At 31.6% G+C, this 72,089-nt stretch overlaps 1 protein-coding gene across 2 annotated transcripts; it reads left to right on the top strand.

Annotated features, from left to right (window-relative positions):
- The first annotated feature begins 21,653 nt into the window (after nt 1–21,653).
- KFase (kynurenine formamidase) lies at nt 21,654–38,044 on the top strand. 2 transcript variants are annotated; one of them, XM_068772764.1, is made up of 5 exons: nt 21,654–21,753; nt 31,108–31,240; nt 32,117–32,218; nt 35,675–35,888; nt 36,912–38,044. In XM_068772764.1, exons 1-5 carry the CDS (start codon nt 21,679–21,681, stop codon nt 37,369–37,371), a joined length of 984 nt encoding a protein of 327 aa, XP_068628865.1. In that variant the 5' UTR covers nt 21,654–21,678; the 3' UTR covers nt 37,372–38,044. The 2 variants fall into 2 exon arrangements, with proteins under 2 accessions (XP_068628865.1, XP_068628864.1); XM_068772763.1 differs by lacking the exon at nt 21,654–21,753 and adding an exon at nt 27,862–28,311.
- The last annotated feature ends 34,045 nt before the right edge of the window (nt 38,045–72,089 follow it).

The raw sequence follows: 72,089 nt of genomic DNA, 5'->3' as shown, positions 1-72,089 counted from the left end.
AAAGACAAAACATGAATAATGAGGGATTACGGGCACTTTGATTCTCGCAATATGACTGTTTAATTCTTTGCATTAATTTGTTGGCTGTAACTTTTTGGCGCCAAAGTATTACACTGCGTGATATCGCGTTCCGCGTTTATTTTCACAAATACTTTTCCACAAATTTTAAGCGATAGCCTACACGTTTAATTACTTTCTTTGGTACTATATTGATTTTAATTCTGCTTACACTGAAACAGTGGCGCCATTTTGTTTTTCAATATGGCGCGAAAGCACAACTGCTGTGTAATAGTCAACTGGTCTCTTTATTCAAAGCAAATAACTTCTTATTAGTTTAAATTGTTGGATGAGTCTAAAGATTTTTTTAAATCAGATCAAACATATCTAACGAGTATAAGAATTTTAAATTAACTCTGTGTTAAAACTTATGACCCTACTAAGATGTATCGAGAGATGAATGTGATCAGAAATTGAATGATACTAATTGTTTTTAGTTATGTGTAATAAACATAGACAGTGTGGCATTATATCAAAACGTAAAAGATGGACCATTAATGTTAACAGGGTCAAAATCGCTTGAATATCTTTCTTAGGCAAGGTTTTATATTTGCGAATCTCGGTAGTTTTGTTAGAGTTGTGTATAGGGTAATGTGTGAAGTGTTCAAGCGATTTTAAACCCTCACGCAAACGCAATTTTAATTGATAAGCTTAGGCAATTACTTAATAATTTAGCACTCACGGAATTGACGAATTGTTGATGCTTCCAACGTAGATACCACGTTTTTATAGTTTAGGTGTATGTATATTCATTCGCACTGGTTGTATACAGGCATATATATCAATATTATATACAACATACATATTTTTTAGCTTTCTGTAATTTTAGGAGCCGACTGTACACTTAAATCTGGCTTTTAGTATAAGTTGTATGGAATTGGGACTCGACATAAGGCTCTTTTTACAATGCAGGAAGGATAAACGCGCCTTTAATTTAGGCGAGAATCGGAAACATAAACACCAATTTAAAACAGTTATTAATTATATAGTAATTGGCCAAACATTTGCACAAACGAATTGACATGTAAATTTCGTGTTGTATTTATACAAATGTACTGAAAGTGATATCTGAATGATGATCGGATCTCCGTCCATGATGTAAATTCTAAGCGCGGCCGAACAACGACGACACAACGAAATGATTCCTATAAAGTGTTAACAGATACAAAAGTAACCTAGAGCTGGTTAGGCTAATTTAAACTTGTGAGTTCAACTCGATATTAGCTTAAACTGAAATATATAAAATGTTTGATGTCGTTTATTTCTCCATTTATGTATTTATTCGCGTTTGTATCAGTGCTCGTTTACCATATCGTGAAGGCCACAGTATCAAGCGCCGGTAAGCGTATACGTCAATCTACCTTCATAAGATATACCTCGAGGAAGGGGCGATAAGTTTTCAAACTTTTTTTGAAAACTCTCCAACCTCTATCGGTATACATACTATTAATAATAATTAGATTGCTATTATCAAACTATGAACGTAGTGAGATCATGAAAGTGCACTTTATAAGACAGTAATTAGAAATAAGTTTTGAATGAATTATTTTTAATATTAATAATAGTTGGCAACATTATATCATTGTGTGGCAACATTTATAGCGGTGTGATCATAAATGTAATATTATTTTGCAAATAAATTTTGGATGTAATAATTTGAATTATACACGAAAGTTACTATTACATGATTTGTTATAATTATATTAATCATAGATAGTTGTTTTACAAAGATAAACAATATTCTATAAATTTATCATGACAAAAGGTATAAATTAAAAATGCGAGAATTTAGTGATATTCTGAATTGAATTATTATGAATTTGTCTTACTTTTCTCGTTGTAATTTTGATTATTGATAAAGCGTCTAGAGATAGAGGTTTAAGCTGAGCGCCATCAGTACTCTGTCACTTTAAACCCAGTGATGCCAGAAGCCATCGGGTAAATGACGTTTTTAATGACGAAACAGAAATACTGATTTACAAGCTTGCAAAGAAGACTCCAAAATGGAGAAAAAAAGTGAAATGTGATACATTTTATTCATCAGTTATTACTTTAGAACATTAATATTTTCTTTTATTTTGATATTGATTTTAACAAAAAAATGACTACTAAGTTAGTCATAAAGGTCTGAAATGACTACTGTCTCTCTCTCTCTCTCAATAAGTTATATGAAATAGTAATAGTTGTATTGTAAGTATTACCATAATCATTTAATGAGATGGTATTGCCATTTGTATCGTGGTAATATATACAATATTTTACAATAATATGCTTTCAAAGTATACAACAAAAGTCAATGGAAAGCCATCAATTACTAGTTAAGATAACATGCTTCCTGATAGATCTGACAATATATATTCGGTTATGCCTTAACGAAATACTGGTAGTGATATAAGTAAGAATTTATTATAAATTGCATGTTAGTCAATATAACATATACATGATAGTTTTATTTGTAATGAATCGTTACGACACTGTTGGATAAAAATTATACAAGAGATAATGTTAAGCTAAGATTTTAATTCACTATGTAAAGATGTTATTAAACATTGCGGTTTCTCTTACAGAATATCGAATGCACAAGAGACAATAAAAGAAAAAGCTAGAAAGTTTGACTTTTAGATGGTATAGGTATTTTTATGATTTTAGATGGAATAGGAATATTTATGATTTTCCAAAACTCAGCCGGTAGCCTTAAAGAGACCTCGTAAGGTCTTGAGACTTTTTCACAGATGTCTAAATAAGTTGATCATTATTACGTCCGAATAAAACTGGGCAAAAGGGTGTTTGTTTAGAGACCTGATGGAAATCCCTCAAAGTGAAAATACCAGGTCTTTGTAATTAATCAGAAGTAGATACTTCGCTACAAATTATACATCTATAAGTAGATCTTGGGAATTTATGTGTTAATTAATATTATTATCTTCTTTGGATTGATTACAGTGATCACTTTTATGAATGTCAGAGAAGCCAAATTTGATAGAAACTAAAATCAGATTAAACTCACTTATAATGACATCTTTCAACTTGAGCTACGAGGGTTCCAAACGCCTTTGATCTGAACGTGCCTATAACTATCTCAACGGGTTTTTTGCAATCACTTCCACAGTATTAAAGAATTCATTTCAAAGCCTTATTATCACATAAATTATCCTTCACACTAAGAGGATATTTATCAAATTCTTGTTTAATGAACTTCTCAAATTACATGATAATTCAATGACTATATGGAAGTGTATTTTAACACTTGACAGTTTCCGGCAAATGATTTACTAATTTTATGAACTACTACTCCGCTAGCTCAGTGACCCAAAGTGGGTCTTGGCCTCCGAAGCAAGAGACTTCCACTTTCCTCTATCTTGCGCCATCGTCTGCCATTGGCTGACATTCAATTGGCACAAGTCTGCCTCAACGCGATCGATCCAGCGATACCTGGGTCTATCCACTGGTCTTCGACCCCTCGGTTTTTCCAGGTACGCTACCTTCACGCTCCGATCCGATCCCATTCGCTCCAAGTGACTGAATTTTATGAAGCCTACTCTAACCCATCGCTATTGTTCTTGTATCTATAGAGAAGACTATCACATAAATATCGACTAAATATTGTTATTATTTCTTTACTAAACGTTTCTGTGAGAGTATTTACCGTTCATAGATTGCAAGAACAGTTCTCTTATGGTGAACAACCAACAAGTAGAGGTTCAGATCTCAGGCGCCATTTTGTCGGAATGCTAAACGGGTATTATCGACAAGTGATAGACCACACCGCGGTCCCCTCGTAGGAGTTTTTAAGTTTAGTTACTCCATGGAGTATCCGCCGAAACGATAACAGCTCGACAGCCTTCCAATCCGGTGTATGTAGCGCCTCTAGCCGAGGCTCCCACGGGAACCCTTCGAGCTGAAAGAGGTCTTAGGCTAAATTCCCTCTGCGCCCTGCCACTTTGAACTTCGAATCTGTGAAAGTCTGGTCTCAAAAAATCTGAAAAAGCATTATCCCTATAAAACCGGCAAGACATAATGTTGAAAAAAAAAATAGAGGGGGCCTCATAGTATTCGCTGACATCTGTTAAACTGTACTACGATTCTACGAATGAGGGCAAAGAGACGTGCGTTTTAAAAAAAAGAAGAGTTTTTCATTTGTCTTGTATTTGATTTTTATGGAACAGCGTCGCAGTGACTGGCTGGAACCAGTGTAGATTTTTTATCATATCATTAGCATATCATAAGATAAATATAACTAGTATACGTTGTATCCACGTACTCGAATTGCTTGGGCTTAGTGAAATAGAAGAAGTGTTGTATTATTTTTAAATACCTAACATGTCAATTAGGTTAAGAATAATTATTATTTTACTAAAATTACTATTATTATTTTAATATCATTTTATTTACAATATATAATGTTTTTTTTTTAAGTTGCATACTCTGGTGTGTCGATCTGAAACCGTGCGCGTATTTAAGTAATTATACAAGTTTTTAACATTTTCTTTTAGTCATTTAAATGTTGTGTTCTGCATTGCGTTTAGAAAGAAGTCTATTGATTTTATGCAATATTAAAATACGACACATTTATATGTGATACTTCATTCTATCGAAGAAATTTTAATGTTAACTGAATTTTAATAACTTTGTGAGATTAATAAAATTGAGAAAAATAAATATTTCACTGTCTTCTGGGAAATAAATGTACATTTTTAGTACGTGTATTATGTGTAGTTTTGTTAAATTGTTTTTAATCATAATTTCAAAAATGAAGTGTTACGTTTTATTTAAACGTTACATTATTTAAATTGAAATCGAAAATTACTGAGTCCAAAATAAAATAATAAACTGTTATTATATTTTTTGCATAGCAATTACATAACTAAAAATCTTAAAAAAATTACAAGGTTTTAAATTAAAAGAACATTGAATCAGAAGCTAAACATAGCGTAATATGGAAAATATTGTAACAACGGGTTGGCATTTTATTCCCCGGAGATAGCGATCTGTTTACACTATACTTTAATGTTTACTATCACTGTTATGTTCGTACAAATATGTAAAAAAAGATTTATTTTATGTGAACAAAAAAAATGTATGATTTTATTTTTGTAACATTTATTAACTTTCGCAATACTCTTAATGCATGTTATTGTTTTGAATGAGTGAAATTGTACTACGGATTGTCCTAAGTAAGGTAACGGCGACGATAAGCAATAATTAAGTTAATAATTTTGCATAAAGCCATGTTATATTTGTATACAAGAGGATGTAGAATTTAAGGATAGCCTTATTAGTGTAAAAGTTATAATTGAATGACATGAGAATGTTGACTCTGTAGACACAACTATAGCACGGCCAGTTAATAAGCATACGTTTATTTACTACTTTTTATTTGGAGTTTAATAAAGTTACAAGTATAGGTGCAGATTCGTTCGTTTTATTAAACTACTCTGTTGTTTTGTTAACTTAAAAAATAGTCCGTATTACTACAAGGTTTATTGTTATACGAAAGTATAAGGAATGAAGAGATAGGAAAACGAATCGATATAGCCTAACAAACTGAAGTAGATGGGTAAGCTATATGAGTAGAACAGATAGCCGCTGGCAATTGTTGTCTAGAGACCAGTACGTACAGAAATTCATGAATGGAGATCACAATGAACATACAACCTACATCGAAAGACGCTGGATGAAGGCAGTCTTTAACTGGTCTTATTGGAAATAGAAGACCTATATCCTACACTGGACTTCCTAGAGGTGAAATGATAATAATGCCGATCAACTGAACTGGGTTTTAATTGACAAGGAGGTTCAATGGTCAAAATGAAGTCATTCATCAGCTAGTTATGATTAATTGTCATATTTAAAAATGCTTTAATAATTAAGAAAATTTCTTCCGTTTTGTCAACTCAAAACAGTCGTTATTACTATCCTATATACCTTTCATTTGTGTAAATACTGCATCAAGGCTAACTTGAACTTTCTTATTATAATGAGAGACCTTACAAAGAACAAATAAAGAAGCTATATACACTTACCGTTTCCATCAATGTGTATCAAAATTGTTAGTTTTTTTTCTTATAATTCTTACATAGTGTGATTGGAATCAGGTGTAAAATCTATAAAGGCATGTATATGTTTATTTTGTTTTTTTTGTTTGTATATTAATGTATGGTATACATAGTCTATAAGCTGATATAAATGTATGGTACATCCTATCCAAATTCCAATGATTTCAGAAATATCGTAATGATAAAATTCATAAAAAAGGCGTTTTCAGAATTATACATATTAACATTTATTGTCGTTTACTATATGTACCTGCAAACTTTGTCCTGACAGAAGTTATTTGCATGTCGCTCTTTGTACATATCAACAAATTAATTATGTAATATATTCCTTTAAAGTTTTGACAACTATTTCTGTTCACCATGTCTATTATCTTTGAAATTATATGTTAGTACCATTTACCAGTTGACTTAGTACAGAAAATCGTATTCTCTGACTTCGGATTTTATTGAAAAAGCACACAGTCGCTCAACGAGCCATGGAGCGCTATTCTTGGGTTTTCTCTTAGAGATTTAATAAAAATGAGAAGATCTGTCAATAGGCTAATCATATTGAGGTTGCAGAGAGCAGGCCACGTAGTGCACAGAACGTAATGGCCGCTGGACCCTTAGGATTCAGGATGGAGATTACGGATGATAAAGCGTAAGAAAGACGATGGATGTAGACTGCGTCCAACTGGTATTTATGGATATGAACGGAGGAATCTATGTCCTGCAGTAAATGTGCTTTGGTTGAATTGGTGATGCATTCCCCTTTTTTCAACTATTCTGTATTGAAGCATAACCTTATATGTAATTTAATTTTTTTTACAAGATCGTCTACTTATTACAATTTGATATGTTAATTTCAGTATAAATTCGAATAGAGAAATATTCTATCGTCAATACATGTTTACCTCCTTTAGGTTTAGTTTAATTGTTAAGAAGCAACTAATCAATTATGGAAAGTCTCTTGCTACAGTATTCGACATAAATTAACGCATCAAGGTTTTGTATAGGAAAACAATTAAGTGTTAAATAAAATGTCCTTAACTCGGGACAATTAATGTTCATAATGTTACCGCAATCAGTAGACCTTTTCTTGTAAATCAAGGTCTTTTGACTTCCTGTAGTCAAAATTGTTTATATTTAGTACTGAATTTCTTCATCTGTTTTTATAAAGTGATACGTTTCTGATTAAATTTTTAATCAGGTATTAAGAAATAAATGAACTGATTTTATTTAAAAACATTTTATTGACTAATATGTTCTTAAGAAGCGGGTAAATATCATTATAATTAATAATGATACACACAGAACCATTATGCACAGATTGAAGATATGTTTAGTTTTACCTGAGAAATCAGGTGCGGAGTTAATTGCAGACACTGCCATCTGAAAATTTGAAAATTCGATATATAAAATTAATTTCAAAATCTAAACGGAAACTTTTAAAAACGAAAAGAACGTTCTCCTGATAGTAATAGAGTTCAATCATCGTTTCAGCCCACAGATGCCTATTGCACTGCACATTGCCTCTCTCAAAGATATCTATGGTGGTGATATACCATAATCGTCACGCCTGCGCAGGTGGATGAGCGATCGTAGTGTGTGTTATGGAAACTTGTTTGTGAGCAGTGGCAATACTATATAATTAATACACAAAGTGTCAATTATACTGGATCGTATTCCGGGATTCGCAACCGTGACCTACGATTGCAATTTTTAGTCCTTACCGCGAGGCCACCGGTGCTCATAAATAGAGCTGCACAGGTATTTACAAGACAATCATTTGTAGAACAGGTTTTTTATTACATAAGGTATCTTACTAGGGGTACAAGGGCGCCTACCTTAAAACTCGTTTTTATTAAGTAATCACGAGAGCTCCCTTGAAAGTCTGAGGTTGGGCTTAAACTTTTTTCCTGGATTGGATGATCACTAAGATCTTAAGTAATATTTATTACATACGATAACGTTTGACGATTTCGCACATATACATAAATTCGATTACTGTTCAGTGTGGCGAATTTTAAATTTCTGTAAGTTACGTATATTCTATTAGTTGTCGTTACATACCCATGTCCCTCGTTTATGCCGACAAGTTAAGACAGTTTAGACGTCCAGTTTATCAGTAAAATTTTTTGTTTGAAAAACAAATTTAAATATACGAACACATTTACAATGTTGATTGGGTCATAAGGTGGTACTAAATGTTTCCAAAAGGCTGAGGAGATATGAAAAACGAAGAGCATGGCGGGCGCCTCAACGCAACGTCCGACGAAAAAGTTAAGGAATCAAAAAATAGTTACAGACAATTGTCGGATCAACTTTAGATAACCTGAATACATCAATTGCCCCTTGGCTAGAGTTTGCATTTGAGACGAGTCGCCGTGGGATTCATGTCAAAATTATTTAATATGGATCAAAAACAGCATCGCGTTAACATCCTTATTTGACCGACCCACATGTTTTTACTTGGTGACTAATCATGATTTTTTATGACTATGACGTGGAAACTTAAGCTCAATGAACCCAATAAAGGCTGCCGTACGAACAACGACTAAAATTTTACCAATTTCTGTCAAATAAGAACATTTTTTACGATTGCAGGTGCGAGGTGCATCACGAGTTTGTATGTAGCTGCCAGTTAATCCTTATTTTTAGTGCCACTTGCTAAACCTCGAGCCCCGACCGACGCCAAAATAATCAAATTGTTGGCGGACGACGGATTTCGACTAATAACTGATATGCAGGACTATGATTTAAGTGCCGCTCGTTTGTGAACATTACTTTATATTATTCCCGCAGGTGTTATATGAAATGTTACTTTGACAATTCCGTAATATCGTTCCGTACAGAACAAGCAGGGTAGAAACAGTCAATTAGGAATATTACCTGCAAGTTATGAGCAATTTCCGCACAGTCCACTAGAAACGTCTGGATTTGTAAAAGAACAAAAATCGTATTTTGCTCCAGGATATCGTTGATTTTTTATATAACAAACACGTATGAGGGCCACAGCGACTGTATTTCTCAGACTTTACCTCCTATGACTTTTTGTTGTTTCTGGAACTTAAAAGGCCTGTGATAAGGCAGTGTTATGCTACAATTGAAAACATAATGATGTGATCGAAGAAGGAGTTGAACAAAATCACAAGTGTCTCCACGCTTGCGAAAACGTCACAAGTGTATTTTATTTAGTAGCGGATACTTCGGAGAGGACAAATTAGATTTTAATCAGTAATTAAAAATTTTTGAACAGTCATCGTATATATAATAAGTATACATGATAGGTAATATATCGGAGTAAATCAAGAGTGAGCAACCTTTTTAAACAACAGACCAATTAAAATTCAAAAATTTTTTGGCGTACCGGAGATAATCTGTGGTGCATTATGTGTAGTTAATAATTTACATAACTTTATTTTGAATAAACATTAGAATAAGAAGATATACAAATTTTAATGCAAAATATAATTAAACAAACCGACCACGAAGTATTTGAAACTTTTAATGAGAAATTGGGCATCATTTTGTCAATACAAGTGTAAACGATATATTTTGGACGAGCGAACTTGCTAAGACCATCGGAAGACGCTGGAATTTTTTAGTTTTATGGGGGATTCCTATATACAGCAATGGAACTCCTGCGGCTGAAATAATAATGGCGATAAGTATACTTCATACTTAATATTGGCCATTACCAGTTAATCAGGTTTAAATTACGTAGTATGGTGGAACATAATGTTGGCGATAGCAGTGTGATATTATTGTACGCAGAGGACGCTGCTGCCCATCCTCTGGAAACTTGCTTGTGAGAAGTAATAATCCTATATAATTAATGTATAAAGTGAGAATGTTATAATATTGTATCCCGGAAATCAAACCCGCGACTTGCGATTACATATCTCAGTCCTCTGCCTACCACAGCTCATTGCAATAAAGTAACAGATATAATTCCTTTTAATATAATTAATGACATTTTGCAATATATTTATTGATATTGCGAACAAAGAAGTTTTTTATAGTTTACAACTTATCTTTGAACACGTAATAAAAACTGTAGTGAAATGATACGAGGTTGAATACAAGAGTTTGTTAACATATAAAAAGATAAAAATAACAATGTTATTTCGAACGAAATAATTACACGTATATATCTTTTGCTGAGGTTATTTGTACAGCATCAAATGATTTCCATAATTTGCATAAAAACCAATTAAGTTAAGCTCAAAGTAAAGTTTGAGAACTTAATTGGTTTTTAGATAAAAGCAGATAGTGTACAGATATTTGCTAAACAAATTGTTTAAATTTGCGGTGAAAATCTTTTATTTATAAAATTCTATTAAATGAATTAGATATTTCATAGGAAGGCCTCCGAGTTCTTAGTTCGCTTGGAAGGTGGTTCTATGAGTAAAGATGTGAAGGCAGGCGTAAGAATCCCGGAAGTAGGACATCGTGAGAACTATCGAGTCCCTTGCGAGGGCCGAACTTTGGCTTGATCGATGACTATTGTTGTACTAATGAATGAGAAAAAATAACATTACAAGCTAGAATGTTGTATTGAGTTAAAGTTTTAACTTGGTACGATGACATATTTATTGAGCTTGGTGATAGTAAATCTAATAATTTCGGTGAGAAGATAACGGCACACACTCTGTAAGGATGAATCATGAACTGACTGATTTGAATCACAACAAAACGATTGTAAGGTTCTGAAGGTACTACGAAAGACTAGAGCTGTTGAAACCATCACGAAGTGGACCCTGAAACAAGAAAGACCCCAAACAAGAGGAGGTTTGAATGTGTATAGGAAGATCTCAGGAATACCGGAAAGTGTAATATCTTGGCAAAGAACGGCAAATGAAAGAGCAAGATGGAAGAGGATTGTGGAGGAGGTCAAGACTAAAAAAGTATTGCAGCGCCTCAGAAAGACGAAGAAGAAGGTAGTGAATCCATAGTTTTAACTTTATTATTTCTCATTTTACAAAAATATCTTACCACAAATCAATACGTTTTAATTTAAACCTCTGCGGAAATTAATTAGTTGTACTTTAAAAAAGTATGTTATTCGAATAAATATTAAAAAGTGATTATCAGATACTCACAGGTATTAAGTACATTAAGCAAACTTAGGATTAGTGATATCGACGACCTCCCAAAACCTGTCGAAGAAGTCCGCTCGATTTATAATCGACGATCCATTTTGTCTGTTATAATTAAAAATGAAATTTTTGATCACCGGCGATGTATCGGGCTCTTGTAAAATAATTCCTGGAAAAAAAATTTATTATGAAAGGAGATATGTAATCTTTTTGTGAAACAGTGAAACTTCTAACTAACTTTCCTATGATGAAATGCTTGTAAAACTTTGCTTTTCTTATTTAATTAAAAGTTGTTTGCCGATGGGCTTAATTGACAACGTAAATGATAGTCATAAGTCAGTAATTGAACGATGGGAAATAAAATAACATTTTTGCTACAAATCTGGAATAACTTTTTAGTAGAATGAAACGTGGTCAAAGTTAAAACCAACTTTTGTACATATAACGATGTATATTTTACTATTGCCGATGATGATCTAAAATACATATACTAATACAGAAATATGCACTAAGACGTATCACAATACTTATTACTATAATAATAAGTGTAGTTTATCTAGAAGTGGTAGTTTATCTTTAATTTAATTATTTTGTCAAAATATCTGTGTGAACTTGGTATATTATTTATGATGGTTAATAATAAAATAATTTCCTGCGATCCAAAAAGTACTTACCAAGTGCACAGAAAATAAGGATAATAGTGAAAATCGTTGCTCCAATAACTCCAAGTATGTTCAAAAACAATAACAAGTAGACTCGTTTCTTATATTTGTGTTCGCTGTAAAATGCAACAAGAAATAATAGTTGCTAACGTTTAACGTAGGTAGACCAGATATGTGACACAATGCAAATGAATTGATATCAGTAATATTGTGAACTGTCTCTACATAACGTCAAATGAAATATTATTAATACCTTATCGATATGTTTTGATCCATATCTATTATTCAAATGCCAACTCCTATTAATGAATCCTAAATTTAAGATCAAAAGTAGCAGGGTTAAAATTTTCAACACATAATAATAACTATATGTACACAAACGGGGCGTCTATTGTCAAATCTGACGTAAATTTCATTTTTGATTACTTTACTACTTAGTTTATTTACATATAGATCCTATGTTAAACAGAAAATATTTTTAAAACAGTTTAAAGTAAGTTTTTTTTCATATTTATTTAAGAGTAGCTTGTGCCATGCCATATATGGGTGATGTTTCAAAAGGCTACGAAGTTGCAAATTAACTGATCAGAAATGGCTCAAGCGCGGTCGTGGGCAACTATCATCAATCGAAAATATCTTTTTTTTCGGAGACCATAATTGCTGGTAAGCTAAGATCCAAATAGTAGGAGACATACCATAAGCTGCTGACTCTCTAAAACTCATCTCCGGTTGTTACAACTCCGACTGCGCAGGTGACCGAGATCTGCTCATTGTCTTCTTAACAAACATCTGTTTACTTAAGGCGTTAAAGACTGTCCTCTGTGCATGTCTGGGAGAAGATTGAACTGCTGCTCGTGTATTACTCCAATGTATGTGGTCGAATCTTACAGCGCAACTTACTTCGGTTCTCTTGGAGCCACCTCTATGGTCTACTGGGATTTCTCAAGGAGTGTGGTTGGTTAAACTAAAACCAACCCCGTCGTAAATAGTACAGGTCGGGTAAGAAATTAAAGAAATAGGAAAAAAAAAACACTAATGTGAAATAAACAAAGCTAAAATAAATAAAATAGGAACTTAAGTTAATTTATTCATTCAGGAGACTTAAAAACTAGTTACATTTTAACAGGCGACTTATACATCAAGGAGTTCATACAAGTTTCCGCCTTAAGCATTATTTACATTGTGGAGACGTGCTTAAGAATTATAATCCTACATAGAAGAAAGTTACTCAATAAACTCTATAGCACATACAGGATGAGCAACAACGTCTTACTAGATACATATAAACTCACATACACATGCATACTATGTATAAATAAATAAAAAAATTAAGGACCTTGTATATTATAACTAGACGATAGGGGAAAGCGACAGGTTCCGAATAACAGAGGACATAAAAAAACCCGTCGTAAAATAAGCGTAGAGCGGAAACCATTTTGTAAATAGAAAACAAAAGACCACCCATTGAAATGTGTTTCTCTAATTATTGAAATTTATTTATAATTATTATAAAACCACAGTAAAACAGTAATACAACCCACTATTCTAAAAAAAATTGATTATGTTGTTACTTATATCATACCTTCCTTATTTTATATGTGTACCATAATCTCATGAAAATTTAAACGGTCAATGACATCAATAATTTCTATTACGCGTACAAATTAAAAGCCGATAAAAAGGAATAGATTAGTTCAGGTAATGATGAGGATTGTTCTTAATGTTTTGCCTATTTATTTTTTCTATTCGTTTTATCATGGTGTACAAGGCAATCAAGAGTTACCCTTAAATAAATAAAGAGGCTATGCTGTGTCAATCCTGGATTTGGTGTTTATTCAATTTAATTGGGGTAGGTAAGCATTTCATTTATTTTACAATCGTATAAAATCAGCAAAAAATAGACTTTTACTATCATATCATTTATACAATATTATTAATACATAGATAAATTATAATGAAAATAATCTGTGTATAAAACATGTGTTCAGAAGAATAAACTCTAGTAATATTTTTAGTGTGTTGTAAGCATGTTTATCCAAGAATATATGTTTATTACAGCTTACAATAATTAACGGACACTCATACGTTACTATTTTATAAAGCGGAATGATATAAGAAATACCGTGGTAGGTTTAAGAGTGTTAGTCATACGCGCAAACAACATTTAAGGAACGAAAGTGTCTACGTGCTCCAAACAACGTGGGAAGGGAACAACCTTCGAATGGCGGTTACTTTATAAATAAAAATAGATTAATTTGAAGTTTAACCTTTTAGTAACTTTATGTGATATTTTAGTCAGAAGAATATTAAAAAAGTTAATAATTGTATGGATAGCAAAAAAAGCGCTTTCGTTTCTACGCTGCAATAAGAGAAAAAAAAATTGAAACTCAACTTTGTCTTAGGAACGTTTGAGTAAAAGGATTGTATCAGATGCCTGTTTATCAATTAATACAGGCCCAACCAGTTCTGGTTAAAATTAGATACGTAGTTTTACGAACGCTACAATCAGTCAGTACGAACGCGGGCGTGGTACAATATATACGTTGATATTTATTCAAACTTCACTGCGCCGGCGCATCGCACGCGTCACCGCCTTTGTTTACAAACAACTTGTATATCTGCCCTCTATTTAGTGTATCTTTTAATAGAATTACAGTTTGAAATTTTTCATAAAGTCGGTAAGTCAATTTGCATATTTATTTCATATAGTCAATTCCTATTGATACTATTATTAAATTTATCAATTTCTACGTATACGTATAAGCTTTCATATTAAAATAATTTCTTTACATTAGCTGCTAATACAGATATTTAAATTTATAAAAGACTTCACTGATATTATTGTTACATACTGTCGAAATTTGGGCTGTAAGTTAAAACATCTAATATTTTTTTTATATTTAATGTAACATGGTACAAGATAAACAAACACAATTAGTTTTAAATTAATTAACATTGTGTCGCAGATGTATGAATTTATAGATTAATGTTTAATGCATATACTTTATTATAATAACAATCAGAATAATATTGTAACTCATATTGATAAAGTAATACATATAAATTCTTTACTTATAAATATGTAGTGTTTATATTTATAATATTTAATGAATAATACTCTTATTACTAAGGAAAGTTTAAAGAGCTTAAGTGTTATAAGCAAATAAGTCTGTGTTTAAGTTTGTTACTCCATAATAAAGTTTAAAATGTACGTTTATTAAATTATGTATAAACTTGTTTCAACTTTCTCGTGTATACCTGTTGACTCTTAACTGGTTTCGTTAAGTATAGAATATAAAGTCTACTAATTTGTAAACTGGAATCTTTTAAAATACAGAATTCAAAAATTTCAAAATATAAAAAGATGAATTGTAGATTGGTAAAAATTAACGTATATCTTGTGTGTATAATTATAAAATAAGTATGTCTAAAATTAAATGTTTATTTTAAAATAACGTGAAAATAAAACAGAAATGAAAAACGTTATTTTAATGATCTGTTTCGTTTTTTATAAACATTAACATCGAGTAATATAATACATATCTTCTCAGTCGTGCACTCTTGTCAGAGTGGTCGTAGACATGTCCCGGACTGTTCCTGTGCCCCCGCTGCTCCCACTTTGCGTCGTCATGTAGCTAGATGTTTTAGGAGTAGTCTTAATAATGTCCGTCTTGCTGGAGAGCTTGGCCTTGCACCACCAAACGTTCCATTGAGTCCTCACTACGTGTGACATCTCCAAAGAACTTGCGGATTCCTATTTACACAGACGACGAAAAGCTCTCTTTTATGTTCATTTCTTTAAGGTTCGAAACAGTTCGGTGTGCCGTCCTTTAATCATATAATAGATATAATAAGTATTAGTGATATAATCAAACATTGATAAATGTTAGTTTAAAACTATACCACATATATTAACGTAGGCGTAATTTAAAGACGGTAATGTTATTCTGTAACATAAAAAGTTTTAACTGAATAAAAGGTTAAAAATATATATGTCACTAATTATACATAAAAGTTTAAATATCTATTTCGTTATTAAAGATTTAGATTTACGTGAAGTATCAAAATACATTAAGATACTTTATTGTATAATATCCGGCTATAATTAAACTGTTGACTAGATTCTACACAACTTGTACAAATATTTGTTTTTATTTCGGTTGAACCACCTTTTCTGTTTATGTATTTCACCTTATCATAAATTGCTTTCGTGTCATTAAAATTTCTTTTGATCGCTTGTGTAAATATAATATTAGATCCGAATTATTTTCTATAAATTTGTATGTTTTTTGCTAAATAAAATCTCATGAAGTATATTTTTAACATATTGTTTTTATTGATTCGGTCCATCTTTATAAATATGCTTAATAAAAAAATATTTATTGGATTATGTCTTCATGTTGTGTAGATATATTCATTAAAGTAATGAATTATATGCTAGTTTCATATAAACAAAACCAAGGTAGATGATTACGTAATCTGATATTTTATATATTTCTGCATAAGAAGTACTTTGCGAGGACACCAGCAACATAAACCCGCATATATTATATGACAAGTTACATAAACCTTTATCTACGTCTTATTAATTATACTCCTGCCTATAACAACCTAATAAATTAGTTTCTTCTGGCGTTGAAATCAGGGAGGAGACAATACCCTCCCTGATAGGCGGAGAACATAAGCAGTCATTCTTATCCCTCTGCAAAGAAATTGCAAAAAGTGCAATAGAAATAAACAAAAAGTAAACATAGTAAATAAATAGATAATAAAATGATAAAATAGGAACAATATATAAAACTGTGATAGAAAATTATTATAGAAAAAGTAATAATAATGTGAAAATAAAAATGTAAAATAAAAATAAAAAATGGAAATTGTAATAAGAAAAGAGGAAATAATGAAAGTTGAACAGAGCAAAAGAGAAAGATAGAAGAACTGTAGCATGAAAGAGAGATAATAGACTGAAAGAGAATGTGAAGAACGAAAGAAGAGAGAGAAAATAAAAGACAATGTGAATAAATAAATGCTAAAAAAGTCCCTATCTCACAATAAATAGGGGTACGAAAGGCCCCCAATAGCGGGGGTCATTTAAAAAAAAAAGTGGTTTCTAGCTCTGGGCTAAATAAGTAAGCCCACAGCTGCTCAACGAATTATGGAAAAGGCTGTAACCGACATGGCCCAGCGGATTGTTTAATTGAAGTAACAATAGACAGGTCACATAGAACAGAACGGACTGCTAAGGCGTTGAACATAAGTTAAACAGACACCCTTTTTAAGTTTGTCGGAAGACGCTGTATACACGTCGTATTAAGAACCTAGCAAAGTAGCCTATGTCCAGCGGTGAACGTTCTGTAACTAAAATGACGATAATGACTAAGACTAAGAATCATTACATCTTCTGGTATGATTTACGATCTTTTGAAAAGGTGCACCTGTATATCGACGTCATTTAGCTCACCTATCACAGTTAGATACGCCGTTATTATAACAGATTTTATCGGAACTTGGTAACGGCTATTATAATAATTTTTAACTGTTCTTATTTTAAAATTTAATAGATTATTTATCATTTAATAGTAGGATTATATAATCATAAATACAACAATAAACAAATACCTAAAATTAAGTTCGCGAAGATAATCAATGGTCAAGAAAATATTTCATAAATTCAAAATTAGTGGTTACTTCGCTTGTCTTATTGAATTTACCGATAACGCATTCCAGAATTGAAACGCTTGTACGGTAAAAGATTTGGATTTATACGATTTAGAATGCACCGTTATCTATAATCTCAGATTGTTTTATGATGTCAACCACTTTACACGCGTATAAAAAGATCATAAACTTCAGCTAATAAATTGCACTGCTTCTTAACAGCAGGATGTATTTTTGAATTATGTAAGCATTCAAATAAGGTTCTCCTCTCTTAGTCATCGTTCGTTTACAGATCTCCACATTCCTAATTCGATCTGGTAAAGAAATCAACCCTCCATTCCTCGCTACGTGACTGTGAGGTTTAAAACTTTTTTTCTGAGGTAATAATTTCTTAATTTAATATTTGCCTTTTAGGCGTGTGATTAGAATTAAACATATATTAATAACAATTTAAAAATTATCCTTATTGTATAGAGGCACAAATTAAATAATTATTTAATTACCCTTTGCCTATAGAAGGCAATTATTTGAATTTTTTTACATCTAAAGTTATGTAGACAGAAAATTAGTATGAGAAGAAGTTACTGATATATTTTTTTACTTTGCTTCTTACTGTTTACTTCTTTTAGGGACCTTTACTTAGGTGAATACTTCAGCTAGGCGTTTATAAAATTTAGCATGACTTTGAGCTTTGTTAAAACTAGAGTTTAAATGAATAAAAATTCAAAATATCCTTATTCAAATAGGCAACTTCAAGTGGGTAACTTTTATATTACAAAAAGATCAGCGTAGTTAGTAGTGATCAGTGACTCAGTTTATAAACTGCACCGACTCGCAATAGAGATCTGCTAAAAAAAACCGGCCAGAAACACAGTAATACAAGGAAGATAATATTTTTTAAGAATATATATTTCCTTATAGTAATACTGGGATAATTTAGTATCAAAATGTTTAAATTCGTTCGGCTCAAACAGTTGATTTGAAATACTAGGTTCCGAGATTGAAATAAATCAATAAAATTGTATTAAGCGTAGGACGAATTTGTTATGTTATTTTCCTCGATAAAACTCATAAAACCGGTTTTGATATTTAAAGTATTATAAACGCTTAAATTATAAAACGCCTTGATTTTATTTACATATCGCAACAATACCTAACCAACAGTTAATGTTAAATGTAGTTATATATTATAACCTAGTAATAATTTGAAATCGTTGTATTATTTACGTCATATTACACCAATTTATTTTTATTTTACACACAGCTCTTTGACACTAAGCGATGTATAATTAAGTTTATTTTTTAGAAGAATACACACAATTAAAATGAACGCCACAAATATTTCTCACTTTAATATGTTAATTATTATATTGATTGCAATAATGTTTACAGAAGTCAATTGATTATGAATAATTTTAAACTAGAATTCACAATTTGAATATGTTATGTTAACAGAAAATATTAGATATTCATTTCATTATGTAAATGTTATAATAATTATTTTTAAATACACTCACGTTATCTAGTTCATTGACAATTTACTAATCGCTGTCCACGCTTTTTATACATTAGTGTGAATTAGTTTATTTCAAAAATATTATAAAAGACAAAATTATGAATGTAAATCATGATTCTAAAAAACGTTTTACGTATTATAACGGTGAATTACATTAGATATACATAGAGATGTTGGCGTTTGAAGATTCAAATGAATATTCTTATTTTTTAAATGAGCCTATGGACACCTATTGAAAAGTATAAGCCTCACCATCGAATGACGAAAATTTGTACGGAACTTTGAGAAGTTGTGCATATAAGTCTTTTTTCCCTTACAAATCTATTACGCTACAACTGAACTATAAACATTGCAGGATTAACAAATCATTGTTGCACAATTTAGGAGTAAATATACGTCTTCCCGTTTTTCTACCCAATATATTTTTTATATACTATCTATGATCATAATATTTGTACTAATTTGTAATACATAATTTTTGTACAAAATACACTGCACACAGCACACATCGCACAAGTGTCGGAGTTTAGACCTCAACGCGTTACTGGAGGCTCCCTCTGAAGAGGCGCTTAGGCCTCATCTCCTCACCGTCATAGAAAGGATAGTCTTCGAAGCTCTGGCTGGGAACGGCAGCTCAATGCACGCGGGAAAAAGCTGAGTAGAAACAATAACACCCACGCATCGGCTAGGACTGGCCCACAGAAAGAGCCAACAGAGTGTAACAGTAAAAAATTATAGTTATATAAATTATAGAATATAAAACCTCTGGCCTTCTCATATACACTTCCCATAGGTACACGTGTCATGAATTTGTCAAAAGGCTACAAGCATCTACGGCCAATTGGCACCCGGAAAGGGTCACATGGGGTCTGAATCTGGTGATCATTAGGACCATTTATGTTGCTGTGGCCGAACCGACATTACTATACGCAATAATGTGCGGGCTTTAGCTACGAGGCGCCTGGAAATTCGTCACATGCATAATCAGGCTACACGAGGCGATGATTCTCGAAGGGATATTGAACCTACTCCGGCTGAAGAACAGCCCGGCCTGCGTGTGCGACGAAGAGGGGCCCATACACTTAATGTTGGGCTGTGCGAAGTACAGACAGAGTAGGTACGACTTATAGTCAGAGATTGAAAGAAGGTTAGACCTTGGCGAGTTAACGGAGATCATAATGGAGGATAGATGCTCCAGGAAGGTAGCACGAGGTTTCCTGGCGGAATTACGGTACCGGCCGCTGAAGAATTAGGCACCGCTGATTAACTTTGTATAGTATAAATAAAAAAGTTAGAAATGGTATAACTTAAATAGATAAGAATGTAAGTTAATTGCATATAAAATAGGGTTTAAATAAATAAAAAATGAATAAAGTAGATATAGGTAGTTGAAATTACTAGCCACACCGTTAAACTAAATGTATAGGCTAGGTATATGGCGACCAATAATAATAAAATAATAACTGCTACATATATATTTCAATATTTAAAAAAAAATCTTAATGCGATGTTTTGCATGTCGTATAAAATAATATTTTTGTATGCACTTTAGCAGCTTCTCTCTTTGTACACGAATTAAGTTCACGACTATTTCAACTGTTTGATAACCTTGCACACCTCGTATTCAAGATAGTTATCTTATTAAAAATATTTAAGGACACTGCCTATCTTTGTTGTAAACAAGTGTTACAACATTTTTATCAGCCACGCTTGCTAACTGAATGACTGTTAAAACTATTATCTGTTTAATGTAATTAAGAAAAATTATTACCTAATAAATTTTCACGTCTGAATTTAGATATGCGCTCGCTACTTGTAAGTTTTGTTTTTTTCTTATCCGCATTTTCTTTTTAAATTTCGTGGTTAGGTTTAGAAATTTATTTCTTAATCAATCGCACAATTAATTTAACTGGCCTCTCAAGTAAAAAGAAAAAACAATTAAATGTATTTAGGAGTAATCACTTTCATTTAATTAGTATATTAATAATAAACAACGACTACTTGGAAGAACACGTTTTTTCTTTCGTACGTTGCAATAGATTATTAATAATTTCATTATTTTTATTGAAATGCTTTATGGTTGAAGACATTTTTGGTTTGATATTGTCTTTTTTATTGTTTCCTTGCTATGGATATGTAAAATTTTTGACAATTAGAGATAAATGTTTTAATGTACACTGTGGATTCATGGAAGAAGAAAGGCACTTTTGAGCTATTTTCTTAGCAATTCTTTCATTTCTCTGTATAAAAGAACAGTTTGTGTCTTAACGAAAATAATGAAATTAGCTGATTATCTTCTTATATTATTTATTAACAAAGTACAATTGTAGTATTTATAAATAGATATATCACAACCTGTTATTGGTGTAACAGTTTTTTAGATTACCGCGAATCAACATATTTGCTGATATGAATAGAATGTCATATACATAGTGTTTGATATTTGATAACTATAGTTTATACAAATAAATCATTGAACCCTGAAATATTTCTGACTGTTAAAAACAATCTTCGCTGGAATAACTTTATCTCTGCGGTTTTATTTAACGACATTAAATTGCTTGATTCATTGACTGTAACTACATAACGAACACGAAATTGGTTGCATCCTCAGTCCAGTTATGTCACTTTTATAGTTAGTACATACTATGTGGTTTGTAAAGAAAATGGGGAACATTATTTCAAGCGTCAAGTCACCGGCAACAAATGAAATCTCAAGCGTAGTGAGTAAACCAATTTCATTACCTTCACAATGATAGGCTAAGAATTAAATATAATAGCAGACAAAAGAAATTAGTTTAAGTGAATGAAGGATTGTAGTGGCGGTCGTAGGAAGTCGCTAAAAGCGGGCAGCGCAAGACGTTGGGGAAGATGAAGATCTTTGGGGGAAGCCTATATCTTGCAGTGGTCGTCTATCTGTTGAAAAGAAGAAAAAACAGATGTAGACTAGAAAATAGTACAAAATATAAGATATAACAGTTGAAAAAAGGAAGTTAAAAAAAGGGCAGGAAATGTGGAAAAAGTTTACACCAAAAATGCTAAGAAATCAAAGGACCTTCGTTTTTCTATAGCAAATGATATATAAAATAGTGAAAAAAGAATAGTAAACTGCTGTTTTGATATGTTTATTTTTAGTTTGTTAGTAATATTAAAACATGACGATAATCTATCATCATAATCGTTTCAGCCATAATACGTCCACGGCTGGACATTAGCCTCCCCCAGAGACTTCCAACAGGACCGGTACGAAGCGGCCTGTGTCTTCCGACGACCTTAACAAAGTCATCTGTCCACCTTGTACGTGGACATCCTACACTGCGCTTGCCGTTTACTTTCATTCCTCTACGAACCTGCTTATTCCTGATATAATCTCGTAGAGAAGTGATAAATATGATTATTTATATGAGTAATAAAGGAATGATTACCAAACGTATTACTAAAAGCAAGGCTCTAGAACGGCACTACGAATTCGACTATTTTTTTTCGAATTTTTCTCAAGAAACGAGGAACGTTCTTATAGAGAAAAAAAAGGTTGAAAAAATGTCAAAAAAATAATCATAAAAAACTGTTCTCTTACTATACAAAATACAGAAAACACCTGTCAAGACAAAAAACATCGTGTACAGTAAATCATTATTAAAGACTTGCATTGTACGAAATAAAAAAAAAAACATTTTTTTGTAAGTTTTTGTTTTTTTTCGCTAAGATATCGAATCAATAAATAAAGTGATCACTTTGAAATCATCATCACGTCACCCGATACACGCCCACTTCAAGGCATCACGAATCTCACTAATTCTATGATCCCCTCAAAGACTACTCCTAAGCTGCCCTCATTCAGGGACTCCCAGCGACTTCCCGCAACTTTAAATATGGTCGTTCCACTTATTAGGGGACTAGCAATACCGCGTCTACCGGTTCGTGATCACTACTCGAGAACCTTTCGGTCTCAAAGGTCATCCGCTACACAAGCGATATGCCCCGCCCTCTGTTACTTTAGACTAGCAATTCTTCGAGTTACGTCGGTGTCATTTCTAATTCGATCTCGTAGCCCTTCATCACCGTGAAAATTACATAATCTATTGAAGCTGCTTGTATATAAATAAATATATTAGCATTATAAATCTCAACGTCACGTTTAATAACATAAATCGTAAGGCCTCAATAAAAGTGTGTATCTTTTATTTCACGTGATATCTCTAGGCCTCATAAAGTATTGCGAAGATACATTAATTAGTACGATAATAAAATTATCGAAACATATATATCTGTCCATTCTCATTTTTCACTCACACGTATCAGGTTAAATAATAAGAAAATATATTTTTGTTGAAGACCAAAATCTTTAATGCAACTTTCATTTATGACTTAAGGATTTTAATTCATTTAATTAACTCTACCATCATCATAATCATCTTCCATAGATTTCCAATGAAATCGGTTAGGAGCTGCGTGCGACCAGAGTCTATCAACGACTTCTTTAGCTATCTACCCATAGCATTTATTTATTTATAATTATATAGGTTTAACGAAATGTGCATAGAAATTTAGATTATGATAAATTTACCTAAAGCGAAAAAGAAAACCAATGCCCTTGTTTATAATCAGTTTCTGTTTAAAGAATTGCCTACTTTAGTTGTGGTTTTTCCAACAACTGGGTTAATAACTGTGCCACATTTATGCTAACAATAACATCGATTTATTTCATTTACAATGGTAATTCTAGTTATAAATACAACATCAGTCAGTTTTATCAACGATATTGCACTAAAAAAAAGAAACCGAATCGAAATGTCATTGATGATAAACTCTTAATAATTGTTTGTTGCCGGTTGTTTTTGGCAGTCAGTCTTTGTCAGTAGGCGTATCGTGCTACACCAAAACAGATACAAAGCAATAATTTTAAAAAGGATAAAAATACTCCGTAGTATACATGTTATATATATTTCTGATTTTCAATATTTTATGTATAATGATAGCATTTCATCAAATGTCAAAAAGACGGACTAACAATCAGCTATAATTTATTAATAATTGTGTTGCGATGGAATCTGTGAGTAATTTTAATATTTCTTTGAAATTATTATAATTAAAATGACTACTCCAACTTAAAAGTTTAAATGTAATGTTTAAATATTTTTATAACCGTCGTTGTGTAATTTATTTTTAATATATATGTAATAATAACAGTTACTTAATAAAAAGATTAAACATTTCATATGTAATAATGATTTAGGTAAAAACTTTCTAGTTTTTAGACCTCTTATTCATAAACACGTATTTAGTATCAATATGTAATATACATAGAAAATATATTAGTAGATAAATCTTGCGTAGTGTAAACAATAACTTTATTTTCACTAAAATTATATAATAAAACATGTCGACATTGTTTAAAATTTAAAACAATGGGAAACAGTCGAAAGAGCGAATATTTTATTTTGAATGTTTTATTATAAAAATTAAAAAAACTAACCATTTGTAGACGCGAATAATATAGGTATTTCGCAATATTCTTTTACAGTAATATATATAACTTTATCTTATACAGTAATATAAATAAACATTTTAAATAAGTTTAACTTTGATTCTTTTTAATATTAATATAATTTACATTGATTTAAATATTGATGTTGGTAGCAAATTTGCATACGATTTAAAATGTTATTGTTATTGGAATAAATTTCACACATTTATTACAAATTTATATCTTATAGGTTAGACAGTTATGTTCGATTTATCGTATAAAATATTTACTCTATACGATAAATCGAATATATAAATTATTAACTAATTATTTACTTTGCCAATACGAAAAAACGTATAATTTTACAATAATAATAATACGCTAATTAAGGTAAAACTTAATATAAAATCATTCTCAATTGGTATTAATTTTGCAAATACATATTAGAGAATAGCTTTTCTTATTTATATATACGTACAGAAAGAAATCAAAATTTTTCCAAATCACTTTCTAATAACTTTGGTAACGTACAAATTCATTTACCATTGAAGATAAATGAGGTTAGTGTGTCAATCAGGCTAAAGGTGCATTCACACTACGGAGTGATACATATGGTCGAGTTTGGCTATTCATTATAACCGTACAATAAAATCTAAAAAAATGTACTTTATACATTTGTTTTCCGTCGACAGAAGTTTAAGTTATAAAATGCTCTTATCTCCAAAAGTCAATCTTTGAATAAAAATAACTTATGCTAAATTTCATCATCGTTATCACGTCAGCCGATAATCACCCATTGCAAGGCATAGTCGGTGACCTTTCGATCGATGATCTTTGGAGGTGTCCAAAAATCGTCACTATCACCAGTCCTGTGCTAACCGTATCCAATGACTTTTTTTTTGGTTTCGGTGGGGGAAATCTTCCGGTATTTAAGATGCCCCGCCTCTGGGAGGAGGACAGGGGTATGTGGGATTCCTACCCACTAAAACCCCCCTCGGTGGTCGCCCTCTGCGCTATACGGGGGACCCCGGTATCTCCCGGTCAGGGATCGCCACACGGTCTTCCCTTGCGTCATGCTATTTTTTCCGTCCCGGGGTATGCGTGTATACGCTACCACCGAAACCCTGGGGTGCTGTCACGATGGTTCGAGACCACGACGAACCATCGTCCGCCTCAGAGTCGCCGAAGCTAGTGGGAGTTAAGGGCTCCCACCCTAAACTTCCGCGACTCCGAAAGCCCCGTTTATGGTAGGGGAGCACCACTCACTGGAGGGCCGTCGCGAGACGCGTTCCAGTGTTGACGGCGTCGTCTCCGTGCGGGATCTGTCCTCTGCCGATCCTGTTCGGCTGCCTCCTTCTGGACCATTACGGTCTCACAGAAAGAGGCCACGGCCCTCCACGCCGACGACCCGCTCAGCATCGCCGACACGACTGCTGGCAAGGAAAGATCCTGTCCGATCTCGTCCGCTAGAATCTGCCGCTCCGACTGCCACGCCGGGCAGTCCGCGAGCGTGTGCGAGGCGGAATCCTGGGCGACCCCACCACAGTGGAAGCAGTTTGCCGTCGCTTCGCGTCCAATCCTACACAGGTAATCACCGAAGCAACCGTGCCCGGTGATCACCTGCGTAAGCCCGTAGGTGAGCGTTCTGTCTCGTCGCTGCATCCAGGCCTCGAAGACGGGCAGGATTGCTCCAACGACGCGTCTGAGCGCATAACGCTCTTCCGAGAGCTTAGCGCGCCACCTCGCGAGCGCCCCGCGATCCAACGACTTCCGCAACCATGAATACGTCAGCCACCTAGTTGGGGCCCACCATGCCGTGTCTACCGGCCTATAGTCGCCACTCGGAAACCACGAGTTTCAATGTATTTATATGAATTTTAATTCATCGAGTTTTTGACTTTTAAATTTCCCCAATTAGTTTCAATTATAAACATATATTACTCACAATTGAAGAACAAACGAAAAGGCAATTTGGCATGTGTTCGACACCAATTAAATAACGTGGACTGAAACATATATTTGAATCTATAATTCACGTGTTAATAAAGGTCTCTCGCGGTGATTTGGACCTCATTGGCAGGCTCACGGTCATTCCACGGAGAGGGCATAATTCATGAATTCTCTGCGAGGTTAAATCAGGAAGGAGATTTGTAGACTAACGAAAGTGACCGCCATAGCACATCGGATCGGCCAGTTCAAGTGACAATAATAAATAAAGAAAAAATAATAAACAGATAAATAATCATAAAAACTTTTATAACCTATATTAGGTTAATGCATAATAACGCAAACATGTTAATAAAAGTACGACTGAATATACCTTACGGTATTCTTGGATATAAAACATCAAAAATAAAAATAAACAAAACCGAATCTCCATTCTATTAACTAAATCCAAAAAGTCTTTGTTATTGAGGTGCAAGAAAGTTTTTTATCTAAAATATTCATTATTTTAGCCTAAAGATGATCACTGCTGGACATGGGCGACGCCTAAAGATTTCTAAATGGACCGGTTGAAAACGGCTTGCATCCAACGTTTTCCCAAAGTCATTTGTTCACCTTTTAGATGGACGTCGTACACTGCGCTTACCAGGCCGTAGTCTCCCTCCAAAACCTGCCCTCTCGTTTTAATTTGCCGAGTATAACCAGTTTATTTAAATTGCAAATAAAGAGACTTTCTCGCTCCAGAGATAGTTGGGTAATCATGTGCAGACATGTTTAGTGCCGTATCGTTTTAAATGACGTCGTTAACTACAATGTAATAATGGACAAGATAAGCGTTCCTCTGCTATATCATATACATAGTAACGCATTAAAAATTCATTGCCGACTTTGCTGTCTTACATATATTGTTTCAAAGAAACAGATAATATATATTTATTGACTTGTAAATTTTCGTTTTTTTAGGTTTACGCGATTTTACTGGAACGGACGTCTATCAGCAACAATGATGAATGAGTATGAGTATATTTATGCTACCAATGTTGACTTAGTTTACAAAAAAAATTGTGATATGAAATAATTCATAGTGAAATTGTGTATTTTAGTTTTGGCATTGATTCGACGGTAAAAATATAGGTCAAGATAATTTTCAATCTAAAAGCGATATTTTCGCGTAAATGCAGAAGATTTGAAATGCATCGATACCCTTTGCCAATGTTTAAATAGACTAATTGCCTTTTATCAGCGGCCAGCCTATTCTAATTTCATAAATAGACTCATTTACAATAAATCATGTATACAGACATTTGTTGTTGTTTGTTTTAAATCAGAAGATGTTAATCTATTCTTAATTATACTGTTATTTAAACTAATGAAAATGAAGATTATTTTACATTACCGGTTTAACAACATAAATATCAGTAGGCGTAATTAATGTCAACTCGTCCTTATTTAAAACGCAAACCGGCAACGTTTCGACGCGGTTGAACACTTTATTACCTAATTCGCACTTTTTTTGCGTGTAAGTAACATCGTATTCATTTTTCATTAAGCCGTGCGTTTTGTTTTACGCGTGTGTCGAAATTTAGACTCAAATAATATTAGTTCGGTTACACACTTTGAAGTTAGGCGGGATCGTGTTTATGTTCGAGAAAGTGACAATTTTATAGCTCCTATCACAAGGAGATTAGATAGCTTATCCGTCTACTAACCGTTATTGTAAACTAGATTGTAAACCGAATTCTTGTTAAAGATCGTAAGAAAATTACAAAAATAATTTATAATGGTTAACCCAAATTTGGTAACGAATCTGTTTAAACGTGTATATAAATTCAGTGGGAGACGCAGAACATTAATCAGTGAAAATATGAAAGTAAGTCCTTTTTTCATCTGTAGCAATATTATGGATACATAGCAGTTTTTTTTTAAGTTTTAATTATTAATGGATTTTTTTTAAAAAATTTGAGTCTGGATCTACACTATTGCTTTATTAGCAATAACTTTTTATGTGGACTTGAAGAAACAGAGCGCGGAAGATGCTTAGTCAAAACCGCGCTTTTTTAACTCGAGGTCTCCCTCGGGTACCTTGACTCAACTAGTCACATCACATCCTTAATTAACGGATTATGAGGTTATCGAGCTCTTACATTTTTTTGTCAGACAAGAATTCCTATTAAAATTTTTTTTTTTTAAATTACATCAAAAGCGTGATAACAATACTTGTATCTTACTATATACAGCAATTGCGTACATGCTGGCAAATATGATTAATAATGTAGAAGTGTTTAAATATTAGGTTGGGGTTGCAAGGCTGTAAACTAAAGAAATGTCACATTTTAGAGAGAATAAAATTTAACTTACTTCATTTTTTTCGCACCGAAATTTGCAGTAGGAATATACGTTTCTTAAATTTAAATCAGCAATCTTTGTTTCCGCATCTTTAGGCCGATCAAGAATAACGATCAGGAAACGAAGATGTGAGTCACGGTTTCATGGAGTAAGAATTATGGTCATCCCATGGTTCAGACACTGAAAACGCAATACTGAAGCGAAGTGACAGTAAATTTTTTTATTACCAAATGAATGCAAATTAAAATTTTTGACCTGTGATCGTTCATGTCACGGGTTGTTTCTTGACACCTAAAGATGATAGTGTTAGAATGATCTAGAACACTCGCGATGTTAATTTTTAATTCCCAATGAAACGTTTTAAGGAGTGACTTTTTGATAACATTACCACCCGGATAACTTAGTTATCAAAAAAAAAATTAAATTTTTCGCATACCAAATATTTTTATGCGCCTAAAAACGACATGATTTAAAGTGGTTTCATGTTTAAATATTTCATATATTTTAAGAGTATCGTCTTAAATTTAGCACGAAAGAAGAATCAAAAATAGACTTTCAAGAACATTCGGTTATAAAATTGTCGTACGTACAATTTACAATTGTGAAATGTAGTTAATAAACATTACAGGAAATTTTAGTATAAGAATTATCAGGAATAAATTAAAATATTTTACCTTGTCTTTACGCTTCCTTAACGACTAAAATGTACACTTAGCAAAACAAAGTACGAAATCAAGTTTTAATCTTGAACCTTGTAAAATAACCAATAGATAACAAAAGTGTGACGATCATTAAAATGTTGCTGACTTATGAGATAAAGTGCAATTATAAAATTGTAATTGACATAGAAACTTTCTTCGTGACCTTAACGTGTTTCCGGGGCCTCAGTGATTATATAAATGTATATGAATTCTCAGGAAAAATCACAGTGTAACTTTTTTATATCTTAATAATAGAAGTAAGCAGTTGAGCAGTGGTAAAGAACTAGGTCACGGGCTCGATTTCCGGGTCAATCTGATATAATTCACACTTTGTGCATGAACTATATTGGATTGCAACTGCTAGCAAACTATTTTGGGTAGCATCGTCCTCTGCTTACTATAAAACCTGACTGCAATCATCAACTCACCTCCAAAGTGTGGCGATTATGTTACATCCCCCATAGATATATGTGGGGGAGGCCTTATTTAACATTGTAGTCTTCTCACGGTTAAATTTAGGTAAATAAAAAACTAAAACGACTGTGTAAATAAAGGTATTATTTTTATATCTATTTTGCAAATTACACAAAGTGTATGCCTGGCCGTTCATATAATGTAAAGTTCGTGGCACGCGAAACCAAATCGAACTGGCAACCCAGTACAACTTGGCTGCCCTTTTTTACGCCTCTAGCGATACCAATCCGGTATAGTCCACATCAGGTAGTCTCAAAAATAACAAGCCATTACCAACAATTCATTATCTTGCTTAGTTAATTATTGCCATGTAAATCGTTATAGACATTGTCATTCTTAAATAGCGATAACATGAAAACACGTTTATTTTTAATTAAAGACCATTTATTTTGTAGTATACACTACCGGCAAAGACTAATGTTTGGTGAAACGCACGAATGAAAGCTATAGTCACTGTCTAAGATTTTTAAATACCAATTTTTACGAAATGCGCATGATATATATACAAATGATTGAGTAGTATTTCTAATTTATAAACACTCGAACAAAAGGACCGAGAAGACACTATGACACATTATCGCCAATCAATATTGTGTAAATATTATTTTGTTGATTTGCTAAACTAAGCTAAGCTTACGGTCACCTAACGAGCCACGGAGAGGGCTAAACTTCGAATTTCTTAACGAAATCGAATTAGGGATGAGATGTGTAAATTAACGCAAGAAACCGTCATTGCTAAGTAAATTGACTGGTTGAAATGACAGTGCGCAGGCCGCATAGCCCGAAGAACATACGACCCCTGGTACTTTAAGGGTCTGGAGTAGAGATCATGGACCACAGCAAGCGCTATGTAGGACTTCCACCTAGAAGGTGCAGATGACTATTTCCAAGTTGTTCACCTGAGGACGCACTACAACTGAAATGCAACCATCATTTATTTACCACTATATATTACAAGTTGTCCAATTCTATTCTTCAAAATGGGGAACTAAACCTCGGCGGTGCGAAATATTTTTTCATTTCTAATCCTTACACGTCTTTGTAATGTTTTTTTTACTATCATGGTCTTCATTTATCTCTTTGCGAAAGGGTATAAAATAATGTATATTGTTAAATGTAAATAATAGAAGACATTTTCGTTACAGGTATCAAACGAGAAAATGTCTCTCATCACGGATTCCATGGACCTGGAGAGAGAATACTCTCCGAGCTGCTGGTCTACTAGATTCTCTTCTGCGCAAGAAGTTCTGCAACATCATGTGCAATTTGTCACCGCTGGTACGATATATTACAGGCTTGCACGAAATTACTCATAAGTCTGTGTTCATCTAATTTTTATCTAAAGTAAGATAAAAATAACCAGCACATCATTTACAATTTTACATATATTTCATCGTATACAAACTACACAATTACAGAAAATACACCAATAAAAAATAAATTCAAATTAAAAAAATACAATTCATCTCCTCAAAGTGTCGGAGAAAAGTCTAAGACAATTTCGTCGTTTCATCCCATAGGCACCCACTGCAAGGTACAGGCCTCCCACAAAGATGTATATAGGGAGATATATCATAATCGACACGCTGGGCAGGCGCGTTGACGATCGCAATGTGGTATTATGGTACGCAGAGAATGCTGCAGCCCAACCTTTAGTAACTAGTTTGTGAGCAGTGGCAATCCTATATAATGAATGCACAAGGTATGAATTATATAACGATACAGCGTTATATCCCGGGAATCGAATCTGCGACCTACGATCGTAAATCTCAGTTCTCTACGGCTATTCCACCACTGCAACCAAGACAATTTACTTGATCGTTTTTCAAGACTTTTTCACTCTTAAATTTAAATTAATTCTGATTTATAAAAATTGAGATAAATGTAAATGAAAATAATATTTATATTGATCTAAGTATGCTCTAAGGTCTAAAAATATTTCTGGTTCCGGTATAACAGCTAACCTTGCAAATATCAATGTAACTGTGTTACTAAATTTAGTTGTTAAAATTTTATTATTTTCATCGTACAATGGAGAACCTAGAAAAAACGTAATTTTTCTAAGTTACATTAAGATTGAAACTGACACCGCAATTTACGCCAAAAGAAATAGGAGACAATGAGCGATTGCAAAGAATGTTTGTTTCGTTTCAGCCAGCGACAAAGCTACCAATGATATTCCACATAAATTGGAAATCGAATATGGTTCTACGCCCGGACAGAAGCTAGACATATTGGGGACAGATTTACCTAACGGTGAGTTTTATTTTGTTTTTTTTTTTTTTATTTATCATGATACATATATTTGCGGAAATAAAGTTTTCGTTATATATAACTAAAAAAAACTTTTAGGGCATGAAAAATGCATCATCGTTAAACGAAGTCAACAGGTTTCAACACTGTTCTAGTACGAATCAAAAATCGTACGTTCAATCGGTGAAGGTTCTATTCAAGCGTCCAATTTAAGTATATCAATTGTATTTAAGTGACGTAGGCAGTCACAGCTTATGACGTCGAAATAGAAGTCACGGTAATTCTATGATTAAACGTAAATAATTTATTACACACAATATTTAATTATTTATTTAAACACAAGTTTAAGATGCAAAAAAAATATGATCTATGCTCTTTTCTATATACTGCTACACGATATAAATTCTATACTCTTTAGTATTTTTGTTCCCGAATCTATTATGAAAAAGAGATTCAACATGTGACACGGGTAGTAAATATTCCATTATAAATTTATCGTAACACTACCTTTTTCCAAATCCAAAAACAAAACATTGGTTTAGTTATGGTAACATTAAAATAAAATATTTCATTTATAACTTTAATTCCACTACACCATCATTTCATAATTATCATCACCATCATATACGAAGCCGTAGGACTTTCACTGCTAGACATGATGATAGATTTACAATAGAGTCAGTTGGGAGCAGACAACCTTAACAAGGTCCTTAGGGGACTTAGTGGACGAATGTTCTGGTCTGCGCTTGCCGATTCATGGTTCCCACTTCAGAACCTTAGCCATCATCAACCCAACAGCCATCTTTTTTGAAAGCTATGTGGCCTAACACTTCAACTTGTCTATTCTCGGACTGTGTTGGTTAGTTTCATTCGTTTACGGATTTTCTCATTTCTGATTCGAAAGAGAAATCCTTGAGCAAACCCCTCTCCATGGCCCCTTGATCGACTTTGAGTTTGCTAAAGAAGCTCAACGTGGGAGACTAAGTTTCTGTTCCATAAATCATCAGAGGTAACACGAATTCCGTCTTAAAACACTGAATGATATTGGATGGAAAGATGTTGCGCAGTTTCTCTATCGCTGCATAGCAGTGTTCATTTCATTTATTGAACATATCTATAATAAAACTTTCTATAATAAAAGATACATATATTAACAATATTTTTTTGTAAATAGCATAAGTAGCATGGATGATAAAATATTCATATTTGAAAACAAAAGTTAACTTTAATTAAATGCCACTGCAAATATCTGCAAACTTTGATTATTCGCCTTCGTATCGTTAATGAAAAATAAACATCGCGTAATTAAAATATGACTTTGTGACAGCTGCGCACTCATTACTAATAATAAATGATTGATTAATTATTAAGATCGACATTAAATAAATATTTTCTCAAGACTGTTTTGACACTATACCACTGCAGTCTTATCTTAATCTCCTCGTGTATTATCATCTTTTAGTCACGTGTGTATGTATTATAACCGATAGAACATTTGTAATAACTGAAGTTATTTACAATAATTTTGCACCACTCAATAGCTTACTTATATAACGTATATAGATTGTCAGTAGATATATTTGTAAAGGCTTTAAAGGGATGAATGTATAGTTCATTTCTAAGCAAAAAGTTAACTACTCTAATCATACTGTATAATATGATTACTCTGACTACATGATACATTTTTTCTATTTGAATGCGATAGACTAATAACATCTGGCAATACAAAGTCTGCGGGGGCACATAGCAAACATTTATTTAATGGAATCAGGCGTTAATTTGCACTTCCGCACATACAGTTGTGTAGTTAGGTTGTGTAGTTGGCATTGTCTGTCGCATGCGCATTTACGAGCGGGCTGGCGGGCGGTGCACTTTCGTGCACGACAACCACTGCATGTGCGGAAGTGGCTAGATATTGGTCCTTTCTTATTTTAAGCTTAACCCTATGGATAGTTTAATAACTTTTTATATAAGAAAAACAGATAATATATGGAGATCAATGTAGATGTACAGGTCTGATTAAAAAACTTTGTAAAATTTAATTTGTTAATTTCATTTTATTGCATTTGACGATAAGAATTCAGTGATTTTTTTTTCTATTTTTTAGAGAAAAACGTACAGTGCACCTAACGATATAATTAATAAAAATAGAATAAAGGCTCCGATAACTTACGTCTATTATTGTTTGTAAATAAAATTTTAATGGCATCTTGAAAATGATAACGCGTATATTTATTTGAATACTAAACACGATTTCGCTCTGCTCTCTCGAAACGCATATTATGACATAATTCATTGAAAACGTGAACATGTTTTTTATAATATCTATTATTTCATATTTTCTGTACCTTTCCTTCTGTACCTTATTTTCTGTACTTTACCTTGCATAAAATTGGTCACTTTTTAAAATTGAAATTTTGTTACGAAGGAACCGTAATAGAACGCCCACAGATGTTTATCACAAAATTAAAAATGGAATTTTATTATTAAAAAAAAATCGCTATTCTTGTTCTTGTATATGTGTTAGATAAAAAATCCACTTGTCCTTCTTATGCCGTAATATTCCATCTCCTACTTTTTACGCGCATTCTTCTTTCATAATTATTATTCGAAAGAATGGAGACCTGTCTTTTATATCTATAAACATAAATTATGATATGTATACTTAACAAAAATATAAATAATTTGTCAGGAAAATGTTTTTTTTTCATTATATTCAATAAAAAGTATAATATTTTGAAAATTATGAAATATTCCGTAATAAATATTTTAATCCTTTAAAAAATTACCTCTTTTCCATTTTTAAACGTATTTAAAATACGGGTATGAACAGATTAACCAAGCAATAAAAAAAAATATATAAAGTTCTCATATTTTATCGAGTCCAAAAAAATCCGTACTTACATTAATTGGGTTAGTACCGTGATTTGTACCAGCTAAAAAGGTGTATATAGTTTTGATAATACGGAGGAGATAAAAGGCGAGCAAATTAAAATTAAGCAATATGCTACGTTATTAACCGTTGTTTAGTCAATAGACGCTCACTGCAAATGCATAGGCTTCCCCTAACATACCTGTGGGAGAATATCGCCACGCCGGGTAGGCGGGTTGGCATTTTCATTGTATAATGGTACACAGAGGACGTTGCTGAACATCCTCTGGAAACTTGTTTTTAAGCAGTCGCAATCCTATATGCAATGCACAAAGTATGAAATATGTAGGACTATATCCCGGGAATTAAAACCGCGACCCACAATCGCGAGTCTCAGTTCTCTACCGCTGGACTGAATAGTGACCGCATGTAACTGTATAGTTAAAATATATAATAATAATAAATGTAAAATAATACTTGCCGTGGTGATAAAATCAGATTTAAAAAAAATTGTTTAGGTATTTAGGCGTCAATTCTATATTTAGTTTGAATCTTCAATCTCAACAATTGCAATAAAATAATTTCAGATTCGCCAATCTTGGTGTTCGTCCACGGCGGCTACTGGCAGCAGATGTCCCGGGAGATTTCACGGTACCCAGCGCTACCTCTATACCGCTCTAGGATCAAGACTATTGTTGTTGGATACGACCTTTGTCCAGATGTTACGTTGCCCGAAATTGTACGTCAAATTGAAAACGCCGCAAGATTCGTATTCGAGTACGCGGAAAAAATGGGATCCAGGTAAATATCAAATAATAATCAATCATTGATATTATTTCTCGTTAGTACCATTAAGAAAAATCAGAAAATAGCAATCGAATAGAAAAATAAGTACAAAATTTATCTTCAAAATTGATTAAAAAAACAAAACACGGTAAAAGGCAACAATAAACGTACAAGCAAAATGTCCTTTACAGTGTAAAAATAGGTAATGAAAGGAATTCATAACATGAAGGTCGCGTTACTATTTATAGTCTAAAAACAATCTATTGTTAGCAAAATTTACTGTTTGGCTCGCCAATCCGGACACAATAAAAATGTCGAAAAAATAAATTAAACAATAAAGGCCATGTCGTGTGTCGTTATTCATTAATAAATATATTAGCACATTTTATATCAGCGGAATAATGTTAGGTCGGAGAAAAAATCTATTTGCTAATAGTATGTATAAACTTGTACTAAAATCTTGTTGACTATATCTTGAATTTTAATATTAAACGTGAAGGAAGTATTTCCTCGACTAATTATAATTATTTCAATTCCCATTTAAATAATTATAATATATATTTATTGTACACTTTCAAGCATTTTTGTGTTTGCCATTGTTTTTTTTTAATCATTCTGTACGACATAATGTGCACGAATCTGCATATTTATATATTATTATAAATTACACAAAGACATTTAAAAGTTATACTTGATATATATTAGTTGAATAAAAGTGAACTCATGTTACTGACTATAATTAAAAGAAAACTAAATGAGCTAAAAAAATTGCAGCGCCAAAAATAACTTTATACTTGTCGAAAACACGTTTACGACCAAAGACCTTACCTCCTCTTTTATTATTGTTCAAATACATTGCTTAAAATGAATAAATTACACGCGTGTTTAAAATCATCATTATCGTCATCATTTCAGAGACCGAAAATGGTGATAAGCGGCCTGCATCCAACGTCTTTCTATGATCTTAGCTTAAATTGATTTATAATATACAGTTTTTTGACATTTTATAAATGTTAACCATATATTTTGTTATTACAGAGGAGTGTATTTCGCTGGCCACTCAGCCGGCGCACATCTGGTTGCGAAGTTGCTCGCCAACGTGAATTTCTTCGAGAACAATCCCGGCTCGCATCGTTTACAAGGGGCTTTCCTTATATCAGGCATTTACGATTTACGGGAGCTAGTACACACGTCAGTGAATGATGCTGTACAACTTCCACAAGAGTGGGCAATACCTTTATCGCCATTATTTGATTGTTTCAACCATCTACAGATGAGAAGAATAAGAATTTACATTTTAGCTGGGCAAAACGACAGTCCCACCTTTAAGAAACAATCAAGAGAGTTGTTCGAACTTTTGCACAACACCTGCTTAATGCAACACATGTATTTGGAAATAAAAGACGATATGGATCATTTTGATATTATGGAATGTCTTGCGGAGAATGATAATTATCTTAAAAATCTCATGGTTCACGATGTACGAAAACATTTGTAAATCTTCTCTAATTGAGAACCGCGTACTTTAAGAATAAAATAAACTCAAGACGTGTTCATTTTTTATTAATTGCGTATTGATATAAAATTTTATAATTACTTTTAGTGATAGTATATTACATTACAATATTTTATGTTATATTCCGTTTAATACAAAATATTATTACTTTTAATAACTGTTTAAATTAACATAAGCTAAACAACTAGATTAGATATTGTAAGTATTCTGAAGCGGCATTATTTTGCTATTACAGACTATAAAATCTGTAAATTTATTATAGAAAAAAAATAACTTTTAAATTAATTATTGTAGTATCTGTATGTGAATTTTTGATGTAGAAAATTGAGACTGTTGAAACTTTCATTTGACAGCTATGAAATATTTTCTTTCTTAAATTTAATTTTGTGCCAAACAGGCCTAATGAATTTTTTATGAACGAATCTTTTTTTTTATTTATGTTGACTATTTTATTAAATTTTAAGAAATAAGAGCTTTTCGTAAAAGAAAACAATATGTGAATAATAATATTTCACATGTTTAATTTAAGCAAAAATTATACTTAAACATTTCGTGAAAATATATTATAATGTGTAAAATGTTGCTCAAAGTTTATTATATGTTTGTATTTAATATTATAGTTGGTCTCAAAATCCAAATAAAAAGTTTAATTTTATTTTTGCATTATTTAAAATACAGGTGAGACAGATCTATGATGGAGTGGCCAATCTCCTTGATAAGCTAAGCCATTTTTCGCGTATCACTAATAAATACGTAGGAATACGTAAGGGTATATTTTACAGAGGCACAAAACGTGTATTAAAATTATAAAGTACAGTAATTTCAAAGGAGTCTTGAGTCTACTGTCATTGGTGCTAATGAAAAGCAACTTCCCGAACTTCTTCAAAGAATATAGATCATAAGCGCTGAATACGGACTAGGAATAAATCGTAGCAAGACCAAGCTGATGTTGATGAGCTGAAAAACTAATGAGAACACACGTGCTTCAAGACCTCGACTCTGTCGATCAATTTGTTTACCTTAGTTCACTTATAGCATCATGTGGAGATTGTGATGAGAAAGTAATACGACGAGCGTAAAGGGCAAAAGATATAGTAAAAATGTTGCAGCAAGTATTTAATGTATATTACTCAATGATTTAAAGATTATCTAACGTTTATTATTAGATGACTGGTTACATAAGGTTTTGGAGAGGAAGCCACAGGCGGACAAACAAACATGTTAAGGTCGGAAGACGATACAGGCCGCTACAGGCTAGGCTTTATTGTGAATCTTGGGTGAAGCTAATGTCTACGTAATAAGCTAAAAACTTTCAGGCATCTGTAAAAATACTTTTTAATTCACTTTAGTCCATACGAACCTGTAAATGTCGTCACTCGTTTTATTTAAATAAGATAAATAAATGTATATATAGTTATAGAACGTATCTTCATACGATTTTAACCAAATCAACTGGTTTAAAAATGTCCACAAATATCTTGAAATTTAATTAACCACGTTAAAAATATCTCGCTTAATGAAAACCGTGAATTATTGAAATCGACATCTGTCTCAGTGGCAGCTGAGAGCTCAAATACGATGAAATTATACAGATACTAATTTAAATAAAAATTTATAAAATATTGGCGATTAATATATTTTTTTTACATTGTAGACAATACTTACAAAAATCATTTCTTGACTAAAGTTTTCGCGTCAAAAGGCAGTAGTGTCAATTTCTCTGACAGGAGATTAAACCCACATCAAATATATAGAGCTACCTAGTTTTCCATCAGAAAGTCATTCATACAATAGCAATTGATCGTATTGAAGAAAAGATTAGCAATTTTTACCTTCAATCGTTACATACACTGTATAAATATAGCAATATCCTTGATTTTATTATATTTACAAATTGAAATTATTAAGTTTGTTTATTACAAGATTATCCGTTATACTTTTAGTACCGAATATGTAATATGATTGTTATTAGTGACGATTATGTGCAACGGTATGACATATACTCGTATACTCTATATTACACTATAAAATAACGAAAAATCATTATGAATAAAAGAAAATATTTACGTTTCGTCAAGTTTCATTGTTCGGAGACTAAAAAATATATAAATAACATCTTTTCAGCCCATAGACCTACTACAGGGTATAGGCCCTCAAACATCTATGGCTGGATATACCACAATCGCCATCGTTTGGCAGGCGGTTTGGCGATAGTAGTACTAGGGACTACCACTGTTATTACTCTAAACTAGAACATTGGTGAGGATAGATTCCCTATTATGTATTTCTCTTCCCGGACCCTAAGTTAGAACTAAGCAATCATCATCCGATAATCCCTCGAGTTGTTATTGAACACGAGTGTTTACAAAAACTTCTATAGAACTTACTCGCTAAAACGAAGTCTAGGAGATAGAGATCATCTTGCCTAATTTGTACACTGATCTCTGCAGTGTTTATAGCAAAGTAGTAAATTTTGCAGTATTTGATTGATTAAGCGTACGCGTGCTAGGTCCATCGCGTTGTAGGGAGATGCGCCAGTTAGGAAGCTCGGACTTGCCTACCCGCGTAGCAGGTTTGGAGGTACCTCCTTGTATTGTTTTGGCGTTCACCTTCACTGATTAGGTAGTAAAAGTAGCCTACTTAACCAAACTTAAGTGATGCTGCTAATGCTGCTGAAGTGGGCTGATGGTTGTTCTTGACCGGCCTAAGTTCTTAAGCAGGATATAGAGAGTTTTACCTTCACTGCATAAGAGCTCACTATGAATTTACTTCCAGTTTATTTCCATTCGTTGACAAGGATATAGCATCCGTTCACCTCAGTTGTGTAATCTTGAGGTATATTTGTTTCATAGAGAGCCTTTAGTTATTTATTTAACAGTTTATTGTACACAATAAAAACTCTAAAGTAACAATACAAATATAACTGACACGACAGGCACTACTTATTTCTAACCATAAATTTCTTCCAGTAGGCCTACGGAAGGAGATTCATAAAAAGTAAGGCAGACACAACGTGCACAATAAATAAATTGAAATATTTACAATAGATACGACTTTTGACCATAATTACATACTTAACATGAACATAAATGTATACTTACATATTATATACTTACATAAATAAGCATAATAAATAATATATATACATAATATAAGCATAAATACATTTATAACATATATAACTAAAAATATTATATATACTCGACAACTAGCGATAAATAGTGCTCTTTGACTCGCTTTTTAAATACAGGTAATGATGGACAATCACGTACTTCGTAGGGGAGAGCGTTCCATAATCTTGCGGCATGGACAGTGAAGGAATAGGAAAAGAAATCAGAGTGATGGGTGGGGATGGCCAGTGACGTCCTTACGTTCGAACGACAAGTTATGTTAGTAATACAGACAATTTATTTTACCAAAATATTACACAGACAAAGAAATCGCTTAAAATGATAATGTTCACAAAGCTTCACTGCTACGTACAAGATTTAGTGGCAAAAAGTTCGTCATAAAAAAGGATTGCCTAATAGCGTTAGTTTTTTATTTAGCTTTCCTTATTATCACAAATTTTAATTAGAATTTCTTGTATACGCTTAAAAGCTTGCAATCCTTCCCCTAAATAAGTTTAATTTAATTAAAGCGGATAATAATTATTATGTTAATTAATATGTCAGATCGTCATTGTTTTACCTTTGTTAATTACTAACGTTTATTCACAAAAGTTCGCTATTATTTAACTTATTGGTATTTACAGATTGCGCGAATTCCGCTTGGCTTAAATTTCATTTTCAGTAACTAAACTCGAGAACTTCTTCGGAAACCTGTCAACTCAAAGAATAACGCGATGCTTTCGACTGCCACCGGCATCTAGCGGCGGCGTCAAAATTACAGCGACTGGAACGCCATCTTTGTATGTTGCTCAATTTAAATAAAGCAGTTTGTATATATTAAATCATTTCAAATAGATTTATATATATATATTTATATATATATATATATATATATATATATATATATTTGTTATAACTATGTTTAAATATTTTTAGAAATATTTTTATTACTTACTACTTTTGTTATTTATTGTGACCATTTTCAACTAGGATCTTTTATCTTCTACACTAAAAAAAATACATTTTATGATCGTGTTCGCCTGCGTTGTTTATACCAGGGTGAATCAAAAAATTCTTGGAATCAATATTAAAAAATGCAAAGATTTAAATAATAATATTTTATTTTTCTACATGATCTCCCTCCAATGCAATGCATTTAGAATAACGCGTTCTAACTTCCTTATTCCTTGAGAAAAAAAAATATTTTCTTGACTCTCGAAAAAGTCCTCTACGGCAGCTATAACCGCGTCATTATCGTGAAATTTTGTTCCACGAATTTCCTCTTTTAATTTTGGAAATAAGTGAAAATCACTTGGGGCTAAGTCCAGAGAATATGGTGGGTGGTCAATGAGATTGAAGCCAGCACAGCGGATTGCGTTGAGCGCAACTTCCGATCGATGAGCAGGAGCGTTATCTTGAAGGAACAACACGCCCAACGACAGTTTTCCACGACGTTTTTCTTTAATCGCTTCACGCACTTTCGGGATTAAATTTGCATAATAGGGTCCAGTAATGGTCTGACCTTTTGGCATGTAATCAATAAAAAGGATTCCTTCACTATCCCAGAACACAGAAACCATAACTTTGCCAGCGGTAGGAGCAACTCGAAATTTCTTAATGGATGGAGAGGATGGTCGTTTCCAAGACATGCTTTGTCTTTTAGTTTCAGGATCAAAATGGTGGACCTACGTTTCATCCATGGTGACAAGACGACTGCAAAAATTATCCGAATCACGCTGGAACAATTCGAGATTACGCTTGGAAATTTCCAAACGTCGCTTTTTGTTTTCGTCGGTTAACATTCGTGGCACCCATCTTGCAGACACTTTTTTGAACCCCAGTGAATCAATTAAAATGGATTGAACGCTACCAAAAGATATCTTTAGGATCTCAGCTATATGTTTTATAGTCATTCTTCTGTCTTCCAAAACCAGATTCTCAACCTTTTTGACATTTTCTTCTGAAACGGAGGTTGAAGGCCGCCCAGAACGCGGGTCATCTTTACAGCTTGATTTACCTCTTTTAAATTCAGCCACCCAGTATGCAACCGTAGAATAGGGTACAGCATCACCCCCTAATGTCTGCTGAATGTCCAAAAAAATTTCCATCGTAGACAATTATTTCAAACTGAGATATTTTATCACCGCAGGTAACTCACTTTTATCCATAATTTTGACTTTTTAGCAACTCGTTGCACAAAAAAATTTATTACATGCGAACGAACTGATATAAACAAGTGACAGTCTGCATAAATATAGTGTGATAGTCACTCTTTAATTTGAATATCGAACTTGATCCAAAAAGGTTTCATATATATGCACTTCTAAGAACTTTTTGATTCACCCTCGTATACTTTGTACATACTATGTTGCCTATATTTAATAGGCATTATTTACGCATGTGCATAATTAAAATTAAATGGCAAGTAAAAAATTATTAAAAATAATAATATAAATACTCTTTAACAAAGTGCAATCACAATACTAATCCGCGTGTGTTATAATACATAAAAAAATGTAAACGCAATCATGCTAATCGTTGGTTCAGTTGTAATTTCTTTAATCACAAAGTTAAAACTCATTACTCATTCGATCTCATTTATGTTTTCTTGTGAACCAATTTGTAAAAAAAAGCTCCGATCTAGTTGTGGTTAACGTATAGTTTCCACGTAATTATCCTTTAAGGTCAACCTAGCGCCGACATTAATGTTTTTGCGTCTTTTTGTCTGAGAGTAATCAAAGGAAAATCTGTCCCTGTAATCTATGGAGTGGAATAATGCGACCCAAAGCTCTCAACTTGCCATGCATAGTCATTATTAAGACTTGAATAGACGTCTCGTGATGGAATATTATGCCAACCACTTAAGTTCTTCTGCCCAAAACCTTTTAACCTTTCCAATGTAAGGACCTCAAACCACGTAACATTTAGATATATTATTATTATTTTAATTTAATTATATATATATATATATATATATATAAACATATACGTAAATTTAAGTTCAGAATAACTTTATTTAAGTAGACATTTACATGCACTGTTGAATCGTCGATTATTTTGAGGTTATAAGTAGTATACTGCCGGCCAGAAACTCAACGGTTAATCTTTTAAATGAAATTTAAAAAATTTTATACATGTATTATAATATCGACCATGTAGAAGACTCAACAAACGAAGTTCAACGCATCTCGATAAACCAAAAACTTTTGAATTCTATAACAACATTAATTTAATAATATACTTTCAATATTAGATTTAAAACTAAGTAAAGGAAGGCTAAGATATGTTGTAGAACTTTATTGTATCGGAAGGATTCGTTAACTTCTGAAAGACCGGAATTAGGTGTTACAGATTTTTACTTTTTTCATTTATCACGTCTGTTACTATTTTTATGATAGATTTAAAATTGAGGCGCATAAATATTGTATCATTAAATATGTATACAATATCTTGAATATATTATTAATTATACATTTATGCTATTGTTAATGTATAATAATGAAAAAAATATTATTATTATATTTATTTGCATAATAACTAAAAAATAAATACAATGGGCGATCTTATAACTTAAGGTAATATCTTACTGACAACCATGGTGTGAAAATAATAAATACAACATGTAGCTTGTAGTCAACGTGTACATACAAACATACATTTATTTACTTCTAAACATTAAAATGACGTAAATAAGTTCGTACGTGAGAAAAAATAAAGAAATCGGAAAAATAATTACTGTATTAGCATATAATAATATGTAATAATCAATTTTAAATAAAAAAATACTGTTCTATTTATATATTTACTAAATTACTAACAGGTACATATAGACTTACTTATTAAACTAATATAACGTTAAGAAACAAACGTACTCACCAAGCACAGGTACATTAATTTAAAAACGAAAATTTTAATAATGAAATAATGTTCCGTCAATAATTTTTGAACGCAAATTTATAAATTACAAACTGAAGGATTATTAATTTTAAAAAACGAACACCACTGTTATAAATTAGTCCTGTCAATAATATTAAGAAAAAAAATAACATTTATATTTGGAATTAATAATTTTTATATGAAAACTAATTGTGTGTTTTTATTTTCGTGCAGAAATGTGTTATGTATTTATCTGATATTAAAATGGAATAATGTGATAAAGAGAACCGAATTGCTGTAATAACGTTGAACAAAATAGGTATGGTACCACATGCACTATTGAAACTAAGCATCTGCTTGGTAGTATGATCGGAACAGCTGTACGTCTATATTAAACAAATGGAGATCAATTTATCCAAGCTTCACGTAGATTAATAAATCAATAGAAATCGAACGCTTATGTTATCGATACGTAACAAGATCTACACCGACCAAGGCAAGGAAGTATCGTTCTTTAGTAGTAACTGTTCCGTTTTCAATTATTTATATAAAATTCAAAAGCATTTAAAGTTCATGGTAATAGACAAATGCAACATTAACTGATATATTTCATAAGCTACACGCAACAGCAGCGGTAGGTCGCCTTTTTATCGTTTCGTGAATCGTTATTTTAGGAATTAGTGGGTCAAGATAGACATAGAGTTTCATAAATTTAGGAACCTAAAGTAATTAATTTTGAGAAGTATTCATTACGTCGCCCCCTCATCCTTAATTTAATCAAGGGGAATTAAACGGGAATAAAGGGCACTTTCGTTGTCTTTGAAAAGGACGCTGTTTGAAAAATTATTGCATACGATAGTAATTATCGTTTCACATAAACAACAAATTTAATTCTAATCACCAGTATTTATAGCAAGTTTGAAGAAAGCGTTATCTTGATTTTTACTGTTATTTTCCTGTAAAATTTGCCATCATATCTTTAAACAGTTTAGAAATTAAATGCTGAAAATTTAATAACACGCCAAATATCTATTTAAAAATTGTGATTTTATAAAAGTTTATCAATCAATAAATTGATAAAGTTGTACTATAGATAATCATACCTTTTATTATACTTCTAATACGTTTTGGAAATAACAATTAATCACAACTCGTTTAAATGTTGGATGTTGCAGCTCGATCGGTTTTATACTTTTATTTATTTTTATAGTGCTATCTGCTTAGGATCATTAATTGAAAACACTGTTATGATGTACATAAATGTGTCATTAAAAGAATGCCACAAGAGCTCGATAATGATAAAAATCAGATTGAGTTCACCTTTTTTGGCATCTTTCAATTCAAACAAATCGCCAAACGTGTCCTGATCTAAGAAGAGCCCTCAATATAAAACTAAAATAGTGTTTGTGGTTAGTTTAACAACATACTTCACAAAGTAGTAGAGCAATTTATTCTTTAATTTCTTAATATCACTAAAAATGTATTGAATAAACTTCTTAAATTTACTACATACTAATTCAAATACATATTTATACAAGATTGTATCGTAATACAACGTCGTCTTTTTAGAATATACGGGTGAAAATCATGAGAAATCATAAATATTTTCTTAATCGATAATAAGCAATTGCGTCCTTACAATATTTACACAGAACGTGTGCCAAATCACAGAAACGATTGACCATTTTCGAAAGATCGAAAAAGTGTGAGGTAACGAAGAAAAAAGTGTGTCAGCACGTGGTGTGAAGTTGACATTCTTTAGATCGTTTTGCCAATCATTCTTCCCTTGTCAGCTGTGGCGTAATTTTATAAAGTTATACGGGAGCGTATATATAGTTTACCACATCAACTCCTTTGGAGACGCCAAACGCCATTGACGCGCTTATGAAATGTCTGTAATGAATGATGTAGTGAATTTGAAGTCTATGTGTTTCGTCATCTCAAGAGTTTTTACGTGGAACTCTATTATTATGAGTCTAACTAACAGAATGGAGATAAAAGGGAGTTGTCCTACTTTCATATTTTTTATGTAAAGTAAATATGTTTTTTTTTTTAATAATTATGCATGTTTTGTATAAAAAAGAATAAAAAACCTTACATTTGTTACCTTTATCCATATTACATTCGGGTACATACAGTTCATAAAAGCAGCGTTAACGTTCATAGACGCTTTGGAGATGTGGTGCTAGAAAAAAAACATCTTCCATTCGGTGGTCTGCATTCCATGCCGACGAATCCATTTCACGCGATCAAAAGCAGTCTTTCGACCTTCCTGCGCCGAGTAACAGAGGATTTTGGTCACCTCGCCAATAAAGATAAACATAACTACGTACAACAACTGTTAACTGAAATAGCCGAATGCAAAAGTCAAAGAGGTATGGCTACAACAGACGGTAGAACCAAATCCACTCTACTCTTAACACCAAATGCTGAGCTTCACGATTTCTAAGATAGAAAAGATGGAGTAGCATGTTCAAACAAAAAAATTACTTCGTATTAAGAGGATCACGACAACCAGATATAGGCAAAATGATGCACGAAGATACATCATCGGACTGTAATAAAAAAATATTATTATTCTATTATGTTGCCAACTACATAAAAATATATAAATATACATGATATATATATGTGTATGTATGTAATATATATGTATGTATTAGAACAAGGTACGGTCCATCTTGCTTTTATTCCTGAGCGCCCGTTGTTCACGTCATAACGAAAAATTTCAAATAAAACGCGGACTTATTTTTACGTCCACACCGGGTTCGCCAATAAATCCAAACCCAATCGGGACATTCGCATACTCGATTTATGCGGATCGATGAATGTTCTTATATAAATTAGTATACCGAAACTTATTACATAAAATTTATTAAATGTGTGAGGATATTTCTCTTAATATTTTTTCTTAATGAAGTATAAAATATTTAAGTTTTAAAAAATTTGTGTAAATTGTTGAAAATTTAAGTTATGATAATTATGTAAACGACTCGTGTAAAAGTAAATTTTATTAAAGATAATTTCAAAATTTTCGATATGCATTCTTGTTTACTTAATAATTTAAAAAGTTTTTGTCTGTACATGCGATGCGCATAATAGAGATAAGGTTAAACTATGAATCAAACATAAAATTAACTAAAAAACAATAATTTTAAGCTTCTGTTTCATTAAAAAATTTATAACTCTGTTGTCCTGAATACCAATATGTTATTTTCAATAAATCCCTACACGTAAATGTTTAGTGTCTACGTTTATGAAAAGAAATGAATGCACTACGATTTCTTTTTTATTTATAAAATTTGGCATTTTTATTATTGTATTATTTCAAAATGGAAGGCGAAGAAACTTCTGTTACAAATCATCTTACTCTTAATTTTAAAATGTTTCCCAATCAAACGATAATTTAGTTATATTTCATATAAAAAATCATAATAAAACTTTGTTATCTGGTGATCTTTTTTTGTGAAGCATTATAGCCATACCGGCCTTTGGTATATAGAGCAACAGATAAATAATAGATTATTTTGCTTCTAAAGAGTTCATTGAATAAAAATTCAAATATTCTTTATTCAAATTACGATGGATTAAATCTCTTGTTGATATCAAGTTAAGTCTTCCACTCTTGTTATTGTGTTATGGATATTATTTTATAATATTAAACATAATAAAATATCTCAATATAAAAGTATTTGCTTATCTAACAAATGCTTATGGGATACGCAACATTATGTTTAAAACATCAAGTGCATTAATAATACATTTAAATGAAGCAAATAAAAGTCTTAAATCCAAAACAAAAATAATTCATCAATTCGTGCGTAATTATAATGATACAAGTTTTGTGTACGCAACGCAAAGTTAGGCTGTGCAAGTTAGGTTAGGGCGGGCGGTTGGCACGCCTTCAGACCGCCTTGCGCCGCCGTTCAAGCTACACGGCCTCCCACCATGTAAACCTCCGCGACTATGTGATCGCAAAAATGTCGCGAAACTAACGCGTCAAGTCTCGCGCACTTTCAACACCTTCGCTGCTATTGAAAGGCTCTGAAGCAATATATCCAATAATCTTCGTAGTGTTTAGCAAGTAGTTTTACTTACCTATAAAGTTAAGTCTGTAGTTTCGCGTTCTTTGCTTAGTTTAGGAATCACCTGTACTATGTTAAAGGTAAGTTTAATTTACTTATTTTAAATAACTCTCTCATTTTGAATGTTGAACTTTTTATTTTTAAAATGTCTATATGCTTTTACGTTATAAAGTTATAAAGTACACATTAACTACGATAACAAAATTGGGTCACACGTATTAACTTCATCATAAAGCTCTTCCACGAGAGAAGATAATCTCAGTACATATAAAAACAAATCCATAAACTTGTACACGTACAAAAATTTACTAAATCTTCGTGTTTTACGATGTAATTAATTTATTTGACATGAAATTTATATGACATACGTGGGGTTTCCCACATACTTATTAAAATGTACATACTGCTGTTTAAAAGGTTCAACGTAGCTATTATATACCTTGTGAATCAAGCTATTTTTTAAAAGAAAACTAAGTCTATAATAAACATCGAGTCTCTTGATCAATTATGGAAGTAAATTATTTTTTGGAAACAACTTAAAAATAACGAAAAGAATCTTCTAAATAGAACGACACAGTTTAGAAAAAGCAATTGTTACACAACAAAAGCTTTCTTTTGGATTTGTAGGTGATAAAGAGAGGATCAATAATTGGAACAAATTGTACAGGAGAACAATATTTCTAGAAAATTCTTATTTAAATGCGTACTTTAAACTCGTAGAGAGCATAGTTGCTGATTTAGTACATTCATGTTATTCTTTTATAATATATAAATATATCGGAGTTGGCTACTCTATATTTTAAATTGATAAATAATAGTTAAAACCGTAAGAAAGAATAATTTTCCCCAAGGACAGAATGGAGATGTGCCAAATCAAATGACTTAGGTACTATAAATTTACTGTCTCACCAATTAAATACAGCTATTTAATAGTATTTAATCGGTGATTAGAATCGGGAAGACTTTAAATTTGGGTAACGACATTTTTAAATAAAATATTATTTTTTATACATCGATATTTATTACAATTCAATACCGAAAATGTCATTCACAAGTTTACGCCAACATTAAAAACAAAAGTTAAGTTCAACACTTTTTGATAAATTTAACGAACTAATTTTTTATTTCACGTGTCTGACAACTTGATCATTTAAGTCTTCCTTCGAATGGTTAGCAGCGTCTCTAATCGAACGCCCTTTCACCCATTAATGGTTTAAACCAATTACAATCTGTCAATTTCTAGAGAGACCTGAAACGTCAATCATCCGAGTCTATAATTACGTTTGCACGAGGAACCGGAACAATTTACTCAATTTTGAGATACGCATATGCGATGTTTCTATTGCCGTCACATAAGAATTTATCTTCACTTATTACTTAACACTAAATATTCTAAAAGACGTTTTTAAGTTTAACTTAATAAAATAGGTAAAATTTATCTACATTGTATTTAATAACATAACATAACTTTAAAACAAAAAAAAAACAGTTTATTATGTTTTTACAGAGCTTATTATATAAATAAATACTTTTAAAAGTAGATATAACTAGAATAAATATATGATGATTTTTGGTTATCTTATTGTTAAATATATGTTTAAAAAATATAGTGTATGACCAATTAGTATAGCGTTTTTAGAATAACAAAAGACTAAAAAATGTGCCAATATTTTTCAAGTCATTAGCAATAAAAAGTTCTTTGGTTCATACTTTACCTGTATCCCTTCTCGAAATCATGTGATTAAACACAGTTGCCGACTCACGTGTAAACTAGAAACATTAATCGTCTGAGATATATGAGTTGGAATACCATGCCCGTATAGTATGCTTTTGTCCAATATTTATTTGTAACGAACTTATATATAATACTTATTATTAATTTTTGTTATCTTCATAAATATATATAAAAATATATAAAAAACTAGTTAATTTGCTCGATAATACAGTTCACAGGTGACCGTAATAAAAAGCAAAGATTACTTATTTTCTTGAAAAACAAAGCTTAAAGCCCATTTTCTAATTTTTCTTCAAAAGTAGTGAAGCCATTACCAACCATATAATTCGGGAGGTCGCCGCTTATCTGAAGCTGCAACCGACCATAAATACGATGTATTGAAAAATATATATTATATATAAAATGAAAATGTTTAAAAATTTCTTAATAAAATATTATCTGCCAAGTTGCCTATGCTCGTTTTCTTTGAATTTTTCTTTTAACGAACTTCTCAAATAAAATAACGGTAACTTACACTGATATTCCGCAATCAATTATAACTTACAACACCTTCGTACTAATAATATAGGTTTAATGGTAGACCATTCATACACATGATTAACAAGAAAGAGAAAAGAAACAGCGTAGAATTTTTAGATTCAACGAATAATATCCGTTTCTCATCAGCAGTCACAATTCTTTGCAAAAAAACGTTTCTTTGAAATATTTTAATCAGCTGCTTCGGAACAAAATATATCTTACAACGTCTCATGATTTCAATTCATAAAGCACCTAATCATATCGCTTTAGAAACTTTCCCGTGGTTTTCAATTGTGCAAAAAATGAAAATTCGCTATCATGCCTATAAAACTGAATCGTCTTTATTCACCCATGCGAGTTACCAACGATGACTTAGGCAGTGAAACGTGGCCTCTTACTCTAAGTTTTATTGATAAATTCACAGTCGATTAACGAAAAATAGAGTGGGCTCGGAAATTCTTTACGAAAGCGAATGAAGAATGAGAAGGTCCATTGACGATTGTAAGTTACCGACATTTCTCAGCCGATTTGCAAGTTAAAGTGACAATGGTTAGGCCATATAGCGAGCAAAATGGATAGCCGCTCTGGCCTTAAGGCTCCGAAGCTGAGATCACGTACCGGCAATCGGGAGGTAGCACGTCCTCACATAATTCCACCACCAACTAATGAGGAATTCACACTATTACACAGTGATTTTTGTTGAGTCAAATATGTCATATTCAGTATTAAATCAAAGTCTTTATATACGTATACATTTTTATATCCAAATTCTATTTACCGCTTAGCATTTACAGCTTCATCGAGTTTTAAGTATGATGTTCGAGGTCTTAGAGAGCTCAAGCCGTTATATTACTTATTTCATCGTATGGTGAAGCTGTGTAGCTCTTAAGTCGGCTGTGAAAACATTCCTTAGATCTATAATTGGGCAATCGCTCGAATCGCGTTTATGGTTCCGTTTCGTGAGTTCCCAAGAGGATTAAATTTGTTTCTATTATTTGATTATCGGATGTACAAAGCCACTACCAACGTGATGTGTTAGATGAAATATGATGACCATAAAGTACCACAAACATTCGATGCGCTTCTGATTCACTATTCCTCCATTAAAAGCAATAAATAAGACCAATTTGCATATGCCACTCTATTAAAATATTCATATATATATATATATATATATATATATATATATATATATATATATATATATATATATATATATATATATATATATATAATCAAACAAAGTTTTTGTAATGAAGCTTTAACCGATATATGTAGAATAGTATACTGCTGAAATATTTGTTAAAATTTTTGTAGCCGAGATCTATTAAAACCGCAACAATTCTTATTTCAAAATTTTAACGAATTGCTTACAAAAGTGACAGTTACCGCTTCAAATCTCAAAGTAAAAATTAACGAAGTGTGTAACGTAATTAAACCTTTAACCAGCAACCAATGCTAACAGAAATGTGGTGTAATATTTTTCAGCCGTGTTAAATTGACTGTACGATTTCCAGACAAGTTCTTAAGTGCTTCGTTGTTTTTATGTCTGTTTTTAAAAGATATATTTTTTTAATTTTTATATCTGTCATAAACTTATACGTTTACCTTTTTTTAAAAAATGACATTTTTCGAAAGCTTGCGTAATGATACTGCAACTTTCACCCTCTTCGATTAGTAAAACAAAGCAATGTTAATGACTTATCTAGCTAAAAAAATAGGCTGGAGCTGTGTAAACATAAATAATTCCTACGCAATAATTTTATAGTCTTGTTACCTGGATATTCCTATACTAGTACAGCAATTTACAGCAGCCACGTATTATGTAACCAGAAGTGTAACAATGTACTTTATCAATAACGTACGTAAAGAAAAAACAGAAAGCTCAATTTGATAAAAACTGGAGTCAAAATGAGTTGCTCTATAAGAAGCCTTAATATAAAATAACAGTGAAACAATAGCTTTAAATAATGTAAAAGACTAACAATTGAATTGTAATTACTTCATCATTGATTATAATAATTGCTGGATATAAAATTGGAATTCGAAACGACTTTTAGACTTCGAGAATTTTAATTATAGAATAAATAATCAAATTGATAATTTAAAACCAAATAACAGTTCCTTTACGGAGTTACCGTCAGCCACATATTGCAGCAAACATTAACCTCAATTATCGATAACGCAAATTGGCATCAACCTAGCGGCGGCATCGTACGGAAATCGGAAACATAATCCGTATTATTGAACATCTTTTTTAAAAAGCTAGAGTTAACCTTTATTACTTTTATATAAATAATAATAAAAAATACTCAACTGTCAGAATTTTGACAAGATTATAGTCAATGTTTTTAACACGCCACTCTAAGAATATTCGAAATCGAATGTCTATATACGTAAACCACCTACTGGAGTTAGGATTCTCTTGTATTAGGCCGCCCTTGTAGGATGCCCTAGCTATCATATTACTACTGCTCAAGCTTACTTGCATAAACTTTAAGATATCGGATAGTCGTTAATAGACATTATGTAGATATTTCGAAACTTTTTTGGTATTGTTATGAAAATTTTAAATGTCAATATTTTGTAGGGGAATATTAAATTGTTTGTTTTATTTACAATTATAAATTAAAGTAATACCACAAAGAGTTATTTACGAAAGTATATTAAAATGAAATTAAGTCCTTATTGTGGTCATACTAAATAAAAATCATAACACAAGGTACAGGCGTAAGTACCCGAAAAATTAAAATATCCCTGTGGCTTATTGACAATCCATGATCACCCTTTATGACTTCTCAACATAGAGGCAATCTATAAATAAATGTGTATTACGGCGTAGCTAAAATCATTTACTGCGAATAGAATCCTCAAGTTATCACAGTTTAGCCGACTTGTGATCTATATATATTATATTCAACTATTAACACATCTTTATAACTTCTTAGTCATTTATTTTAGAAAAAACAGTGTAATAAAATTGTTATTTAATTAAAATAGAAAAACTGTTCAAATACATGACAGAATTGGTCCATCACATTGTCCGAATTAAAACAAGGTCGGCAATTAATAATCCGTAATACACAAAAGTAAATAAATAATGGAAAGCCGAAAGCGGTGATTTATTAACACATCCATAATTATCTGGTAGCGTCGTTAATTTCAGGCAATATGAGATTGTTAATTAATTTATTTCAAAATTATTGCGTTTTATAATTGACGAGAAGCATTTTAGACAAATAACGTGGCTAAAAATAGCTTTGTTGACATATATAACCTATTTTTATAGGCTTCCTATAGTAAAATAATACATCAGACTTATATATTTTAAGTATTTACCTTATATTATTACGTTTTTTTTTATGTGGATAGTACATTAGGTGAACAGATAATCTTTTTAGGTCATCGGAAGACGCTGCAGGCTGCATTCAATCGATCTTATTAGGAACCTTGAAGAAAGCCTATGTCCATCAATGAACGTCTGACGACAGAAATGATGATGACGATGGTGATGACATTCTTTATTGTCCTCACCTACTTTGAGGAACCAAAGACCAAAGTGCACCTAGCATAGACTTCTTAAATGTAACTAAGCCTTGTTTAAAATAGTGTTAGGAATTTTTAAGTGATTGTAAAACTTGGGAAGGAATTAATATATACTCGTATTCTATAATTGTTATTATGAAAGTGACAATACAAAAAACTATAAGGGAGGACAATCCGATTATTATCAACTTGAGCTCTTCTAATATTTATCACAAGTGGTCTATAAACATGTTTCTTTCTATAAAGCTAACAGTGTAAGTAAATGAATAAAGGGAAGCTCAGAACTAGTAGAAGTGTACAATACTTCTTTTATTAGTTGGAGAAAACTCCTGGTATCTGATGAGAACATATATAAGCGGGTGGGTTAGTCGGCACCTTAAATTAACGGGTTGGTAAGTTTTGTAGTCATACTACCAACATAGTAACTTTTTTAAGTGTTGCATTTAGCTTGGTGACCCGGAGCTTATTAAGTTTTTCAGTGCGCGTGTATATAGGACCAACCGTGGCTCTACAAAGAAATCTTTATTAAGTCTGTAAATAATATGGAACTCATCAGTACCAGGTCCAGACTGGTACTAATAGGATTGTATAAAAGATTTTCATTTAATATTTTAGTGGCAATGCTGAATGCTAAGCTGTCATCGGTCAAACCAGATAAGAATTCATCTACACCACCACTATTTATTTATTTCTTGCTAAGAGTAGTTGTTTTTTCTGTAAATATTTTTTTATTTTTGGTACTTTTCATAAATATTGATTTCCTCCGTCAACGATATAAAATCACATGTCATATAAAATTGCGTCCTTTCGTATCAAAAATCCTGAATTGAATGTGTACTTCATCACATATCAGGTTTCTTACAAATATCGAAGTAAAATTTCGGAATATTAAATTTTGCCGACTATAGTATTATTGAGGATTTCTACTAATTTCTTGTTGTTGTGTTTAGGTTTTTCATATAACTTTTGTATTTCCATTATAACTGAAGATTAAAAAATTGGTTTATGAAGTTATTTAAATATTTGGTAATCAGCGCATTGTCGGCGGCCATTTTGTTTTTTTGATAAAAAGCATAATGGCCGTTGAGTCTTTAATAACGGTCACTGAAATTACGCCGTAATAAAAGATAACAGTGGCGTTAAACCAATCATGTTACATGTATTGTATAATATTATTTTTGTTATATTCATTAATAATTGTATTCTATTATATTTATTTAACTATAAATCGTAATAGCGGTAAATGTTTTATGTCACGTTATTTTACTTTATATTTTTTCTTCAGTTTTGTTTCTACCTCTTTCATTATATTTATTGCATCGCCTAAATGATTAAATGGTATAAATTACACTTGGTGTTAAATTCATGGTTATAATTTGTATAAGAATTGTTTAAATAAATAAATTGAGTAGATTTACCACTTAGCATGTAATATTAATAATATTATTATAGCTACAAATCTATAAAGCATTTATTACATTATCACGTCTATTTATAATTGAATTTGGCTGTAAGCAATCGTTGTAACACTCCCTATTTTTTTTTCAGAAAGAATTTTAAAAAGGTTTATTTGTATATAACCTACACCTCATGGTACAAGAATTAATTTTCTACATTGTCGTATTCACAAGCGGTCTCGGCAATTTACTGAGTATATTAAATGACCAAAAAAAAATTACACTTTTCGTTACACATTCCTTGAAAGGTTAAATTGAAAGCATTCTTTAACAAAAGTAATTACTTTCGCGACGTCGACTCACACGTTTTACGTGCCTTTACATATTAACCATTTTAAAAGTCTGTTCCTGGCATTCCTTAGTAGATGAACTCCGTGCTTTAACATTTACTACCATTCTATATTAAGTAAAAACACAAACTCGCACTACACAGTTTATGTAATATAAAATCAATTTGTAACGTAAAAAAAGTAAAAAAAGACTTGTTAATCAATAAAGAGAGTTTTCTAAGAACAGCCCATATCGCTTAAATGGGCGAGTCGAGTTGCATGCATGCATGTTTCGTTTGGATTCATGCTGAAACTGGATAAAATATTGACAAACAATCATACAAGTAAAGAGTGCAGTGGATTAACGTCATCGTTGTAATTTCAGCAGGAAGACTTTTGAACATAGATTTCCAATAGGACTGATTGGAAGTGCTTCGAAACCCGCATTGTTCCGATTAAACATTTTATTATCTTATCCCGAAATCAATTTATGTTTTACGAAAACACTTACCTAAATAATAACGTATATCTTTGTCTGTTTGTGCATAGTGAATGAATAAAAGTAGTAAATGGACATTCCTCAAGGGTTACCGCCTCTATAAATCATATTGTGGATGCATGAGCCTAGAGATTACTTCTCTTAAAATAAATTCTACGCGACCGTGTTTTACTTGGTTTTCTTTTTTCAAAACATTTCCACATTTCATAGATAATGTAATAATTTTAAACAAGGGTTTACCTAAAAATTTAAACACCGTGATTTGCATAAAGTTTGTTTATTTCAACCAATGTCAACCACTCGTATTTAACTAAACAATTATATCACAGGTACATTAATTACCCGCGCTATATTGCATATATCACGTATTATAAAATGGAGTCGATGAAAAGAATTTAATACAGATTTAAGCTGAAAAGTTATTGGCTTGTCAGGATCAAAACAGAATAAAGATAAAATAAAACGTATTTAATAGAGGTCCCTTTTGCATTGATTCATGTCATCGTAATTTTAAACAAATAAATAATTGTCTTAGTAATAAACAACAATTGCTAACAAAAATAAGTTTTCTAAATAAATTAAATGACAGCAATTGAATCTTTTTTTAAATTCACGCTATGGTTTCTACGAGTAAAGAAATGTTCTTATTGCTATTTTTCTCGCAATTTTTTCATTACTGTTCACTATAAAATTTTTCTTGTGCCGTAAACTTGAAAAAGTAAAGTTTAAGAATATTAAAAAAATTGTCGGTTTTTACAAGCCGTTCGCGAACTTTAGTTTTTATTTATATAAATTAACGTATTTTAACGTTAATTACTTTTAGTTATTTACATTAAATAATATTTATATTGGAATGCGATTGGCCAATATTTTTAATATTCCAGAACAAAAGCTTACAGGAACAGATACTAAATAATAATTGATTTTAATATGTAAAAATTCGAGTTTTATTAACGCTTTTACTTACAGTATTATTTTTTGATAATTTAGTTTTTCTGAACCATTGATTTTTGAACAAATTGATTCATAGTAAACAAGCTATATATTCATTCTTTTAAAACTTTAACATCTATAAAAAATCACTCAAAAGCAAAAAAAAACTTTCTGTAAGAAATAATCCTTTCAAATAAATCGAAATTAGAATGATTAATATATTCTCTGATATATTTTACCAAGAATGAAAAAAAAGATATAATTTTTCTCGACGGTATATTCAGACTTTCTACATAGAACGATTCAAAAAGTCAGGCCTCCATTTTGACCTTTCACTTGAAAGATTACGTAACAAGAATTCTTAGGTGGATGATTCGCAAGCCTCTCTACAATTTCTACATGTTTTAATAGTACATAGCACGTATAAAGTCAAGTTTTAAGAGAGGGGATCTCGGACCTCGACTTGGATTGTCATTTGTTAAACCGGTTTGGAACCATTCAAAAGGCTAAAAAACAATGCTGTTGTTTTTACAAAAATAACATCTAAGTACAAAAATAGCAATGTAAAAATATCTTTTTTGAGATTTTAACGAAAAAAAAATTCCGTATTATAGTACCACCTAAGAATATGCGGCCGAATAAGAAAGAGCATAAACGCCACCGCCACCTTGTCGACAGTACGGCCGATAATCCCGTCTGCCGTGCGCATACCTAATTCGCGGTACAGCGGTTTTAGTAGCACTATTGTAAAAATGACATATCTTTCAGATTTTAGATACAGTGATAGCCACCTGTCGGTGATCGAACTTCCTACTTACAATCTAATGCCGTGACTCTTAAACATTAGAATACGATCTCGATCACTGTTTTAAATAATTATTTTTATATAATATCTAATTTTTTGTGTTAAAATACACGTCAGTCATAAATGAGCTGAGGCTACAGGATTCCCTTTAATCCCCTTTATTCTCACCTCTTCCCGCTGTCTGCACACCTACTTACTCTGCGAGAGACGGTGTGCAATTATTTCCGAGTGCTCTCATTTTCACTTCATTAACGAACGTGAACAGGGGACACACTTTTAGACATTCCCCAACGTTTACAAATGTACTTTTAATGAATCTTTATTGAAGTTAACATTCTTTGATGAATTAATTCAAATGCTACGACCTAACGCTCTAAGGTTATGGTATTACATAATTATTATAATGTACTATGTAGAGACGTAACTTGTTAGCATTTATCGTGCGGGTTATGAGTAGATCGCGTTATAGGGAGAGGAGACAGTGAGATACAGTATATCAAGTTTAAGATGGCCTTCCTTACAATGCACTAGCGTTTGTTTTTAGCCAATTAACCTCTGCTTATCTAACTAAATGATCCTACCAATAAATCCTTAGAAACCTCAAATCCTTTAATAAAAATAATGTTAATAAAGTCTAAATAATTTTAAGTTTTCAGTGACAATAATTTTAATTTTAACTGAAAATTAATAAATAATGAAACACATAAATCTTAAACAATTATAATTAATTTATTATTATTTTTAGAATAAACGACACGATTTACGTTGAAAATTATAAGTGAGTATCTTTATAATCTTAATATATATGTTGTCGCATTTATAAGCGACCACGGCATACACAAAATAAATATAGGTTACATAGAATAATCCTTTTAATGTGATATCACTTACAGACTATAATCACTGCCTTAAGGTAATTCTGAAGATTATTTTAATACAACCGACTATTTTAGTAAATTTTGTTATTATTATCCCCGTAAAAAAACCTATCCGTGGATAAAATTATTAATCTTATAATAAGATCTTGAAAAAAAGTTTCTGAGAGCCATAAGTGTATAAATAAATTAATAAAAATAGATTACGAGTTAAAGTTCAATGCCTTTTAATCTATATATAAATTTTTTTGACATAAAACAGATATGAAGATAGTGTGTGTTTACTTTCTAGAATAACTATCTTCTATTTTGTTATATCATTTATTAAATGTTGCACTTTATGTCGTTTGTGTGAAAATGATAACAATATTTTCAACACAAAGGAACGTATATAATCCAGTTTTCAGAGAATCCGTGTAAGAAAATAGAAGAAGAATTTCTCCACAGAGAGAATTTTGATTAACGAAATGCGATGTGAATATTACGTATATTCATAAGCAGCTGTCATAAAGAGTACTATACATGTATTTTTACAAAATTTGTACAATGAATGAGTTATTCATTTTTGTGTAAATAAAAACAAATTTCTAACGTGTACGTAAATCGAAACAGGCGAAAAACCTATAAAAATATGTTTACAATTTTGTATGAACAAAATGTAAAGTGTAAATATTAAACTGTACTGGGATTTTCTTCTTTTTTGACATAATTTATTACCTGTCACAACATAAGATATATGATAATAAATTTTAAATTTTATTGCAATTTAAATATGTATGCCCAATGTAGGCGTACAAGGTTTGGTCATATTTTGTTGATAAAAGTGCAAACTATTACTAAAATTATAATAAATTAACAACATCTGTATAAAGCTAATCTCTGTATAATAAAAATAAAATGCTTTCGTCACAATGCTTCCATTACCTTGAAATATATGATACGCTCGTTATTCATTGATATTTAAAATGGCTACTGAAAGTTAAAACTGAAATAAACTCTCCCAGAAAAAAAACTTAACGGTTCCTATCCCCGGAACATTTAACAATTTTTGAGAAAAATATTGTGTGAAATTATAAAATGACTTATGAAATAATTTTACACAAACTATTTCATGTGTATGTATATACGTAAACTTTATACAGAATTAAATTAATATAGCAAGAACAACGCATTTAAGTAATCTGAGTGTCCTAAGAGTCTTTAATTAATTCCTTAATTTATTTAGGTACCTCGCTAAGTGCGACCTTTCTTTCGCTGTGATAACTTCATTTCATATCACTTAATTCGAATGCGAATCTCTATCAGTGACTCGATTTGGCTTAACAAAGACATTAATCTCTATTCACTTTACACTTATCCTTTATTTTGTTTGAGAGTAAGTCCTTTCGCAGCGTTTTAAGTGAAATACGACACTCATTGACTTAGTGGTTGAGGATAAAGTATTCTTAGTTTTGTATTAAATATAATTTAGAGAATATTATTAAATAAATATAATGAGTTTTTTATGTGGATTTTGTTTCATAACATTGACAATATGCATAGTATCTTCTCCTATCTGGGATAAATCATTCCTATGAGACTTCTCAGCATTTCATAGATTTACCGTGTAGGTGCCGGATGCATCGCTTTATAGAAAACCGGTTACAGTGCGGCTTAATGTTCTTGGTAACATCATACAAGTCCGGTGTAGGAAAACGTCACCGCTAAATTGTCAGGCATTCTATATTGTATATTTAATGGAATCAGGCGCTATTTTGCGGAAGTCCATCCTAAGTAAGAGAAGTACCAAAGCAACAAAGTGCACCGCCCGCCAGCCGGTACACTTTGTTGCACGACTACCACTTCATGTGCGGAATTGGCTAAATATTGGTCCTTTTCTTACTTATTCTATATTGATTTTAATACGTGTCCATCATAATGAAATTATCTGCTGGACACTTATAACCAATAATAAAATTATATACACTACAACAAGAAAAGTTTTCATAAGATTCAAAACTAAAGCTCCTGCCTTATTTCTATTAATTATACTATTAACCTAAAGTTAATTTCTAAGCTTAATATTAAACAAATGTCAATAATTTGTACATTAAAATCGTATTAGGACTACAAAGACATACAGGAGTGATCTAAACGTCGATTGGATGAAGGTGTGATGACAACTTTTATTTATTAATTTAACTCCTTGGTCTAAGTGTGAAGATTGATCTTGAGCACTCTTTTCTCTTTGGGTCCTGCAGTCAGTTTTATCCCATGCTCCCAGCGCAATTGTTGTCGTCTTCGACATCATTGGCCATATTTTTATGCCATTATGTTACGATTTGGCTTCATTTTTCTAATTAAGATCTATTTTTTCCATGATTACAGATAGATTGGGTTTCCCTCTTGAAAAATTATAATTTTGTTTTGCCTTCTGGTTCCTGACATGCTTCGTTCCGAGCTTTCGTATTAATTGCATGATATAGTTAATTCCGTTAATTCCAATTATAGAAAATAGCCCCCTATATAGACTTGCTTCTAGATCCGTAGTTATAAAATATGTACAATATTGAAAGTACTATCCTACGTCATATATGTATATACATATGTTGTAAAAAATTTATTCGCGGGTGCAAAAATATATATATTTAAAAAAATGAAAACAATGTATCAAGTAACAATAAAACTTTCAAATGCCTTTTAAAAGGTTTGTATGGTAACAAAATATAACAATGCATAAAAGCATTCCATTTTCATTGATACCGATAACCGACTACGATTTAAAAGAAAATAAAAAAAAGTATTTCAATATTTTTAAAAGTCCGCCTCGAGAAGCGAGACGCCTAGCACAAGTAAGTTAAGATTGTCCGATGAGATTTTCTACTCGTTGATTGAGTGAGAGATTGCGTCTAACTGCATTTGTGTAGAGATGCCCTACGCGGAGACATTTATAAATATTTTCACTTCATTATTCCATAAACAAATAGATGTCGGAATAGATGTAGCAATAAAATATTTTATTAACAGTCAAGTTCTCCATGATGCGGGAACCGAGACCTTTTATAGCCTCTGTTGTATTACGATACGCCTTTTAATATCACTGGTTATGTCATAATAAAAGATAACAATCTGATAACAAATCCATATATATTTGAAAGGAAGCGATTTGTATATTATTTATAAAAAGGTTTCTTCAAAATGAATATAAGGGTGAATCTGCATGTACACACTTCTCGGTTTCATTTCTTCTGAGTCTTCGGTAACGTTTTTAGACTACTAAAATACAAGCAACGCTTGGTCTTAAGGTAACGTTTTTAGACTACTAAAATACAAGCAACGCTTGGTCTTAAGGTAACGTTTTTAGACTACTAAAATACAAGCAACGCTTTAATGTCACACCTGTCTCGATAATCTATGAAATCGAAAATTGCAACAGAATTATTATTTTATATTCAGACTCACAAGTTATTAAACACAAATTTAGGGACTAATATTAATTTGTTACAATTATATTGACAATATAAAATAATGATCATAATTTCAGTCGAAGGACTTCAACTGCTGGACTTAACCTTTCCCCATAGATTTACTAAAACAGCAGTTGGAAGTGGCTTGCATTCAAAGTTAACTTAACAAGTTCGTCTGTCCTCCTTGAGGGTAGACGTCCTCCTCTGGGCTGGCCGGTCCACTGCAGAACCTTAAAGCAAGCACGCAATGTGGTCGGCCAGCTTGCTAATCTGCTAAAATAATACAGCTTGTAAATGTATTGTTCTTTTATATTAAGAACATATTTGTTGAAAATGATCATAATAAAACCGACACAGATTTTAGAGGGAACATTTTTTTTAGAAGAGTTCGATTTTATTCCAGTTTCTATAAAAATTGGGGTCTCTCAGTATTCGTCTCCTGACGTACACAGGTGATCTGTATAAATAATGCGAGTGGAAAAAATATGTATAAAAATAATAAACTAATAGATATAAGAAAGCGTGGGGTAGTGCCGAAAGGTTCTCGAGTTTTGACCACGAGCCGGTTGACGCGCCGTGGCTGCCCACTTGGTAGACATATTTAAGGTCGAGTAAATTTGCTGCTTACGCTGGCACTAGTTAACGAGAGTTGAGAGTTGACTGGTTATCGAGGCGAGGTTTGTAGGGGGCCTGTGCCCTTGCAGTGGGTGTCCATCGACTAAAAATAAGAAGAAACGTGTAGCACTGATGTTTCCTAAAAATTTGAAAAATAAGAGAGGAGGCGATGCCCCTAATTGTTATTAAAAAAGCCTAGTGCTAGTAGGAAGTAAAATCTTATCTTTTTTAACCTTATTATAATATCTACATAATTCAGTAATACGGAAGCTATGTCGCCATCAAACTAAAATGGAGCGCCACAACAATTATTTTTTAAACATCAAGCGATTTTACGGCAATTATTAATAATAGTTATACAATTAATTTCACGGCCGGCTACGTATTTAGCATGTATACAAAATAATTTAAACAAAGTACCGTTACAATTTGAGAACGTTGAAACCAAATTTAAAACAAACTTTATATTTAATCACGCATCGCCGAAGTTAAATTGAGCGGTCGTTGAAAATGAATTTTTATAAAATGTATTTTACCATAAATATTTATTTTTTCAATCTTATATTCATGTTTTAAAATTTAATTTGTAAATAGCCACAACTCGAACTATTCACTTTAAAACTTTGAAATAGCATATACGTAAGCAAATAACTTATACGGAATAAAGTTTTGAACCGTGAAAGGCTTGGTATTTTTGGATTATTATTCAAGGCAAAAGCCTCCTAATGATATGGTTATTGTATTTTTTAAACATTTTGCTAGAATTTGCCTTCATCCTTTCAATATCTTTTCGCAGTTTTATCCATAATTTTAGCTCTTCGTTCTTGATTTACAAAGCTATAGTTCAGTTAAGATAAGTTTTTATAGCCTCATAGCCTATTTCACTTTTTCTCTCTTTTGGAGTCCTTTTAATGATTTTTTCAGATAGCCTTGCGTCGTTTCTACTAAATAGAAAAGATTAGATGAAATTGTAGTTGAACGTGATGCATATCTTCCATAAATACAAATGCATGTTTATAGGAAAATAGAATCATTGTTCAATTTATGCCCAAAAGCTCTAAAAAAACCGAGCCTAGGATACGTAAATCTTAACATTTAATTTTAATTTGTCATCGCCCGTTTAATCTTTTAATTTTTTAATAATAATTTTTTATATAAATACATACATATGTGTGTGTGTGTGTGTGTGTGTTTGTGCGTGTCTGTATGTATATATATATATTGAAATTATTGTTTTCCAGTAATTATTATTTTAATTATTCCTTATTAGTCAACGTAGCTATAAGCAGTAATAAAAGTAACAAATTTTATTGGGCATTGTTTCAAGACACGAGCTAAGTTTTATGCACGGTCAAACGACGTCTAAAAGAGTCCCCCGTAGGGCCATCGAAGATCGATAATGAAGCGGTGCATTAAATATTTACGTCTGGTCGGATGATCACCGGGTGTCGTCGTCGTTTTATCTGTGACATTATGTGTATATACCATTTTACTTTTTCTATAACTTCGCTTTCCAGACGCTCGATATTCTCCAGTGTTCGATCGATTTTTGATTACTTACTTATAATGTAACCATTTTTGTTAGAGCATTATCAAATTATATTTAATTAACGGAGGCAAAATTCACTATACGACTTCGAGAAAATTCATAATTTAGTGCCGAAAACGCCTATTGAAAATGAGAACGATGACTGACCTTTTCTTTCGTAAGACAACCAGTATAGGACAATATCTATTTTTAGATATAACTTAATTTAAAGAAACGATACTTTGGGGAGAAATATCTTAAGTATTTTTAAAATGAATTGATATAATATCGACAGCCAGCTCTACATTTTGTATGAATATAAAATGATTCAAATAAAGTGCTATAATTACTTTATTTCATTGAAACCAAATTTAAAACAAACTTAATATTTAATCACACACCGCCAAAGTTAAATTGAGCGGTCGTGGAAAACGAATTTTTATAGCACAACACAAAATATTTATATTCCTTTTTTTAATTCATGTTTAAAAGCACAATTATAATGTTACTTTCAAATTGCTGACTCACCACTATAGCTATTCGCTTTAAAACTATGTAATAAAATCTCTAAGCAAATCTTCAAAAATAAATAACTTTTAGATACCGATGCTATTGTAAATCGTTTTGGCAATTTTATTATAATCTCTAAAACCTTTACCATTTTTCGTGAAAATCTGTAATCTTCGCACACTCTGGCGACGATGGATGATGTCCGAATTACACAAAAACCACCTTGATATTCCGTTATTATATTTATGTGGTAAAACAATTAAGCTACTTGAAAAACTTCGAGCAAACCTCATTCACTACTTATATGGCAAGGTGTGTTGATGTCTTGAGGCAGCGTCTCTCCTTCATGTTTACTCATAAGTATCTTCTCAGCCTCTAGTCGCAGTTCTTCGTCTAAGTTATATCACCAACAGAAACTCAGTTCTGTAAATGCTGGGTAAAGATTATAAAAATTTACATTTTTTATTTAAATTTGTACATCATACGTAAATACAAAGTCGTTTAATGTATATTAAATATACCAATCTCATTGCTATTAAATATTTACATTTCTACTACTGTACAGTAATAATTAAAGAAGTTTTCTAATAATTGTGTAGACTGAATAGAAAGTTAAAACTTTCACAATTATTGAGAAATATGTATCCAAGTTTTCGGCTAAGTAAAACTTTTATCAGTTAACAAAGAAACTTGAATCGTGAACACGCTTAACATGGTCATTAATTTACTTTGTTTTAGTCGAAATCTTTTAGTCATAGTCGCAAGTGAAAAGAGGGAATGAATGCAAACAAGGCTGTCTACGCAACCTGTTATAAATTTTGATAGTAACGGTGGAAAAAAAACATAAGGTCAAGCAGTTATTAAAATAGTACAAACTTTTGTAGAACAACAATCGTCTTAAATATGAAATTTTTTTAATGTAAAAGCCAAAAGCAGAAAAGACACAGTTTTATATTTAAAGGTTAAAAAAGTGTTTTCCTTGTACAAATATTGTCCTTTGACAAATTTAATTAGATCTCTTTATATCAAAAGGAACGGATATTCTATAACAAGCAACTTTAATTAATAATTAGGCAAACATATTTCTTCGTTACGAAATTCTCACAAATATTAACAAATAAGATTGATCATTAAGATATAACGACCCACTCGCTATTATTGTATTATACTATGTACCTTAGTTCTACTTTCTATGTAATAAAATTTAAGGTATTGCAAATTTTGAAATAAAGGCTTATTAGTTATAGTGTAATAGCGTTATAGGGGTGAATGTATAGCTTATTTGTCAACAAAGCTTCGGTTGTGTTTATTTTGTTTGTCAAAGCTTACACGCATACTTCAAATCACCTTGTATAAAGTGATAGCTCAAAAAATATATTTTTTATTTTAGAATTCGACAGACATTATAGCTAGCAGTACAAAATCTGCAGAGATAGATAGGAAACAATAATTAGTTTTTAAATGTAGTCATCTGAATTTTGCTAACGCTTTATTTACTATATTATCATTACGCTGTTTAGTATTTTTAAAAACATTGTTTTTTGAATAGGATACATTCATACAATAATTGATTGAAAGTAAGCTATTAACTCTCCCCTTCAAAGGTTTTAAATTTTAATAAAGATATTACATGAAAAATAGTGACAGTCACGTGATTAATACAAATAAAACAACTGGTAACGCCTAATTTTCAAGTTCAAAATGTTAATATATTCTTCATGCGTATGTATATGTAATAAATTTCCACGAGATATCTTAGATCTTCCGTTTCTTAGCTGTAATTCTAAAATTTAAAAGTTATTATTAAATAAATCGAAAAAAAGCGTTTTTAGTTGATCGTAATGTGTAGAACTTAGTTTGTTGGCTGATTTAAATGATTGATTTTATAATGTACATATGAAAATGTTAAATTTCATTTAAAAGAACAACTGGACTTGATTTTCTGGTCGGCTTTTCTCTACAGAGCAGCGTTCCGAGGCGATGGTAGCTTACTATTTACAGTGTTAAGGTGGTCGACAATTCAAAAGCACTAGTAAATGCTTACTAGAATAAAGATATTTTGAATAGAATTTAAATATAAATACAATAAGAAAAATAACTGTACAAAATATTAAGTTGTATATTTGCTACCGAGTCGCACATTATGAAACTTTATGATTTCCTAAAGAGAAATACAGTTTACCCTTCACGCAGTTCTTTGTACATGCAACGGGCTCGACGTCGGCTTCCGAAACATGACAGATTGCAAAATACGCAAAAGTTATTTTGAGCTTTACAAACGATGTGCTATTTTTTAATAACGTCTACAGTATTTTTAACAAGTTTCATCTTTAAAGTCTATTTTGTTTCTGAATATAAAATAATTTTTGTACTCTTATTATAAAAAATAATCTACGTCCTCACCAGCGATGACTTACGACACTGAAACGCGGTCTTTCATTTTGTGTCTTGGCACGCCAACAATCGCTCAACGAGCCATAAAAAGATCTATGCCCGGGTCTACTTTATTAAATCATGAATCAGAGGTCCGCAATTAGGAGTTCACAGACGAACGAGAATAATCAACATAGCCAAACGGATTGGTAAATTGAAATAGCTGTAGGCAGATCACATATAGTGCAGAATAGATGACCGCTAGAACCTCAACATTCTGGAGAAAAGACCACGAATCAGCAAGTTCTGCTTATGACGCCGACCCACAAAGTGGACAGACGACATTGTTAAGGCCGTATGAAGACGCTGAATAGTAGGCTATTTCCAACCGATTATTTTGGAAATGTCCTATGGCTGAAATGATATTAATGATAATAAAAATTCAGGACCCAAAAACAGTGTTTTATTAGCACTGAAACTTTCATCTTTAAAAAGCAGGCTACAGCGTCTCTTTACCAGTATATAGTACCGTTATAGTATAGTTATTCTTTAGTAGAATTCTTAATTAAACCGGTCAAGCATACGTTTCGTATAATTATAATTAATATATTTACAAAGACCCTAAAATCTTGTTTCGTTTCAATTCGATTATCACGCCATTGAATTCCATATTGATGAAAAATATATATACATAAACACATACAGGCTGTTTGTTACTTTTGAAGATCTGATAAAATCCGAATTCGTTTTTCGACTCACAATAAATACATTTTTACGTTTCGGGGTACTCAAAGAAAATTAAAAACACACCCTTACAAAAAAACGAATAGAAGATGATTCATATGATGGATCTGTTTTTTGACATTTTGTTTTCTTCTTATCTTTGCGGTTTTTTCCGTATGGCTGGTTGTAAAAGTAATTGCCTGTACTCCACGTTGGAGTAATGTTCAATGATGTGCTAGACCGCTTATAACCGAGTTTTTATTTATTTCTCAGATTTCTCATTTTATATTTATATCGTTCAACATTTATTCACCATGAAATTATAAATAAGCATATATTCTATACAGACTATTTTATTTAAGTTTTATTACATGTAATTTGTTTTTGATCGTAGCCCTAGTTTCAAATGCTAAATATAAAATAAAAGTTGTATATAGGTCAAATAGAAATGCGATAAAAATAATAAAACAATTGAATCGTTTTCTTTTCGTTTTGTTTACGAATAATATTTTTCAACCTTTGCAAAGATTTAAAAAAATAAAGAACTTTTAAATCGGGTACTTGTGTCAAAATTAAAATTGTGAATTGAAATGGATTTAAATACTTTGAACACTTAATTCAGTTATATAGATGTCAGGTTTACAAGAGTGTTAATGATAAAGTTACACATACTTAGATTCATTCAGAATTTGTGTGTTAGAAAATCTAATACAATTAATCCAAAATAAAATAAATAACATTCACGGACAATGATTAGACATTATGAAAATACATTGTTTATTGTATTTTTTATTCGATAAATATAAACCAGAATTTATAATTTTTTAACAAAATATATTATAAAGAATATTGTTATATCTACATTAGGAACATTTAAATACATTTCGGTCACTTTGTCTATCAAAGTAAATAACTAGTTAGCGAAGTAGAATCTATGAAAAGATAAATTTTGCTACGTGTCTTATCTTCTTTGCGTGAAGTTCGTCGTGTGGCATACAATAGAGTATCCTCAACAGTTTTTAGATACGAACTTTTAACAAGCCAAGGGATGAAAAAGTATTTTTTTTTTGCATGCGTATATATATAACTGAAATTTTGACATTAACCGATTTCGTCTATATAAAACCGTTTGTTTATAAAATTTTATATATCTTATAATCGTTAAGGAGTTTTAACAAATCTCACTTTTAAACAAAATTATTTGTAATGCAACAAATTTATAAGCATCGCTTTTTTTGGCAGATGCTACAGTTTAGTAGATCTTCTCAGAGTTATACGAGACAACTATTTATTTCACGGTTTTTACCATCAATAACGTATATAAAATTCCCGTTGTGTACAAGAAATATATACGATTTTTTATTTATTCATTACTACAGACTATGAAACTTCACATCTTTAACTTCAGTAAAATATGTTTTCATAGATTGTAAGACGTAACACTGGACTAACGTACATTATAGTTAAATACGGAATAGAGCAGAGCAATAGCTGGAGCTGTGATAGCCCAGCTGTAGATGACTGAGACTTACGACTGTAGGTCGCGGGATCGATTTCCGGAATGCAAACTCATAGAATTCACATTTTATCAATGTAAAGGATGGCCACTACTTACAAACAAGTTTCCAGAGGATGGGCAGCAGTGTCCTCTGTGTACCATAATACCACAATGTGGTCACCAAGCTGCCTGCAACGCGTGTACATCCCCCCATATATCTTTGAGGTTGGCCTATAGCTGTCTATCGACTGAAACGACGTTTAAAAGCAAAATATACCATCTAAGCTATGCTACAGCATAAACTAGCGTTTCCATTCACTTTACTAAAGCCAATTGAGCACAACTTTTATTATACAATGAGAACAGTATTATATTATTTTAAAGCTACAAGAGATTTAACGGATTGACGTGATCCTTTATTTATTAACGCTACAAAATTCCAAATAATGTAATATCTAACATGTGCATTCGTTTAAACTAGTGTCGCAGATATAAACGGCCACTTTCGTAGTTTAAAGGCGGCGATTTCGGTTGCTTTATTAAGAAACGTTTCACGAAAATATTAATAATAAAATAACTTACTATAACAATAAATATGTGTACGTGTCCCATTGGCCAGTTATATGTTATTATAAATAGCTCAGTAACTGCATATGAAAGATTGAGTACCAATTTGTTATTATATATTTGTATTTACGTGAAGTAAGAGAATACAGGTTATGACACTTATATATAGAATAATTTTTATTAATGTATTATCTGGAGTTCATCAAAAAATGATTACTAAATACAAAACCTTTTTAGAGGCCACGTTTATTTACGAGAATTATATTTCACCTTGCTATGTAATTTTATCGATTCATTAATGTCCATCTTTGGGGAAACACATGTTGATAGGTTACAGGTTTGAAAGCTTCATAGAGAAGAATATATAACTTTTTTGTCAATAAAATACTTTGAAACTTTTATATCTATTTTCAAATATTCTGTGAAATATATTGTTATATAATTTTTTTATTGAAATCAAACCAAACTTCTGTCAGGCAAAGTCGATACATATAATAAATAATTTCAAAATGTAATAATCCGAATTTTAGAACGTTTTCCTAACGTAATGTATTACGTTATTTGTTGTTTGTAATACCATAGATTTTAGATATTCGATAATAGGGAGTACTGTATATTAATTTAACAGAAATAAGCTATACATTCAACGCTTTACAACTTTTACATCTTTAATTAATCAAGTATATGTTATATGCGTCTCTTTAATATTACAACACTGTTACTGCTTGTTCTTATAAAAAGTTAGCTCACGTTACGTACAATAACTTAGGTCTTGACCAGGTGAAACATTCTCTACTAAAATCTTTCGCTCCTTCAAGACAAAGATCTACGATTAATGTATATTACTAAACTAGATCTCTTCCTTCCAGTCTCAATGACAAATTCACAATTGCTAAACTAGCTATGGAGACGACTTTGCTCGAGATTTTTCTACGAACTCTAATCATGAATGAGCCAGTCTCATTGGAAATATATTAGTGAGCCTTTTATATAGCCACGATAGAAAAAGCTAAACAAATTCTTCACTAGTTAGAATAAAATACTTGTCAACTACCTATTGAAAGATTGAAACTAACCATTCAGCCCTTTTCTCAAAAAAAAACGCTTTTTCAGTGTAAAGAAAATGTTTCAGAATACATGAACATTCCAAAGTAATAAATAATCTTACTTTAATTTGATCAAAGTTTCGATTTTCTGAAACACCATTAATATTAATAATTTCAGTAGCTTGGAGTAATAGGATTAAATTCAAATAAGCCTTATTTACCGCATAATTTAATGTAACTACCATATACTGACAACTAGTAGTCACTTTATGATATAGATTTTTATTTCTTTATTTTTTTAGGTTATTAATTATGGTTTCGTAAAAGGTTTTACGCTTTATTGAAAATTTTAAAATATTTATTCTTTTTTTATATTATTTGGTAATATAAATAAAAAGATGGCCATGGGATTTTGCATACACATTAATTATCATTTAATTATACTATATAGAATGATTGGATATAATTGTAAAAGCTTATAAAGGGTGAATTCACTTGCTATCAATAAGTGTTACGGAACACACTATCTAAAAATAGGTGAATTATAATTAATTATTGTTTACTGTCTGTCCCTGACGACTCTTAATACTAGAAGTTATTGGCCTGGCGCATTTTAATAAATGAATATATTAAAGTGACATTTTTAAAAGAAAACACTTTATATATGATGATAAAAAATAGATGT

This window comes from Battus philenor, unplaced genomic scaffold, assembly GCF_028537555.1.
Source record: "Battus philenor isolate CCGP_79_NKW_IND1 unplaced genomic scaffold, ilBatPhil1.0.hap1 SCAF_5, whole genome shotgun sequence".
Lineage (NCBI taxonomy): Eukaryota > Metazoa > Arthropoda > Insecta > Lepidoptera > Papilionidae > Battus > Battus philenor.
Note: the sequence above shows the minus strand (reverse complement) of the source record. Positions and strands in the feature narration are given on the sequence as shown.

What these genes read in the sequence shown, in the direction of transcription:
- KFase (XM_068772763.1), top strand. Translation starts at nt 28,222, where the DNA reads ATGGTTAACCCAAATTTGGTAACGAATCTGTTTAAACGTGTATATAAA. An exon ending in TAATCAGTGAAAATATGAAA is followed by an intron (nt 28,312 to 31,107) that starts GTAAGTCCTTTT and finishes TTTTCGTTACAG; the next exon opens with GTATCAAACGAGAAAATGTC. An exon ending in GGGGACAGATTTACCTAACG is followed by an intron (nt 32,219 to 35,674) that starts GTGAGTTTTATT and finishes AAATAATTTCAG; the next exon opens with ATTCGCCAATCTTGGTGTTC.